Source organism: Strigops habroptila, chromosome 7, assembly GCF_004027225.2.
Source record: "Strigops habroptila isolate Jane chromosome 7, bStrHab1.2.pri, whole genome shotgun sequence".
Classification (NCBI taxonomy): domain Eukaryota; kingdom Metazoa; phylum Chordata; class Aves; order Psittaciformes; family Psittacidae; genus Strigops; species Strigops habroptila.
The window spans coordinates 6,414,379-6,466,289 of record NC_044283.2 but is presented as its reverse complement, the minus strand read 5'-3'; the positions used below and the strand labels follow the sequence as shown (position 1 = coordinate 6,466,289).

Genomic DNA, 51,911 nt, shown 5'->3' with positions numbered 1-51,911 from the left:
ACACCACTAAATCCAAGTATCTTCAAGGCAGGTTTTATATCGGCTTAAGTTGCCGACTGTCTATGCAGTCTCAAAAATACCATGTGCAGTAATCTGCCCCTTAAAGCCAGATTCTTCCTTCTTTCAAGGGTTTCCTGTTGGTCACGGGCAGTGGGATCAGCAGACCAGCAGGAAAGCAGTAGGAATTTGCTATGCAGAGCTCAGAGGAGCTTTCAGTATTGGAAGTAGCCCTTTGTAGGCCAACACAACCACATTTACACAACTGTAATGTGGTTACTCTGCCAGGCTCAGCTGAGTGCCTCCGTCTCTCTCTGCCCCACATAAACAGAATCATAGAAGGGTTTGGGTTGGAAGACACCTTAAAGACCATCCAGTTCCAACCCCCTGCCATGGGCAGGGACACCTTCCATAGACCAGGTTACTCCAAGCCCCATCCAACCTGGCCTTGAACACTGCCAGGGATGGGGCAAATATTCCCGCTCAGGCTGACCCATCAGTATTTCCATGGCCGGATAAAATCACTTTGGCAGGCTGGTGCTGGTCCCCATTGTTCCTGTTAATCATCCCTGCTCTAACTGGGATTTTTCCATACTGAAATAGGATGGCACAGGCAAAGCAGAGATTTATGCCCAAACCAAGCTGGCCAAGTGCAAATTATGCCCTGCTGATAACTCCCAACAGGATATGTGAGGATATGCGAGGATATGCCTCACAGCAGACCCCAATATATGTTTTCTCCTCATATTGTCAGTTTGAAGTGAACAAAATTCCCATTAACCTGAGTGAGGGTGGCTCAACCTCATCCTGCTGTTGTGGAAAAAGGGGGCTCAACATTGCAAATCCAGGCTAGTGTCCTGAAAAGTGCTGATGGGCTGCTGCAGACAGAGCCCAGAAAGCAGGTTAACATGTTGGCAAAGGAAACAAATTTCAGCCTAAACCATGCAGCAGATATAAATAGGTAGATGTTGAAAGAGAAGTCACCACTGAACTTTCTGATACAGTACTGTAGGAAAAAGAAGTCCCATTGCATCTACCCTCCACCTAGCTGCCCTTCATACCAAGGCCTGAGACGGTGCATCTTAGAGTGCCAGGATGCAGCGCTTAAATCAGTCCATTAACCAATGTGCATCAACCCAAATCACTCATAAACCCATATGCATCAACCCAAATCACTCATAAAGCTATGTGTAAAGGTCAGGACTGGCCTTGCACCCCTTCTGCGTCCTTAATCCATACCCGGTGCTGCCTGACTGATTCCAGCCCTAACACCTTTTCCCTACAATCTACCTACGTTTGGCAGGGATCAGCAGTCACCTTTCAGGGAAGGTTTAAAGTGCCTCAAAGCACTTTCATTACAAATCTAGGGCTGAACCCAGCTCTTCCAAACTGTAAGGTGAGGCACACCATTTGTATTGCTGGCGACCTGCTGGCCCAGTTCTGCTTGCTGCTGCCTTTATAGGATTTATTCCCTCCCTTTCCAGCCCTGGGGCCTGGTGAACCTCTGCCCCCCATAACTAACTAGGATACTCATCATTTAAGCAAGACAGTGTGGACCCCTCTTCCTAGATGGCTGCTTTGATGAATACAATTGTCATGTATATGCACATCGTACACACAAAACTATACAGAGAGGGATTCTGCCTTGGTTTTTGGATGTGATATTTCACCAACTCAACCATATTTCAGTGGGATTTTCCTTATTCCTGCCCCTGCCCTGCTACATGTTGCAGTGGCACCAGTTATACTGCAGCTGTAAGATGTGTATTGTAATTATTAGTAATTGTATTCACTTACTCCGTATAAAAATATCAGCACAGTAACATGAATGATTTGTGTAATGATATATTTGCTGCTATTAGGACCTAATATGTTATGCCTGTAATTACATACTATGCTCCATATAATAGGCCTGGAATTGCTGTGTAAATTTTGGGTAATTACAGAAAACTATGCTACAAACAGGTCCCCCTAGACTAAGTTGAGCATTCACTACCAGGAAATAACCATTATTAAAGGCTCTGCAACAGACAAACCGATAGATTGAAAGCCAAAAGCCATCTCAATATACAGTTGTAACGATGGAGTGAAAAAAAGAGTATGTGAGTGTATTAGAGGGAGAAATAACCAGGGGAGCAAGAGAAGTACAAGTCCAGGTAGTGTTATCCATGGGGAATATTTCTTCCAATTCTGATTTCAGCAAAACTCTGGAAGAGATCCAAGGAACCTCCAGTGGGTGCAATGTAAACTCCAAGTAGCACAAGCCCATTCAGATGCAACTGTTTCAAAGCATTTAGAAGCCATGATCATCATTAAAAAAGAAAGTTATAATGCTTGCATCTAGATTAAAAGTCTGCCAGAGGTCATTGCAGCTTAATGCATAGTCAGGCTTTTCTAAATCGGTTGGAAACATTGACATTGATTAAGATTTATCCCCTCTTTCCCAGATCCAAGAGCTTTCCCAGGTTTCAAAGCACTTTTCTTTTCGTGAAGTTGATCCTTCCCCTCCTCACTGCAGTATCTGCACATATTCCATCTAAAATCAATAGCAAGAGCATGTTGCCTTGTGGGCTTCTCGCAGTTGTGATTGTTTCTCCTAAGGATGGGATGTGATAGGAAGAAATGAGATCAGCCATTTCTATGGCTGAGTGAATAGTTATGGGCTTTGAGGGTTTTCTTTTGGTCGTGAACCTCAGAACAACTTCTGATTGTTTTAATTTCACTGCAGCCTTCCAGCTTCGTCATCTACGCTGCCAACTTCTATTAAGGGTCCATTAAAAGGCAATGAAACACGGAGCTTTTTACAATACCCTTGACAGAACAATTTCCCTTTCTGGATACACTAAAAAATTCAGCCAAAAATACATCTTTTTGGTTAAAAAAAATTGAAAGAAAGGGAGACAATTTCAAATAGATCAAAATATTTCAGAAAATGTTGTCACACTGTCTCAGCCAGAAATAACAATCCAGAAAGGCTGATTTTTCAAAGCAAAACATTGATTTTTCCTCTCTGCCTATCATAATTACATTTGTTTCCTCTTGCTTATGAAAAGCCCTAGCTATCAGACAATATTTCATTTTGTGGAGAGCTAAGTGTTTTGTTGAGACCAGAATGTTTTCCACAACACTTTGTCATTGATAGATGTTCTGTAATTGAATTTTACTGTTCTTAGTTTTACCTTTTCCTTCAAGGATCCTGACAGCTCTTCACTTTAAGTGCAACTACACTTAGCAATAGAAAGAAGGACAAACCCTGCCCTCAGATATAACCAGGTGAATTCAAGCAAATCCTGATTGAAACAGAACATGTTATAAAAGGTAAGGGCTGGGGAGAGTATAAAATTTAATCCTAAATTACACATAGAATAAATTTGCCCCAGACACTGTTTTAAAAGTTTTAACCCACAGCATACCAGTAAGTTATCAAATCTGTGTCCTATCATATCAGTATTGAAACAAGTTTGATTTGGGGGCATCCACACATGTGCTTGATCTTCCTGAAGTCCATGGGATATCTTTTAGTGTTAAGCACAAGCAGCCAGTTTGGTGTCCCTGCACCAGGGATGGGTTTTATGCAGTGAAAGATCACATAGCTTCAAATATTGGTAGATACTAAGTTCCTGTCCCCATGAGCATGCTCCTTCTCATTTGGCACATTGCATGGAAAGAGGTGGCTAGGGCTGGCCCCCATCCCGCGTACATAAGAGAGTGTAAAAAATAGGCTTGAGTATAGGGTTCTTTGCAACAAAGCAGATCTCATTGCTCTATCCCTTTCCATGATACACATTATAATAGTATATAACTCATGAATTACACCATAAATCACTCCTGGAGTTGCCGTGCAAAGGAAAGCAAGGGAGTTTTTGGGGAAGAAGCATGAGAGGGCTGAAAGTGAGAAGTTGGCAAGACCCGCAGGCAGGCTTGAGCCCTTATTGAGGAGCCAGCAAAGGAGAGCAGGGCCCTAAGCAGCCAAGGCTGATGTGGGGAGAGCTGTGATGGACTGGGATCCCCACCTCATCAGTAGCACACATGTTGGAGCAACCGTGGGGCTGGCACAAAATATTGAGTGGGTGCTTCTGGTGAGAGAGATGCCTCCTCCATAAGCTGAATGGAGAGCATCCTGCACAAAAATACTGTATAATAGACCTTCATGAGGCACAGGCTTGTGAAAGCTAAATGAATATGGGATACAAAACCTTCATTCTGGAACCTCTTAACTTCCCCGTGATGGAGTTATGAACTCAGTGCAGTTTATAGGCATATACTATGCATACACTGAGATTTACAGACGGCACATTTGCATGTCTACAATTCAAACTTGATTGTGATGACCTCACATAAGATAGTAATAATCAGCTATCAATAATACTTTGGGAATTGGAGAAAAAATGAAGGGAAAATGTTCATTCTTCGTAACTGGTGCTGACAGTCAGGAAATTGAACCTTCTGCTAGTATTAGTTACAGGAGCCAAAACCATTGCTGCTGAATGTTTCTGGGGAGCATATGCTTTATACACTTGAAAGATACTCTTCTGTATCAAGTCTTTGCAATTGCAGAGACATGAAAAATAAAGGCAGAAATCACAAAAATTCCCTTTTCCTTTGGTAGTTAATCAGCCCAACGTCTATTGATGTTCAAGCAGAGAGCTGTCTTCATCCTAGCCTGTCTCCTCCCTGCATCCCCAGGATGCAGCCCTATGTGCAGTTAGCTGACGTTTCCCTAATGAATCAAACCATTTGCTCCAGAAACACAAGATGCAGGGCCAATAATTTCTAAAGCTGCCTTTAAAACTCTGGCAGCAATTTAGTGTGGTCATGTTTCCGAGTGTGAAGTTCTTCATGTATGAATGCTTGCACTCAAGATTTATTTGCTTGGACTGCACTCACATCCGCGCAGGGAGCGTGACCGTGAACCCAAAGTTTTCCATGTGCTATCTACTAGATGAGTTAAAATGGGTTTAAAGGATTAGGAACCAGCTAAGGACTGGAAACCCAGGAAGGATTTACAGTTCTGGGGTGGTATTTAGGGCTATAGAGCAGGGAATGAGTTAGAGGAAAGGAAAATGAAAAAAGAAATGTACATTTATGTGAAGCAAACCCAACAGTTTTGCTACATTCACTATTATCTTTGTTTTCTTTCCTTGCCCTTCACTAAGTGGGAGAAAAGTGCCTTTCCGTGCACATCTGGGAGCACAGCAACATGAAGCATGATGCACAGATCCCAGAGGTGGCCTCAGACCTGGAAAAGCTCTGGCCACATCAGCATCATCCAAAATCAAGACTAATTAGTCCTTGCCAGAGCCTATCAGCTCCAGTGCTAGGGTGTTAACATGACATGAGACTTGATCAGGACCTGAATGGGGACCTGCTGTTTGGGTGTACTAACCCTCACTGACCTTGCTTGGGGACCCCTAACACACCCCTGCCTCACACCTCATCTGTTATCCACCGTGCTTAGAAGGGAAGCACCACAGCTCAGCCTGAGCAAGATGTTTCAATATGTGTTTTTGAATGGTTAGTGACCTGCACTGTCCAAAATACACAGGGCAGGACCATACCATATAGTGCTCATCATAGTGCACACCAGAAAGATGCCACTCGCCCCAGCCTACACGCAAATCTTCCCCAGCTCTGTCTCACCCCCATTTTTAGCCTTTTCTGCTTTTAAAGAAATGCCAAATTTAATACAGAAATAAAAGCACCACCAAAAGTCTTTCAGCTTTTAGGGAGGAAAGTATGCTTGCTCAGGAAGCGTGAAATTAAAAGCTCTCAAGCATGTGTTCACCCAGCTTCACACCACGTGTACCTCGGGCTGGGAGCAGCAGGCTGGGAGCTCACTAATTTGCTCCATGGCCTCATCCTGCAAACATGCACCCCTGCAAGAGAGGCTTACTCATGGAAACACTATGCCTGCATTCCCCTTAGGGAGGAACCTGCTCCCCGGGCTGTCCAGGGGCCAGGGCTGGCACCCTCGGGAGGGCTCCAGCAGCACAGCAAGCCACCAAGCCTGGCCAAGAGCGTGAGATACCACATGCACTGAAGGACACCCTCTGGCCATGCTCAACATGACCCAGCAGTGTGCCCTTGCAGCACAGAACTGTGTGCTGGGCTGCACCAAAAGAACTGTGAGCAGCAGGTCTAGAGAAGGGATTCTCCCCTTCTACTCTGTTCTCGTGAGACCCCCCCTGCAGTCCCGCATCCAGCTCTGGGCCCCCCAATGTAAGAAGGACGTGGAGGTGTTGGAGTGAGTCCAGAGGAGGCCATGGAGATGATGCAAGGGCTGGAGCAGCTCTGCTCTGGAGCCAGACTGAGAGAGCTGGGCTGGGGCAGCCTGGAGAAGAGAAGGCTCCTGAAGGGGAGACCTTAGAGCAGCTCCAGTGCCTAAAGGGGCTACAAGAAACCTGCAGAGGGGCTTTGGACAAGGGCCTGTAGGGACAGGACAAGGGGAATGGCTTTAACCTGCCAGAGGGGAGATTGAGATGAGCTTTTAGGCAGAAGTTGTTCCCTGTGAGGGTGCTGAGGCGCTGGCACAGGGTGCCCAGAGAAGCTGTGGCTGCCCCATCCCTGGCAGTGTTCAAGGCCAGGTTGGACACAGGGGCTTGGAGCAACCTGCTCTAGTGGAAGGTGTCCCTGCCCGTGGCAGGGGGTTGGAACTGGATGAGCTTTAAGGTCCCTTCCAACCCAAACCAGTCTGGGATTCTATGATACGGTTCTATGCTCAAGGCCACAGTTGGATGTTTTCTGATAACACAGACACAAAAATCTCTTATTGAAACAAAATGCCTTCAAGCAACTCTCGACAGACTCCAGAGACATTCGCATGAGTTTTACAAATAGCAGCCTGCCTAGAGTTTGCTTTGTGGCATGTTTTCCTTAGGAAAATGTGGGGGGTGTTGTTTCCCAGCTCCCTCCAACAGCCTTCAACAGCCTCAGGGCTGGGCACGAGATACACAGAATGGGCTCCTGCCATTTCCTCCCAGATCATGATGACGCTTCACATGTTTGCAAGGCTGTGTAATGGTCTGTCTCCTGCTCCTCATCTTCATATAGTTATATGAACTAGTTCATAATACTAGTTAGACACAGCAGGGCAAGCTGGCCTCCAATACACAAACCATGTTTTCTGGGGCAAGACCAGGTTGTAACCATGTGCAGTGACACATGTGCTTCTGTCCTTGCTGTGCACCCTCCCATCCTGCTCAGTGTATGTGGTCTCACACTTGGGAAGAGAAGGAAGCCAAGAGACCTGCCCTTCCTTGAGAGATGGGTATCAAACTGCTCCTTGCTTACTTTCAAACCCAACAGGATTTGAAAGTTCCCCCTTGGGAGAACTCCATTCAGGGGTTGAGGTTTGTTCCCACCATGACAGAGGTGGAGGCACTCTCCAGGACCTCAGAAATCTCCTGAGGACCACGGTGTCTCCACACAGCTTTGGAGAGCGCCTGCTGGGACCCCTTCCTGCACGGCTGCAGCTCCATTGGTAACGGTGCACTAACGTAACACGTTCCAGACTCCTTTGGTTTGACTGATGCATATTTTGACAGCTCAGAGAAAACATTTTGCAAGATGCACAGTCAAAGGCTCTTTCAAGCCGAGATGGTGTGGAAAGCCACATGAGCTCTCCAAGGCACTATCTCTCGTGTGCTCTCTTTGCCAGCTGCTCTAATGAAAGTTCCCTGTGCAGGCCAGAAGATACAGCAGGGAATAATACATTCCTTTAAATAGCATCCTCACTGGCTTGAGGAGGCCATGAACATTTTAACTCACTTATAATTATCCTGCAGCTCAACCCTCTCTCCTGCAGTCTGCTCTGGGCACCAGGGCCAGGCGAAGACATGGGAAGCATTTAAAATGGCATTAACTAACCCATGACCGTTCGGGGAGCGCTTGTGTTCATGTCCTTTCCCAAGCAATACTGCTCACTGCACAATACCTACCCTGTAGCGTGCTGCTCAGACCTTAATTACCCAGAGGTAATTGGCATATGAAGATGCAGCACTGAGGTCAGCAGAGAAGACCTTGTTCCGCCAGGGACTGATCTCAAAGAGATGATGGCTTCAATAACATGTGGCTCTGGCCAGAAAATGCTCCCTTAACATCTTCCACGTGACATTTTTCCACACGCAAAGCCAGCTAAAGAGATCCCTGAATGTCCTCCTCCTTCAGACCCAGGCAACCATCTGCAAACCACATCAGTGAGAGAAAACACTTGGGGCCAAGGGGGGAAATAAATTCATTGAGACTTTATAAAGTGCACAGACCCCATTTGCAGCACGACCCACAAGCAATTGTTTTGGCACGGCAGTGGGACAGCAAACTGCCAAGCAACAAAAGGAAAATGGGGCTAAGGAGCATTGGGTTCCCCTTAAAGCAGCTTTGCTCGAGGAGAAACTTGAATAGGGGACTGTCTTCTAGATGACTAGAAGGAACATCCAGAGTTCAATGAGGGCAATGAGGGCAATGTTGAGAGGTTTGGAATTTCTATATAGAAATAGTTATTTAGGATAATTCCCAGTCTCCTGCCCCATAGGAAATTTCCAACAAAATCTTAAGATGCAGTGGCAAAGAGCAGTCTCCAGCCTAAATAAAAAATAAAAAGAGGAAAAAATTGTTATGGGAAAAAATACCAAAAGGATCATTTTCTCTGCTGAAAGCTGGAATTCTCCCACATAAAAAAGTCATTTTGCCACTCCCCCGAAAACCAGAGAAAATATTAGCATTTTTCCATGGGTGACTTTTAACGGTTGCCTCATTGTCTTCAACTTCAATGTTCTTTCTGCAGAGTCTCCCAGCCCTGCCCTCGCCTCACTGCGCCTGTCAACTCGTGTACAGTTTTGCAGGGCAGGATGGGTTTCTCTCTCATGCAGCTCACATCACACCCAGTGTTTATGCTAATAGAGCATAAAACTATGCTCTATTAGAGTCGTAGTTTTGTGATGCTGAATATGTGTGCTACCAGAGCACATCAAAGGTGCTGGGCTTTCTCTATAGTTTAATTTCTCCGCATTACCCTGTGCTGCTTGTCTTGCTCTGCCACTGCCCCAAAATGCCCTAGCACCTCTCCTATGGCGACAGGCTGAGAGACCTGGGCTGGGTCAGCCTGGAGAAGAGAAGGCTCCTGAAGGGGACACCTTAGAGCAGCTCCCAGTACTTAAAGGGGACAACAAGAAAGCTGGAGAGGGGCTTTGGACAAGGGCCTGTAGGGACAGGACAAGGGGAATGGCTTTAACCTGCCAGAGGGGAGATTGAGATGAGCTCTTAGGCAGAAGCTCTCCCTGTGAGGGTGCTGAGGTGCTGGCACAGGGTGCCCAGAGAAGCTGTGGCTGCCCCATCCCTGGCAGTGTTCAAGGCCAGGCTGGACACAGGGGCTTGGAGCAACCTGCTCTAGTGGAAGGTGTCCCTGCCCTTGGCAGGGGGTTGGAACTGGATGAGCTTTAAGCTCCCTTCAACCCAAACCATTCTATAATTTTATGAAAATACATTTACTTCTTATCCCAAAGGCTTGATGTTATGGAATTAATTGGTGGCATTGTAATACTTTTTGACTTTGTGAGGCAAATGATGTCAAACAGCCCTAAAACAAGTGTCCCATTTTTTACAGGAGCATTTTAGGGGCTATCCCTAAATTTTACCAGGTGTTTTTTATGCAGCTTTACAAAGAGTATTTGAAATCACCGATTTGTCATGGGCTTGTTTGCTGGTCTACACCATTTCTGTTGCACAGGTCTACCAGCAATCGTTTTATCATAGAATATTAGGAAACAAGTTGCATACTGTGAGAAAAGAAGCTCTTTATGTTTGCTGTGCAGAGCAGAGTGGCGCAGCGGAAGCGTGCTGGGCCCATAACCCAGAGGTCGATGGATCGAAACCATCCTCTGCTAATTGCTTTTTGGGAGGTTCAGGCTAGATATAAGGAAGTTCTTTATTGTGAGGGTGCTGAGGCGCTAGAACAGTCTGCCCAAAGAAGTGGTGAATGCTCCGTCCCTGGCAGCATTCAAGGCCAGGATGGACAGAGCCTTGAGCAACATGGTGTAGTGTGAGGCGTCCCTGCCCGTGGCAGGGGGGTTGGAACTAGATGATCTTAAGGTCCTTTCCAACCCTAAGTATTCTGTGTGATTCTATGCTTTACAATGAGAAATTTGGCTGGGGGGGGGTGGGGGCTGAAATTATCTTTCCTCTCTTACTTCCAGTGTTCAGGAATGGGTTAATTTGCACTGAACCAAACCATGGTAAGGGTTCCTCAAATCCAAAGCACAACTCTATTTGCTAGAAATTCACCTCCATGGAGTATTTCCAGCACAAGGAGTGGGGCATTAAAACAGCTTTTCATGGGAGTGAACTGTTTTCACACTTCCAGCTGCAGCTGTGTGAGAAAGGACTGTCCATTTAAACTATACCGGAATATCCTGGCTCTTCTGGTGATAGTGAGTACCGGTGGCCTTTCCCTGCTTCCACAACTGCAATTACAGCAGTTGCAGCTTTCCGCTTTATAAAGCAGCCCTTTGGTGCATTTACAATGACGGTGGGCACTGTGCCTTGTCACCAGCCTCGCACAGTGGGGACTGGGGCACACTGACAGCATGCTGCCTCTGGGACAGGACCTGTCCCCTGCACACCCTGCCACCAAAAGAGTGACAGCACTAGGCACGGACCTGCTGCTGCAGATGTTCAGTGACACCAACCAGGATACCTGCCTTTGCCCTTCTGCTCCGGACATGGCTGAGCCTATATCCAGATGTAGAGTAACTGCATGTTTAGGGAATATGAATGCTGAGGGTTTGAAGCAAGCTCTTGAGGAGATGCAAACCAGGCACCAAATCTGTTTTCTTGTGAGCTTTCCCACCTCATGTGTCTCACACAAATGCTGACTAAAGAGGGTCACCTATCTTACTGTACCATGCCCCATTCCCTCAAACTACACATAGCTCCCAACACCAAACCTGCTCAACTCAATGTCTTGCACAGAAAAGCTCCATTCAACCCAAATCTTTCAGTTCTTTCCTCACATTCCACATAACTTCCGCCCATTATCTTCTCCCCCTAGTCCCACCATCAGCCATGGGGCAGTTCAGCCTCTTTTCTTCTTTGTCTCCTTCCCAAGGAAGGGAATGTCCGAATTGATGTATCCAAGAAAAGAAGCCCATTAGCCCAGCAGAGCCTGAAGCAAAGACATATTCCTGCTGTGGGCTGGGTTCATACTACTAGCACACAGACAAGTTTGTTTAATTTGAGTATCCTTCTACAGCACTGCATTCAGACCAATATCAGCTGTACCCAAGCCACAGAGAGCTTCAAAAACTCAACGATGGCACCATTTTAAATGCATGAACAAGCCAAAGCGCTGCAAAAACACATGCAACATATTCCTTGCATTACCATACAAGGAGGCAGCTCATTTCTGGACATGTTCTACATGATAGAGTACTTTGTCTGAGACCAGAGCTGGGTTGCGTTCCACATTATCATCACCATCACGGATTCACTGCCTGAAACCCCCCAAGTTCTAAATCTACTTAACACAAGCACCCAGCCCCTATACACCCTATACGCCTTTCCACCCAACTGCTGCTCTTGCTCTCAGTCCTTCCAATGTCTCAACCAGCTTGTTCAATGCGGATGGAGAGGAGGAGCAGTCACCCAGGACCCCAACCCTCATGAAGATGAAGGCTAGTACCTGTGGAGGTCCCAGCCAAGGACCCCACCATTGTTTGCTGCTCCCCAGCCAGGAAGCAGCAGCCTGCAAGCACATCCATCGCAGCTGCAGGAGCCTGCAGCCCAGAGAATTTAGTATTCAGCAACCACTAAACTCAAAAATAGACAGTAGGCGCCAAAATCCTCAGCTGTGGCTCCTTGGACTACACTGGATTTACGCTGATTTAAGCCAGCTGAGGATCTGCGCCACCCGGCCAAGTCCCGCTGGCCTACCTCAAGCTGATGGCTAGTTGACGTGACTGATGACTAAGATTCCCATTGAGCCTAACTGGAAGCATGAGCAGAGCCTATGTAGTGCTACCATTGTTGACTCCAGCCTTTTGTCTCAGGCTGTAACCGATAGGCCTAATAACCGAAATCATACTGCATGCATTCATTCACCCTCTTCGCAAACAGCGTGTTATTGAGCCCAGTGGTGAAAAGGCATGCACAAACACAATGGGGCTGGGATTAAGCCCAGCTGCATTACCAAAGTAAATACTTTTGCTGCTGACAGTTTGTCTGTAGGGATTTGGAGAAAAGTTTTGTGCATCTACTTAGGCAACATATGGTTTTATTTTCCCTGTTAACAAAAACAGTAGTGGTCAAAAGTCAACACCCTCTGATGACTTTTTGGTGGCCAATGTGGAAATGGGCTTGGTGGTTTAAGTCCAGTTCCTTACATGTCCACATAAAAATGATCCTCTTCCTGCATTCTTCTCTCACTTGGCACTGTGGTTTACAGTCTCCACAAGGAAGCCGAAGGGTTTTTGAGGTTAATCTCATCTGTCCTCCTTCCTGATTGAAAGCAATGGGTGACGTGCTTCGGGTTAAGATACTTTGCTAGCTTCTTTAATTCCCCTTGTGATGAAACCCCCTTCACAATCTGCATCCTTGAAGCCAGAAGAGAGTCAGAATTAATCCACATTAGCCAGCGGCCGGAGCATGTCAGCCAGTCAGACTTCTAAAGCAAACACAGAGCCGACAAGGATGAGCATCATGCCAAGAACACAAATGGTCTGAATTTAGTCCTCCATCTCCAAGTCGAATGCACACAGTTCTCCAAAGATCTCTGCAACACTCAATCATCAGCTGGTCACCTTCACATCTGAAACCGAGAAGAAAATCCGCAAGAGCCTGGCTTTATATTTGGCAATGACTTCAGTAGGGTTGTAAAGGGCAAAAAGTTGGCTGAGCTTCCATGGGTACCCATCTCACAGTGAAGTAATTGGCAGATACTGGCACTCAGCATCATTGGTCAGGAAAAACCCCACCACCACCATCATCACACCCTTCATGGCTGATCCCCCAGCAAGATTTTAAAGCTTTCAAGGTGCAAACAGGTCTTGTCTACACTGAGGTAATGAGAATTACAGCAACTAGAGCACAACTGCTAGCACTTAGCATCTGCAGGGTCAGAGGCAGCTCAAGAGCTGCTGAGGGGTGTTAACTAGACCCGCCACATGAAGTAATTGTTTTTAAGGGAGTGTATCCAAGCTGGAATACAGCAATGCAGAACATGCACATTAAAACAGGTGTAATCCCAGGCACGGTGGGTGGGAAGCAAGGCTGGAAAATCACAATTAAGAAGCCAACATGTATTGCATAATCCAGACTTTTCCGCTAAGATGAAGGTAGTTTTATTGATGGCCAAATCCTGTGTGGTGCCCAGCTACTCCCTTAATGTGTTTGCCATCCTCAGCATTGCTGACATCTCTGGAAGCTGAAGGTCCAAAGCATTTTGCAGGATGCTCAATGTTGAGCTCAACGTTTGAGCATTTGAGGATGTTCAAACCTGCCCATGGACAGCCAGCAACAGGCAGGCAGCCAGGGCCGGAGGAGCTGAGCCAGGAAGAGAAAATGCTGCAGCTCAGGTTGACATGCAAAGGGAGCTCACAAATGGGCCATCACAGTCCCATGGTCACACATTCTTACATCTGTGCAGGGAAAAGGTAAAGGCAGAAATCGTTTCTGTTCCAGTGGAAGACAACCAGTGAAAACAAAAGCTTATCTCAACGATTGTCTTCACAAGTTCAGGGGGGTTCATTCAGAAAGCAAAAACTGAAAAATGTTTGGTTTCTGGCAATCAAAAACTGGAAACTTTTTGGCCAGAAACCAAAACAATTTGGGGTTTCTGCATTTTGGTTTTCTTTTGGGGTTTTGCCAAACTCCTTTTGCCAAAAAACTGCACATTTTTCAAGCTTTTTCTTTCTCAATGAAAACCTTAAAATTGTTGTTGAAATTGGATGTTTCTCACTGATTTTTTTTCTTTTTTTAAGGCATTTTCGGCAAGAAGAATGTTTTGAATGAACAATTTCATCCAGCTCTGTAAGCAGATGCCTTGGAGGGACTATCACATCCTCACTTTTATCTCCGCTCCCCAGCTCACGGGGACTCAGGGCTGTGACCATGGTTTTGACTACCACATAGCCCAGCTTTACAGCAGTGGAGCAGCCGTGCTGACCCTCCCAGGGACAGACAACTCCATTGTTGGAAACAGCTTGAGCTTTTTCTATGAAATACTATCTGTGTGGAAATTAAGAGATGTAGCAAAGGAGAATAAGTATCTGGGGTCCAGATTCAGCAGTTCTTGGATGACATTTGGGCCCATGGTTCTGGGAGATAAAGGTGCTGGTAAATGTCTTCCAAAACATCCAAGTGTCGTTTATCCACTGGTTCCTTAGAGCTGCTGGCCCTGGGTCCACCATTAGCTCCACAAAGTATATGGCTGATACAGTCAGCATTAATATTCGAGGTCTGGCACAGGAAAGGGGGACATGAAAAATGGACAGGGAAAATTAGATATTATGGACTTCTGACACAAAGACAGCTCAAGCGAATAACAAGAAATTCAAGAACTTTAATACTTTTCTCCCCCAAGCACTGGACTCAGAGATGGAGCTGAAGAGCAAACCTAACTCAGAACTGAGCTGTTTGCACCCTGTCTCCAGGGATAACTATGACCTAACCCAACACTGAATCCAGAAACTGCACACAAGTGAGGGAAATTTGGACTGGAGTCTGAGCGCCACAGTTTAGGAATAAGCTTCTATGAGGCTGATCCAAACTACAATAACAAATCTCAACTTCCTGAAGTTCTGCGAATGTGAATTTGGACTGGGTTTTGAATTTCACTCTTCCAACCAATCTCCCATTAAATGGTCATTGAAAAAGCATTCGTTGCCTAGTTAAAACTAAGAGATCTTGGAATCATTATAACAAAGTAGAGCCATCTAATGGTTGCCTTTTTCCTGGAAATATCCTCTTTTCTTGCTTTCAAGGTCTGTTTGGATGTTTTCTCTGGTTGGGGCTCTGAACTACATATTTGATGACCTTGTCAAAGCTAGGACTTCTGTGAGGAAGGCCAGGAGAAGGAAGAACAACATGGAGGGTCAATAATGCAATGTTGGTAGCAAGTAGGAAAGTATGCCAGGAGGGAGAGGGGGAGTGAAAGGTCTCAAATTTAGACAAAATGGGATTGGCATGCAGCAAAAATGTCAACTTGGAGGACTTTCTGCAGGATGTTTGGAGGGGTCAGCCAAGAAAAGAATTGATGACACGAAGAGATGGATTCAGGGTAGGTTGGAGAAGCGAAGGAAAAAGGAACAAGGCGAGGAGGAGGCAGGTCAGGAGCTGGTTATGTCAGGAGTTGGGGACAGATCAGATATAAGGAGGGCTCAAGAGGCTGGTAGCTTCTCACGGGGCAGGTGAATAGAAGAGGGTATTGAAGGATGGTTGGTGAGGAAGAGGAGCAGATGAGCTTTTGCTTTTCTTCTTCTCTCTCTAAATTTGGATAAGAACAGCCCTCTCACTATTTTTAATCTGATTTTCAGCAAAGTTTATTGAAGTCTTAACATAGTGCAATGCTGCCCATCAGCTGAGCCGTGGTTAACCATGCTGTCCCCTGCGCCCAAGGCAAGCAAGGCAAGGGGAATAAATGAATGTAAATCTCTGCAAAAGGTTTCCTGGTTGCAAGAGGGTGAAAGCACAGGCCTTGTAAATTACTGTGATTCAGCTCACTGTTAAGTCATGCATCTGAATCCTCCAAGTATAGAAGAGACACTCTGTCATTAAACCAAACCTAGAAACAAGTTAAAATACCAGCACAGGCCAGTTTTAGAGGCCCTTAAGTGGAGCAGTTAGTTTGGAAGGTGAGCTGGGGCTGCTCGTGATGAAAGCCTCACAAATGGAGAGGTGGGTGAAATGCCAGACAGCCCTGGGAGAGAAGGAAATATTTATATTGATTTATTCTGACATTTGCAATGTAATGTCCTTATAATAAACCATGCCGCAGGAGCGGGTGTTATTTGGATTGTCTCGACACCAGATAGTGAGAAACCCAAGAAGGGGAAACCGAGACAGGGCCAAGGGTTTGACATCCAGCTGCATAAGCTCCCTTCGTGGTCCTTTATCAGTGCTGTTTGCACCCGTCGTGCACTCACATAGTTAAGAGGATCTAGGAAGCCTGCGATCCCTTTGCTTTTCCAAAGCTGTTCCTCAGGAAAAGACTAATTAAGTGGTGGTGTTATTACAGCAGGTCCTCGAGTCTCGGAACACAACCAGCGGCGATTAGGCAGGCGTCAGCTACTGGGCGGGATTTCCCACTGCCCAGCTGTGTAATTATCACAGCAGCTAAGCCAAAATCGCTTGACAAAGAAAACCAGCTGCAGGCTGTGGGTCTGGGAGATAGCACATGTCCAGCAGAGACAGAAACAATAACCTCCTCTCCACTGTATTTCTCCAAAAGGAAGATCAATGAAGACAAGGGCGCCGCTGCTCCTGCAGAGGAGTGATAGCGATATCGATTTCTAGGGAGCACCTGGAATAAGGATCAGGGATATAATATAGCTCACTGCGGTTTTCTTGGAGAATTGGATATTCACTGCTGCCTCCCTCACCTAGGGACATGGAGGTGGGAGGTGAGAACTAAGGAGGGAGGATCTCTTGCATTGGTTTGAATTACAGACCCCATGCAGCAGCATTGGCCCTGCAGAGAGGGGCTGAGGACTGTCTTTAATATCCCCAGTAAAGCACTAAAGTGGACTTTGAGTGATGGAAAAGCTTTGCATTTGTTTCCAGAAAAGATTTCTGTCGTCTATGACCTTGAGTAACCTCCTGCTTCAATTTCCCTGTCTCTAAAGTGATGTCATCTGTGTCAGCTACCTCACGGGTTGTCTCTGCCACATCGCATGATGCCCTCAAATAAACTGGGCAGAAGCCAGCCCACAGCTCAGGAGCTTTTTCCTGCCTGTCTGTGCCACCTGATGCACCTTCAAAAGATGTCTTCCCTGGCTTTTGACTGCATGGGAAATGGCCATTAACATCCTCAAAGCTGTTCTTCCCTCCCAGCAATGAGCTGCCTGCCAGAAGGGATGGCTGATGCACAGGAGGGAGCAGAAAGCCAGACACAGGAGAGATAAACTGGACTGCGTGGGAGAGGAACTGGAGCTATTTGGAAGAGCATATGACACTCCTTGTCATGAATCAGCAATGTGTTTAGTGATGTAACAGGACAAAAGCAGGATAAAAGAATGAGAAGAGGTTGCAGACAGGGAATATACCACCACCAGTGCAGGGTTTTCACCACCCTGGAGGTCCAGCTGACCCGTTGTGTTGGTTTTGGCTGGGATAGAGTTAATTTCCGTCATATTAGCTAGTAGAGGGGCTGTGTTTGGATATGTGCTGAAAACAGTGCTGATAACACAGGGATGTTTTAGTTACTGCTGAGCAGTGCTTACACAGAGTCAAGGCCTTTTCTGCTCCTCACCCCACCAGTGAGCAGGCTGGGGGTGCACAAGGAGATAGGAGGAGACACAGCCAGGACAGCTGACCCCAACTGACCCGAGGGATATCCCACACCACACGATGTCATGCTCAGCATGTAAAGCTGGAGGAAGAAGAAGGAAGGGGGAAAAGTTCGGAGTGATGGTGTTTGTCTTCCCAAATAACTGTTATGTGTGATGGAGCTCTGCTTTCCTGGGGATGGCTGAATTCCTACCTGCCCATGGGAAGTGGTGAATGAATCCCTTGGTTTGCTCTGCATGCATGCCCAGTCTTGCTTTACCGGTTAAACTGTTTTTAACTCAACCCACAAGTTGTTTTCTCACTTTTACCCTTCCCATTCTCTCCCCCATCCCACCATGAAGATAGAGTGAGTTGAGCAGTTGGGCTGTGCTTAGCTGCTGGCTGGGATTAAACCACGGCACCTGTGTAGGTAGAATCTTCCCTTCGTTGTTTCTGGTATGTTGGTATCCCGGCATATCACAGCATGGTGTAGATCTGGCTGTGAGCAGCTCAGCATATGACAATGGCCAGGACTGGACACAGGATCCGCTTGGATCTCGTGGCATGAAGGACGGTGTGAGAGACAAGATCCTTGGAAAAGAATAACAAGGACAAAAGCCAACATTTTTCAGAGGAGCAGCACAAAGACATCTGTTTCCATTTATATGTAGTAATTCCCTACCCAATTCCAGTTTCGTATCACCATCCAAAGGTATCTCTTCATGCCCACCTGAGTTTAATTGGAGCAATCCTCTTCCTTCCACCAAACAGCCAGACAGGACCTTTGCTATAGATCCCTCACAAACACTGTTTGCTTGGTGGAGCCTGTAAGCAGGGACAGATCTCACTTGATCTGCTGCGTGAGGAACCCTTTGCTTACACGAAGATCCCAGCCTCAGCATCTAACTACATTCTGTCTGTGCAAATCTGCCAACCATTAGCAAATGCCTTCTCAGAGAGCTCTTCAACTTGCAAATCCATTTGCACTTAAACTGCCTGACACACAGCACTTGGCCTAGATGAGTAACGAAGTGTGTGACCTTCCAGCGACCAAGCATTGCTAATATCTCAACTATTTCCAATGTTTAATAATTTAATGCAGTGAGAACAGTTTGACTGAATGCACACTATCTGTAGCAGCTAATTAACCACAGAGGCCCAGAGAGGTCTTGGACTTCATACAACCTTTCAATAGAATTACAAATATATAACAGAAAGATGAATTTCAATCCAGTCTGACACAGCAATCCATCTTCATCTCCGGATAAAGGGTAGCACACATGGTGTTAACATTTAAACAAAGCCATGGGCAGCGGGGAGAGACAAGGAGGAGTAGATGAGTGCGTTGCATTGAACAGGTTGGATTTACAACACGGCCACTCACTTTGCTGGCTTTGCCTGTAATCCACGAGTTTAGACTTTATGGTAAAGGCAGGACCCTTTAGGTCTACCTGTGTCTTCTTTGGAGGACCAGGTATGTTGTTACTGATTCATCCTCCTGCCTGTGCAACATGGCACACACTGGGAAACACTGGTGATCACATCCCTGCTTTTATTAGAGCTGTTTCCCAGCACACCCAACAAACTCCCACTCCTCTATGGAGAAAAGAAAATGTCCCAATGATCTTCTTGCTCCCATCTTGAGCTCCTCATTGGAACTTTCTACCCTCTTGTCAGCCACATCTAGAGCTTCACCAGATTTCATCCTCTCCCATCTACCCAGACATGGGTTATGTGCCATTGCTTGCAGGGACAGGATGTGCAGAGCTTACAGGGTCAAAGTTGGATCACACTTGCTATAGCCATAATATGGATTGAACTGGAATTTAGGACACTAGGTGGGACTCACAGCCCCTAATACAGCATTACAAGTAGTTTAGGGGAGTTGGAGACGTCTGTTCCTCTCCACTGGCTGTAAAACACATCAGACATGTGACTCAGGACAGGAATAGGTTTGGTTCCATCCCACATGCAGAGCATCTCTGTGCATAAACTGTTGTTGGCATTAATGGATGCAACAAGTGCGGTGTGGAGCCACTTCCTTGCAAAGACCTGACGTTTAGTAGTATCTGACCTGAAAACTTAACCATGAGACGCCTTCCCAGCCACCTCCCAGGTAATAATAACAAGGGGGGAAGAACACATTTGGAGTTTTAATTTGCTTTCTTGGTTTGAGCCTCTCCTAAAAGTAATGAAGGCGAGAAGCAGATTTTAAGCGAAAGGTGAGATCTGATCTTCAACAAGCAACCACCTGCCCTCAGCTGCTTGGATGAGGCATTTTAAGCCTCTCTGGAGCCTGTACTGCTGTAAAGCCGATGTAGTTAATTTCAGTGGAAGTGCTCCCAAATTACACTGGTGTAAATAAGAGCAGGATTAGACTGACAGCAAAACAGACAAAAAACAATGAGAATAAAACAGACATCCTATGATTGTGATAGTGAGTAGCATTAGTGCGTATTAGTAGCTCAGAATAAACAGAACATAAAGGAACTATTTGTTCTTGCTGTGAGGAACCTTTCAGATTCCTACTTAGCTTGTATCTGTCAAAGACATTTTTTTCCCCCCAAGAGTTTGTGAAGCATTACCATAAATCTGTCCCATGTAGAGTTTTAATTGCAGAGTTCAAAACTCCGCTGACTCTGCCAAATGTGATAGCATCAGCTGGTGGCGTCATTTGTCATTGTTACAGGCAAATAAACCAGCGAGTTAATCAAAGGGCATGAAAAATGAGGTGGCTTTGTTTTCTGGAGTCCTGAATCCAATTCCTTCTCATTTCCTCTCACCCATCTGCACCAAAATGCCAACAGCACCAGCTGGCCAAAAGGCACTCATTCGAAAGTCCGTTGTAGACAACACATAGGCACATTCCCAGCTGATAAAATCAAGGACAAATGGGAGAAGATTGTAGATAAGTAGAAGACAAAGAGAAAAAAGCATTCTCTGGACAGTGCAGCTGAAGGAGATGAGCAGATATTCAATCACTGCTGCTCAAACAGCACTTCGGTCCAAGGCCCCTCCGTATCAAACTGACATGAGCTCTCTTTAGAGGGACAGAGTGGTGAAAAATATTCTTTCGAGGGCCCCTTGGACTACTGCATAAAACAAGCAGAGATCGAAATCTGAAGGAGTGCAAGTGTTTGGGAATCCCATTTGTCAGCAATCAGAAGCTCAGGTCTGAGCTTCTGCTAATCCTACACAGTTCTCAACCATGAGGTGTTGTTTGACTGCATGATCACTGCCCTTCTCTTGCAGACAGAAACAGTTGCTTGCAAATCTTTCTTTGGCTCTTAATATGCCCATGCTGGCCTTTAGCAGACCCAAATAGATGAAAAGATAATGGGTTTTGGTTAAAAGGTGCCCTGCTTATCTCCTTAGATCCCTTGGGTGCAAAGACAGGAATTATTTACCAGATGGAGACCTAATGTATTCTGTGAGGTACCTCAGACTGATCAAGGAGGCTGCCTAATGCTCAAAGAATTCAGTCAGAGGGTTCTCTTGTCTTTTCTAGCTTCCCTGAACCACTGTGAAGAAATGATGTTACCAGCACCACACTCTAAGTCTATGGAGATGTACAGGCACTCACAAATAAGCACAGTGATGGGCTTAGGTTTTGAGGTGACAGTTGAGTGTACAATGCTCTTAGCCTGTTACAACTCCAAAGTAAATGCATGAGCTGATACCCTTGCATGGTGCCTTATGGTTGACCCCAAGACAGAGCCAAGATCTTCCAAAGTCTATGGCCAAGACCAGCAAAAGCATTTCTCAACATTCTGAATATTTTGAAAGTGTCTTCTCATACTTTATTTTCCCCCTTATTCCATCACCCACCACCTCTCCTAGTAATATTTACTATGAATCTAACCCCAATAGCCCGAGCTTAAATGTATTTGTAGGCAAGTGGAATCAAATAAGGGTCCTCTGCACAGTTCTGTTCTCATCCTCCACCCAACTGCTCTTACCTCAGCCACAGAAGCCTCAAAATCTTGCACATGTAATGGTTCTCATTCCTCCTCCTGTTTCTCTTTCTTAATTTTCTCTCTTTAACAAGAAAATCTCACTTTACTTTCACCATCCCTTGCCCGGAAGTTTGTTCAGACAGGATCAGAACACATAAAGAGTGAGGACCAGATACTTCATGACAACCAGCTGTGACTCCTTTAAACCCCATCTTCTTGGTATCCTCGCACCCAGAGATGAGCAGGTCTGGCCCTGTCCATGTGCTGCTCTCCTGATTGAAGGGGTCAGATGGGAAAAACTTCAGCTTTGCACTTTGAGATGCTGAAAGAAAAAGGCTGTTTTCTTCCTCAATATATGTGGCATAGCTTCCTCAATAGGTACGGAGGAAGTGGAGAGAACAGTGATGTTGCCAGTTTTTAGGACTTTTCAACTTTCCCAGGAAAATAAGTGGGGATTTACCCCAGAACCCAACAGCATCTGAGAAAAAAACCCAAAATAGTAAGTTAAAGAAAAACAAAGTCATCTCTCCCAGGGCTTGAACTTATGTTCTCTGAATGCGACCTCCTGTCCACTAATGTGTATGAAAATACCTTCCACAATGAAACATTTCTTCATAGGCAATTATCTTAATTTTTATTACACAGGAATTCCTTTTCCTGTCAGATGGGGTTTGGGTGAGCTGAGCACTGCTCATGGCATCTCTAGTTCCTCCCAACAGTGGATGATCTCACAGAACATGCATTTCCCCTCCTCAAAATGGGACCACATCCCTACAGATTTCCTACAGCCTAGAAGGAAGGTGCATCTGATTTGTCCCTCAGACTCAAAAACAGCAGTGGCTAGGCCTGCTACAGACTTTTAGGAGGCCAAGGTTAAGACAGAAGAGAGAAATACCACTGTAATAAGCACGTAGAAAGAAAATATATGCTAGGAAGAAGAAATAAACTGCGAGAAAGAAGCAACATGAAGGAAATCTGGAATAATAACTGGTACAGTAGCAATTTTGTGCAGGTAGGACATATGACCAGATGTCTCCTGTTTGCTCAAGATGCAGCAATTGGCACAATGGCTTAGTGTGTACAACAGAGGTCAAATCACCCTACAAGGCTCCAGATGTTCTTTGCCATGAGTGAGGGATCCTGCTGCTGAATATCTTGAGCTGATGTCTACTAAGGACAGTCTTTGTATCTCCCCAGAGCATTGGTCTCCGACCCCAGTGCCCTGTGCCAATGGCTCACTACATCAGCATGTTCCCATTCTGAAAGCAGAAACCAAACCAAAAACGTGTCATCTTGCCAAAACTCACGGCTCCACCCCAAATCTCATGACCTTTGAAATCTCACATCCTAGAAGCAAGTCTTTTGCCTCTACCTGGAAAGAATTCCTTGGTGGAGAGCATCCTGTCTCATATACTCATACAAAAAGCAAACCAGCACATGTTTTCATACCAATAAGCTCCCAGCCCCGCTGAAGAGAGCCATTGTGGAGTGACTGCATTATAAAAGATGTTAAGACCTCTTCCAGACCATAAAATATGCAAGAAAACAGAGTGCCAAATACCAGTCCTTTCCATGGCCCAAGACAAAGAGCCGCCCTGCAAAGCATTAATCCCTGCAGCTGCCTTGAACTATTCATGTCTCTCGGTTTTACGTAAGGAGCCATTCCATTCTAGCTACCGCTCTCCCCAAAACAGAGATTTGCAGAGTCTTTAACACAATTAAAGGTCATCCTATGAACAGAGAACCCATAGATTTGAATGGGAGACTGTGACTTCTTAGCAGAGAAGGCCAGATCATTTATTTTCAGTGGAGAGTAAATTTACACAAAAACACAGTTATGATTGTTTCTCCCTTACACCCATAAACACTCCTTTCTTTCATCTAATAGCTTCATGGTTACTACATTCACTTAGACTGTGAGGGAGTCCACTTCAATTTCCTTCTCTTCCTAGGACGATCTGAACATCCTCATCTCCCTGCCCAAACCACAGCACGTAGCTACACAATTAAGCTACACAATTACCAAAGCCCAGTGGGCTGTCCTATTGAGGTCAGCTCTGCAGGAGCCATGTGCTGTCCCATGGGCCAGCCAGGGACCACACACCACCTCCTATTGCTGAGGATGGCAACATCCAGCTTCAACTGACCCTCAAGAGGTGAGCTGCAGAGGACACAAAACCACCTGCAGAAATGTGGGAAGCATCATGGTTTGTTTCCAGTGCATAAGCAAAATATACTGTCAGTCTAGATACAGGCTGTAATGTGCCATATGAGGAACCCTGTTATAGACCTATGTTATGGTGGGATTTTTTCTATGTTATAGAACATACATTACGGTGGGATTTTTGATTTTCTCTTACTGACACTATTTTCATACATAAACATGAATATCGGGAAACCTAATCTACAGGCTAGGGAGAGCAAGCCATGGTCTCTCCTTCTGTAGCAGAAAGGATTTATAGGGTTTCATCATACAAAGCTCTAAGAAGTAATTGTGAAGAACATCCTCTGCTGAATATCAGATAGCTCTGTGGTGGGACTGGTTGCCTTAGAGGCTGAGTTTTGAAGCTGGACCATCCACCAATGGTGGCGGAAATTGCATCTAAGTTTCCTTCATTGTGGGTAAATGCTCAAAGAGATGTGCCTTTGGATATAAGGCAGCTAACACTTCTACACAGCTATTTGGTTCTTTGCTTTTCGTCCAATGGCCTGAAAATAAAATGCTTTGCTTAAAACCAAAAGAACATTTAGTTCAATGAAAAAATGTTTTTTAATTTCTTGGGTTATTGAAGGAAAGCTTAAAATTTTGAGCTTGGCTGGAGCAAAAGCTAAATTTTTCACAAATGTTTGGTTCTGTAACCAGGGCACACAAACAAACAAACAAAAATCTGTTTCTCACAGCTCAGCTTCGCATCCCAATTAAAAGCCGTTCTCCAAGCCACTACTTTTCAATGGGTATGAGATGCCACCTTTGGTGGTTTGTTTATTTGGAAGCTTGGAGACCTCTGCTTTAAAGCAATGAGAAGAAATTCCCACCTCAGTGATAAGCAGTCTGTGTTTCTGGCTCAAAAAGCTACTTTGCACCTTCAGGTGGCAGTTTATAACAAGATTTGTTGTGGTGAAACTCATTACACCAGCAGCCAGGCCTTATCTCACCTACTTTAACTTGAAAGGAGGCAAAATGAGGAGCTGCGATGATGCGCTTCATCTAGGGCAGGTCACTTGAAGGGGTCTAATAGGTAGAAGAATCTCTAGAAGTCAAGTCCTCAACTGCCACCCAGCATGGTCTCTCTGAGGAGCAAGTGACTTGCCCAAATAACTCACCAAAATGCCTTGCTCACACCTTTGGACAAGCACTGAAGCCTTCTGGGACAAAAAATAACCCAAAACCACTAAAAGCTGGCAAGATTAAGTTAATTTATCCTTCTCTGTGAGAATCGAAGTACTTTAAAATGGACCTTAATAGCAGATCCCTCCTCACTTGTACTCTGCATGCAGTAGATGAGAGCTTCTGGCCCCAGGCAATGTCTTGGGCATAATTCTGAATTGGAAACCAAAATGAAGTGGTTTCATTAGCAAAGGAATATGTTTTCCCCACCACTCCGGTTCCCAGCTGTCCCAAAACCCCTAACAGCTCTGGTGCCCTTACTTGCAAGTGCTCTGTTGAAGTACTACCAAATCCTGACTCCCAAGTCCATCCCACACCAGTTTTATGTGACAAAAAATGCTCAGTTTAGAGCATATCGAGGCTCCCAGAAGTTTAATGTGCAGTGACTGAAATAACCTGCCTGTTTAGTGACCCAAAATGGCTCAGTTACATATCCATTGGGATTCTCAGAGCTGTGAGGTGCATGGAAACCTGTCTATATTGAGCCATCAGCTGTGAAAGCATTTTCACTCCTAAATATGTGAATGGACTGGGCAAAAAAAATCAGGTGAGTGTTTTTTCCAATGATTATGGCATTTGCAATCTAAATTTTTGGTTAAGTTACTGACAGCAAGTTGGATAACAGTAAAAGCTCAGGCATGTTGGTGCTGGCTCATTCCTCCTTTGTTCCAGCTCCAGTAGGGTTAGAGACATTGCTCCAAACACCCAAAATAGGGGTTATTAAATACAGGCTGCTTTGTACTGTCATGTGTCAGTGTACCCAACTGCAGCAGTATATTAGGTAACCTGGTCTTAGAGAGGAGCTGCACCTAGGATTATACATGAGCAATTTGAGAAAAGCATCTTTTGGTGTCCTCCAGAACTATCAGAGGATTATTCAAAAGATAACATAAAAAGGCAAAACACCCACCCCCACCACCAAATGCATTGAAACAATGAATTTTCAACCTAATGAAGCTTGTTTTTCCGAAGACTTTTTTCCTACAACACATCCAGGTCAGGAAAGATGTGGCCAGTGGTGCCCCACACACTGCCCAGCAATGAAGGGGCTGTGGCCTCATCCTGGGGGCATAATCCGGGCATAATCCCTCCTCTCCCTCCCATCCATTTGCACAAATCTATTAAAACCCAAACACCTATGAGACCACCTTACCTTTGTCAAATCTGGTTGATCAAGTGATTCAGGCAAAGGTAATGGCTGGTTGGCAGAGAGGCTGCTGAGGAATATTTCACCAGTGGCTTGCACCAACCCTCCAGGCTGCTCTATCTGAATTTAGAAGGACACAGGCTTGAACTGTGCTCAGCTACAAGCCCAAACCCAAACTCTGTTGGTAAAGGCACTGGAAATCAGGACGAGGCTTTGAAACTGTGGGTAGCATAGACTTCAATTAAGCAACTTCAAGCAGAGGTGAAAACCTCGCATGGTGGATGAAGATGCAGCTTTCTACACCTCATCCACTCCCTTCCCTGGCTAATTCTATGGATGTTCCAGAAACGTATCAGCTAAAGGCACTTTTTAAACCTCTGAAGCAGAGGATGAATGTCCACAGCCCAGCTCCTCTGGCTTTTGGGGTTTGCTAGGCAGTTGAACACTTATAAGCAAGAAACCATTCCATGGGGAAAGCAGGACATGAGCCACCCCTTGAAATACAAATGCTGATGCCCAGGGTGGAGTAAGTGAGGGTGTAATCTCCGTGTATTTTCCACCTGATCCAAACAAATTCCAAAGCACAATTCAACCACCAACGCTCAGAGTAGGAAACGTTTCAGCCACTTGGGTCTCTCAGGCTCTTGGGCTGATTTTGACTTCCCTTGGCCTTACCTTCTTGATGCCCTCCTTGTTCTCGCTACCTCTCCTTCTTCTCCCCTTTCCTGGTCCAATCTCTCTTCCCCAACCCTCATGCTTCTCTCTCAGCTGGGTCCTTTTCACAGCCTTTCTCTGCCTAGGAGAAAAGCAAAAGGGTTTGTACTAGCCTCTGGGCTCATTCCTGCATGGCAAACAGCAGCAGTTCCTGCAAAATGGGCTGCCTTCCTCTCCAAAAACACAACTCAGCTTCTTTCGCAGAGGAAGACGGATCCATCATGGCTCATGGTGTGCACGTTCTGGGGTTGATAGGAGCATCACTGGGAAAACCCCAGCCCAACGCTGCTCTGTTATTAAACAGAGCTCAGCCAGCAAAGCCCTGGGTTCTGATTTGGGTGTGATGATTGCTGCTGCTGACTGTTTTGCCAATATCTGATGATACAGCCCTTCTTCTATGATACAATTCCATGATACAATTAGGCAAAAGCAATGGAAGGAAAGATGAAAAGAAAACATGGGTAGATCTGGCACACAGCCGGCTGCTCTCTTCCTTTGTTTATAACGTGTACAAGCGAGAAAAAGCAGAGGAGAATGAGAGATTTTATGTGCTGCAGTACACACAGGACTTGCTCACTATTAAAGGCTAATTTGATCATCAGCAATTTTACATTCTGTTCTTCCCAAGATTTGTGAAGAAGTCCATGGGATGGGCAAAAAATGCGGTGCGGGGGAAACACTAAATCTCTCTCCAAAGACAATTAACTGCTATGATTATTCAACTAATAACAATTGTGTTTGCAAACTAGCCCGACCACAGAATGTGTTAAACATGTTATCATCAGCTCTGAGCTCGCTGAAACCTGATAGTGCTTCAAAACACGCCAGGCTCCCCACTGCGAGGAGCATTGCTTGCTTCTATATCTTCAAATCTCAGTATTATTTTAAATCTCTAATTGAATTTCAATCCTCTGTGTGTGTGTGTGAAGAAAGGAAACACTTCTCCCAAAATTTACTGCATGCCTGTTACTGTGTGGGCTGTTTTGACTCTGCAGCGTAGCAGAGACCATGCAAACCGCGCGCTATTGGAATCGGTTCAAACTTTTACAGTCCTTCAAATTGGGGCTGGAGCCGGAGAGGAAATACTAAAATCCTGTATATACAACTTCTGTCTGTGAGGGGGAGAGAAATTCCATGAAAATTAAGAACTCAATGATGTATAAATTTATATTCTGTTTAAAGGGTGGGTTGGGTTTTTTCTTCTTTTCTTTCTGGGGTCTTTTTTTTTGCTTTCTCTGTTGAAAAAACAATTGAACTCTTATATAAAGAAACCTGGGATCTTTAAATAACTCTGAGTCCTGCTGGTAGAAGAGGGGGCTCAATCTTTTCAAGCCAAGCCATCTAATTACCATGTGAGCCAAGTTTTATGAAGGTGAGTCAGTTCAGACGTGTTGCTCCTGAGAAAGCCAATTTCTTTTAATGGCTTGTGCTGCGAGTAATTAAACCGGATTCTGCAATCAGCATATTGTCCTTCCTGGCTGCCAGTAGGCTACAGTCAACAGGCACATCCACAGCAGCTCCTGCCCGGCAGGGACCCAAGCAAGCCCTACGGCCAGGATGGAAGGAGAAGAGGATTCAGGATGCTTTTAGCACCCTCTGATGGTTGCACAGCCTTGCCCCAAAAAGCCTTTCAGTACAAATTCAATCAACAATAATAACATCTTGGTGTTTTCTGTCCCACCAGCATGATGTCCAGTGCCTGGTACCCAACTCCACCAGTACAGTCCTAGCACAGCTCTGGTTTTGGAAACATGGATGCTGCGACCCACCCTCAGCGGCTTTCCAAAGAGATCCAAAGCCTCCCCGGCTTCTGCATGCGGCTCTCATCCAGAAGGAAGCTGCTCTAACTAGGACTATTCCCATATTGTTTCCATTATATTTTTATGACTGTCATGTGGACAGGGGAGGCGGGGGGCGGGAGACAAACAAGAGAAAAAGAGAAGCAGGACATCAAGTTCTGCCTTTGAGGAGGGAGCTGACAAAAATGTGATGGTCAACTCCCTCTAGCACATACTTGCAGACGCTGAAAATCTGAGTGAGCACAGGCAGCCCCGCACTGGGAAGGACCAAGCACTTCCCTCTAATGCAGTTTTACAGCCCCTCTTGCAAATAAGGTTATAACCTCAGTTCCTACTCCTTTTTTTTCCCTTTTCTTTGGGCCTGGGCAATTTGCTCTCGATCACACAGGTCAGGAGAAAGTAAGCACAACAATCTGACAAACTGCTTTCTGCCTGGAAACCCTTGTGGCTCCAATGGAACATGGTGCTCAGCCCTTCCGCAGCCAATGCCATGTGCTTTTGCCCCAACAGTGACTCCACATGAGCCAGTGGGTCACAGCACCACAATGGGCATGTCACAACAGACCCCAGCACTGTGGCTGTTTGCACCTCACATCCACAGGGTTGTACACATTGATGCATGTCCCCTTGAAAGCCAAACCATCTTGACCTCCATCCCTGTGACAAATATCTGACCCTGCTAAGCCCCATCTGGAAAATGGGGTTGGTTTATTTCTGCCAGGATCCCTCAACTAGTGCTAATGGGTTAAAGTGCTGCAGCTTGTCCCCACATTGATAACACTATGCTGAAGGAGGAGAGCTCATTCCTACTACCCCACATGGATGTCCACGCCACTGGGTTTTGGCTCTGCTGTGCTGGTCTCCATCCATCCCTCCATGTGTTGAATGTTTCTGACTTTTATCCTGCTACCAAAGGGAAGGAAAATGGGAATCTTGAAGAATTTGTCAGAAAAGAAAGTAGTTTGTTAACCTGGTCATGGCATGAAAGGCAGAACTGAAGACTTCATATCTGGTTGAGAATTGGGCAGCGATATCAGGACTGGTTGTCAGCCAGAAGAGACAAGAGAGGCAGATGAAAAGGGGAAATCATGTTCTCCAAGTATTTTTACTTAGTAAAAACCCTGCACTAGGTGCAAGCTTTTCTATAGCTGGTCCTCACAGTGATATTTCTTAGAGTTGTGTGCGAGCACCTCACCTTAACTCTCCAATATCTCCTGAAATAAAGCATGTACAGTTATTGCTTTTGCATTAGGGTACAGACAAACCATGTCCATTGATATTGTTTTAACCTTCTCCCAGAAAATGCCATTTTTATCATGGAAATCTTTTGACCACACGAAAACCATCAGATCTAAAATATTCATCACAGTACGTTATGGGAGCTGTGGTTTTCTCCTGGGGGTTCCACCTTCTGCAGGGCCGGGAGGTGCAGCCAGACTACACTGTAGGAATGGCTTGGTACCAAAAAGGAGTCATCAGGATGGGCAACCAAGTGGCAGAAACAAACCAGGTTGGGAAAAGCAAACGCTGCCACTTTCAGCTGCAACATTTTCAGATCCAGTTTGACATTGAAAACATTTTTACATGAGAACACTTTGTTTTCATCAAATATTTCTGCAAAAGAAAAATCAGTTTCAGGCAAGGACTCATTGTTTCCTTCCTCCTTACTGCTGAGTGATGACAGATCTCGCAGAAGCTCTCAGCATAGGTGAAGTAAGAGAATCACATAAATACAGCTAAAATGCTTCATTCCCATGGAATACCACCAACCCTTGTAAATTCTGCAATGTGAGCAGCTGGGTCAGAGGTGGAGAGGAACACTAAACAACACAGAAAGCTATTGCCAGCATTGCTGGAGAAGCTCCTGGAAACCCCAAGAGTAGGGTCCCCTGCAGTGCTGTGGGCTGTTTGCTGAGTTCATGTGCTCCCCAGAGGGGTTGCAGGCCAAAGAGATGATGAGAAAGCAAAGAGAGGTGGAATAGCTGCCGGAGGATCACCTAATGCACCCATGGCAAAGCCACATTCTCCATCCCTTCACACCCTGTCTGGAGACACCAGAATAAGTCAAAGATGGGCAGCAACCTCTCACTCCCACAATTTGTGCCTGTTTTTCCATCTACATGCTCCACGATAGCTGGAGAGAGTAGGACAGGCTTCAGTATATATATATTTTTAAAGCCATCCAGGCAGAGGTAGAGAGTGCACCACCTCTCCACCTGAGTGACTTATGGCAGGAAGATGCATCTCTGAATGGAAATGTCATGGTTTGGCCTCATGTTTGCACCACTTCTTAAACTTCTCGGGGAAAAAATAAACAATTGACTTTGGGTTCTCTTACCAATGGATTGTGTGTGGTTCTGAAGCATCGGCATGGCTCCTTCCTCAGTTGTTAGCAATTTTTCGTCATCCTTTTGGATGTAGTTCAGAGGCAGCTTGATTCCAGCACAGTGTCACAAGGACTCAATCTCTTGGGCATCATCATGCTCATGTGCTGCCATTTAGGACACATTGGCAGGGACATTGCCCAGGTTGCCTTGAGGATCTTCATGGGGCTGCCACAGGCGCCAGCCACTGCCAGGCCAGCTGAGATGTGTCTGCACATCTCCGCTCCCGAGGTAGTCATCTGCTAAAAAAGCTCATTTAGGCCACAGAGTGAAAGCTGAGAGGAGAAACGGTTGCTGTCTATAAATACACTGGGGCAAGCACCAGGGAAGCAGTTGAGCTATTGAAGCTAAAAGACAATGTTGGCACAGGAACAAACAGGGATGAAGAGGCCAGGAATAAATTAAATGGGAAATTAGAGAGAGAAGACAACCCTCTGAGAAGCTCTTGCCTGGAACAGCTTTCCAATAAGGACTACAAGACACAAAGCGCTTTTCAGTCAGATGGATCTGACTAAATCAATGAAGATGTGGGGTGGCTGTATGTCACTGCTGTATGAAACACAAAGGGTCACAGCATGCATCCAGGGCATCCTTCCTAGTCCCACATCCCACGTTCTTATGAATGAGTACCACCATGCTGGACGCACAGGCAAGTACAGAGATATGACTATGATGTTAGATTTGCCCTAAGATGCCCCCATGTCCAATCAAAGTGTCTCTGTTGGGAAATGTAGCTAGGAGAAAAAAAAGCCCACTATAACTTTTTCCGTGGTTTGACCATTTTAGTTACCTATTTTCTTACCTATTTCATGCTGATGCCCACTGGAACTCTACTGCAAAACATGCTGACAAGAAGACATGGTCCCTGCTCAACAGACTTAGCCCAAGCCTTCTCCAAAGTGCAGGTAAAATTGGAATTCTCTCTCTTGAAAAGGATGGGGTAAGACTACACTGCTCATCCTGTGGAAAGAGTTAAGGAAATGGCTTGACCCTCCCAGAAGACCAGATGGAGAAAAACAGTAAGACTTACCTTTCCTGCTGTCAACAGCCAGAAACACTGCCATCCATGGTTGCCACCACCATAGCATGCCCTCCACAGTCAAAGATGGAAGTGAAACCTTAATGTGGAACAAGGAGCTCCTTCCTTTTGTATTAGGAGTGGAAGGAAAGCCACGGTGCAGCCCTGGCACAAAGCAGCACCAGGCACAACCATGGTGCTGGCAGCCTCTGCAGCCTTGCCCCATCATACCCCCAGCACAGATATTGCAAGCCAAAGGGGTTCAACCCCCTCAAACATCGCTGCTGCACCCCAGGGTCTGATATTCCCCCTCGACAGGAGAAGCACACTGGCATCCTCAGGCCTTTAAACAGGTTTATGAGTTCCATCCTGCAATGCTGGAGTCTCCCTCAGTGCCACTCCTGCTGCAGTGCTCCCCAAGGAGCCTTTTCACCCCACGTGCTGCAAAGCCAAGCGTGGCCAAGCAGGGATAGCTGCAGATCACTGCCTTGTCCATGCATACAAACTGGGCATTTATGGCAGCTGAAAGGGGAGAGCCCAGCTTTCCCGAGGGGCTCTGAACACTTCCCACCAGCCCTCAATACTGACATAAGACTAAGTAATAACATCTACTGGAGGGAAATTTTAAGTACTCTGCAAAACATATTCATTATACAATGTTTTTCTCCTCTTCATGCCATGAGAAAGCTCTGGTTTAGCAGCTGGAGATGTGCCAAAAGCCAGCCCCTATTATAAGATCACAGTTTTGAAAAGGCTGCAGAAATAGGTTTGTGCTTCAGTATGCACAATGCATAAACATACATGATCTATGGGTACCCTGACATGCCCAAGATATCTAAACTATGCTCAGGTGCTGTAAGTCAGATTCATTCTATAAACACTTCTACTCTGCATTACCTTTCTCATCTATTTTACTCAAGCTGCATTATTCCAGTCATCCCAAATGAGAGCCAATAAACCCTTCTTACCATGCCCCATATCATATGATCTCTATATACTTCATATTTAACAGACAAAGCTCACTAGGGGTGTTTCAATTAGATTGGGTTTTTTAAAGTACATCTAGAAAGCCAATCCGGGGCAGATGGGTAGGCAAAAGGTCTAATTACTAAGCTTATAATTCAGATATAGCTCTCAGTTCCTCCATACATTCAGGTTCAATTTTGGGAATGCTGTTCCCAAGCATAGCACTCATTATAAATATTATTCCAATAAAAACCAATGGCTGTTCTCACAGGCACAGAATCATCATACATAAAACCCCACAAGCTCTTCTTCCAGCCCACTGTCTTCAAGTATTTTTAGGATCATTCTGGCCACCAGAGACTCTGAAACTATGAGCAATTATATCGGGTTTAAGAGATATTGGATGGGGGACCATCAGGAGAGGAGCTGTTTCGTGTCACTCTCCTGCTTCCCAGAGAACCACAAAAGGCTCCTCCACATCTACAAGTGTAGGAGGAAAACAAATTAATTGAATCCACTGTAACAGCAGAGAGAAATGCACTCTTGTAGCTGTGCAATAACCAACCATGCAATACATGGTTACATTACATATATTATAAGCCCATGTGTTACAACCTTAATATTGACTCCAAACCCACTTCCACCTCAGATGCGCTTAGTTTGCAGACTTCAAGAACGTGCTCCCACTGCTCCCGAGGAAGACGAAGGCAGGGGACATTGGAAAGTCCTCTCTGCATTGCCTGAAGACATTCTCCTCCTCACTGTGCGCCCTGAAGGAGCATAGCAGGAGCCCAGGATCTAACCCCACACTTGTGAATTGAGACCATCTTCCCAGTTCAGTACACAGCTCTTACACATTTCTGTTTCAGAATGAAACGGTGTTAAAGAGGCCTTTGGGAAATGAAACAAAAATGGCGTTTTATTTCTCTTTTCTTTTCCTTGTTTTCTATCCATCACTTCTCCTCAAGACCTCAAGTCCCAGGACATCCTGGCTGACATGATCCAGAGTTGGCCCTTCAGGCCCTAAATGAAGTCACAGCTTCCAGGCGGAAAGTTCACTGGAAGGGCCATGAAAGGGGTTTGTCCTTCCTAAGGAGGATGAGAAGTTCCAAGAGAAACCTGGATGCTGGTTGCAGTGATAGAAACTCAACTCTTCAAGGAGTAGGACAAACCCATGACTAATTTTTCTTCTTGTGCCTATATTGATGGTGTTTTAACATGGTAAAGCTTAATTGGAAAGTGTTCACAATAGTGACAAGAATAAATGAGCCATGACATTTCACTCCAAGAGCAGTAGATGGGAAATTCATAGATGGGAATTCATGAAACCTATGAACTCTCTGCAGCCCCCTCCTCTCTCCAAATTCATCAGAAATACACATTTTTCAGTTCCCTGTTATAACACAGGAACAGCCTCCCCTTACTCACCAGGGAGCCACAAGAACTTGAAATGCTTAAATATTCTTAGAATTATAGATTGGTTTGGGTTGGAAAGGACCTTAAGATCACCCAGTTCCAACCCCTCGCCATGGGCAGGGACACCTCACACTAGACCATGTCACTCAAGGCTCTGTCCAACCTGCCCTTGAACACTGCCATGCATTCTTGCATGGGAACATCTCCTGTGTACCAAAAAACCTCCCCTCCCCTCCATACCCTCCCATAGAGGACAATGAGCCCCAGCTCAGTCAAAGTAACAGCCTCAGAAGGAGCCTCCAAAGAAGGAGGAAAGGAGGTGACCCCTTCATCCTCTTTGTAACCCGTAAGTAAGGGGGCACAGGAGGGGTGCACACTGCAGCTAAATGTGCTTCTATTTCTGTAGACATTTCTCCTCTTTATGATCATGTGTCACTTTGCTGTCACTGTACAAGGACCTCAGTAGATACATCTGCCATGTCTTCAAGCATAACTCTTGGGAGCTATGTGAAGGCTCAAGGTCCCTCAATTTCCTTGCATTGCTTGTCTTTTAGATGCAGTAAGAAAAAGGGAGCCACCTTGAAACCAAATGGCAGCAAGTTAGCCCATTTCACCCCCGCTCAAAGCAAGCAGGAACACACAGTCTGGAAGTCATCATCGTCTTATGAAAGTGGCCACTTACTTTGAGGACCACGTAAGTCAGAGCTGCTTTACACATAAAGCTTGGCACAGCTTTCTTCCCAACTTTCCTATATGAAATCTCAGGCTTAACACCTTTTTTTTCTGCAAAATTTGCTTTTGAGCATTCAACTACTTTCCTGCTAAAGTTTGCCTCATGCTGAGGTATGAAAAGCACAGATTTTGGCTAAAAATGAATCACTGAGGTCAGAGAGTTTCTATAGACCTCGTAAATTCCATAAACTTCAGTAATTTAAGGCTACAACCCTAGGACTTCTTTTGGGCCACCCTTTGACTGCACCAGGAACTTGGTTGACCACCTTTGAGTTCCTGGTGGAGACTGTAACTTGGGGAGATAATTTACAATTTGAGATTGATCTCAAGATGGTGGCTGTGACAGAAGCATCTACTGGGTTGTATGGGCTGTTGAGACAAAGGTTGTTGTAGTAACAGAGCTCTGACTGCCATCCACAGGATGAAGCAGTGCAAAGAAGGGGGGAGGGATCCCTCCACTGACCACTCTCCTTGGTCTCTGGTCATAGAATCACAGAATGGTTTGGGTTGGAAAGGACCTTAAGATCATTCTAGTTCCAACTCGCACTAGACCAAGTCCCCCAAGGCTCTGTCCAACCTGGCCTTGAACACTGCCAGGGATGGAGCATTTACCACTTCTTTGGGCAACCTGTGCCAGTGCCTCAGCACCCTCACAGTAAAGAACTTCTTCCTTATATCTAACCTGAACTTCCCTTGTTTAAGTTTAAACCCATCACCCCTTGTCCTATCACTACAGTCCCTGATGAAGAGTCCCTCTCCAGCATCCTTGTAGCCCCCTTGAGATACTGGAAGCTGCACTGAGGTCTCCACGCAGCTTCTCTTCTCCAGGCTGAACAGCCCCAACTTTCTCAGCCTGTCTCCATACGGGAGGTGCTCCAGCCCCTGATCATCCTCGTGGCCTCCTCTGGACTTGCTCCAACAGCTCCATGTCCTTCTTGTGTCGAGGACACCAGAACTGCACACCGTGCTCCAAGTGGGGTCTCATGAGAGCAGAGTAGAGGGGCAGGATCACCTCCTTTGACTTGCTGGTCACTCTCCTTTTGATCCTCACTCATAGGCTACTGGCTGCCCATGCCAAGCTCATATTGCTCCATTGCAGAGCACCACAACCTCATCTTCACAAATCATTCACCATTTCCCCCTAAAATCCCCTCCTCTGCCCGCTCTATGGTGGTTTCCCATGTTGGGATGCAGAGGCCCCAGCCCAGCCACCTGGGAACCAGCAGCCAGTGAGGATGCCAAGGCTGTGGTTTCCAGCACAACAGAAATAACATCAAGGCTATCAACCTATTTCAGGATGGTTCCCTCATGCAGGGCTACCCAGCCAAACTATTCCAGGCTGCTACTGTACTGGCTGATGGACAGTGCCTGCGTGTGCCCGGCATACTGTACATTCCCTTGTAAGGGCTTGCCCCATTCCCTGCTATGCTCTGAGTTGTCATCTGGCCGTTTGCCCCACACCTGCTGATGGAAAGGTCCCTGCAACACTCTCAATTGAAAACCTGCTCCCGAGGCTCTCCTGGGAGCTCCCTGGCAGGCTACAATGGCTTCAAATCAAAGGAGGTGCTCCCAGGGCAGAGCTGAGATGGTGCACCATGGTCCTGTGGTGCAGGGTCATGGCGCATCCCATGCAGCAATGTGCTGCTTATTAGGAAACTGCTTTAAAACCCACTTCTTCTTACTAGATCCTCTGCAGTCAGGTAGGGCCTGGGACGAGGGCATGGGAGGAAGCAGGGATACATGGACCTTGTCGCTCTCTACAACTACTTGAAAGGAGGTTGTAGTGAGGTAGGGGTCGGTCTCTTCTCCCAAGTAACAAGTGATAGGACAAGAGGAAATGGCTTCAAGCTGCACCAGGGGAGGTTTAGATGGAGATGAGGAACAATTCCTTCCCCAAAGGGTGCTCAGGCATTGGAACAGGCTGCCCAGGGCAGTGCTGGAGTCACCATCCCTGGTTCACAAACCATGTAAACAAGGCCCTCAGTACTGTGGTTTAGTGGTGGACTTGGCAGTGCTGGGTAACAGTCGGACTTGGTGATCTTAAAGGTCTTTTCCATAGTTGATTCTATGATGCTGTGAGAGGTGGTTCCAACACAGGATCCCCAGTTCAGGTCTACACAAGCGATCCTAGAGTTGCAGCTTCACTCAGGGTTTATCATCACTGACATCATCAATTTATAACAGCAAACCCAAACTTTTACAAGGTTCACAGGGGAGCTTCAATCAGCACTCACGAAGAGAATGACAAAGGCTGTGCTGGGCTAACACCTTGTGTCATGGGATTCTGAGCCACACTGGGGTCTGCAGGGTTGAGTAGTATTAATGAGGCAGTCCTGGAAGAGAAATAGGTAAAAGTCAATGGATTTGGGGCTTTCCAAGAGTCAAAACATTTCAGATCCCAACCCACAGCCACATCACACTCCTATCTGAGGAGATGACAATGTGACTGACACTTAAGCATGAGATTTTTGCATCTAAGGAGAACTGTTTGCTGCAGAACTTCCTTCCCCTTCTCCATCCATGGGGGTAAGTCAATCAAGATAGTTAAGCTTTCAAAACCAACAGAAGCCCTGTGGCTTTTTGGCAGCAATGTGTCCCTGCTGTCTCTGCAGCACAGCTTCCAGACGTGCACAACCTGTGCTTGAAAGCATCACTCAGCACTAGGCGCCTTCACAAGTCCACCAAGCCACCTCACTGCCCCATCACCCCACATCAACATGAACCACTGTGAAATCTGGAAGCCATTCCCTTGACCCATCAGATAAGGCTGCTGCAGGAGCCAATTCCTCAGCAACACTCCTGCAGCTGAAGCAATTCCTGCAGTAGCCCAGCCTGATAAAACTGCTGCTAGATTCCTCCCTTTTTGGCTGAAGGTTTAATTTGAGCTCTAGCATCCCACTGTGCACTCCCCCAGACTTCCAAACTGTTCTTCCCTAAAACAGCCTTCCCGTCTCGCACTGCCAGGCTTCTCACATCTGGAGTCCAGACTGCATTGTCACTGACCCAGCACTCACCATAGCTCTCCTCCTCCAGCTCGAAATTAAACACATACAGCCGTCCCGATCCGAGCACAACCCTTCTGCCAGGTGGTGTCAGCATCTCACAGCTCCAGGTCCAACAGCTCACGTTTGCTTTAAAACAAAACAGCCCCAGCCCAAGGCACCCACGCTGAATTTCTAGGAACCTCAAAAGGCCTACACTGTGTCCTTAGTAATCACTATGGCTTCTCCAGCTGCGTCAGTCTGATGGTGAAATCAGGGAAAATCTATCATTTGGCTTCTTATTTCTCCCTAAAGCACGAAAGTACTGAAATAGCCTGTGGAAATGAACACAACTATCAGTAGTCAATGGTTAAGTCCTGACTGGTGGGAAGCCTCTACAGTAAAACAGGCTGGTGAGTGTGATTTCGTCCCCCACCATGTAAGCCCATGGAGTATTTGGGGCCACAGAGCAGTTAGGCTTAGGCCACGAAGTCCAACAACCACCCTCTCCTCTGCTTTATATATGGCTGAGAAAGTTACCCAGCTCCATCCCTGCCTTGTGCGGGGTGTCTTCTGCCTGTATGTCACCCTGCTCAGAACCACCACACAGACCTCTTGCAACTGTAGAGACCTATCATGGCACGGGACCACAGGAAGGAAACAAAGATCATATTATACAGCCACTTTGCTCCAACAGAAAAACCTTCCCCTGCTCCATATTTTACTGTGCAGTTCTGAATCTGCCTGCAGCTTCTGGTGACTTTCAGGATGTCACTGGAAACATTCAGGAGAATAAGCTTCTGGCAAATAAAACTCATTCTTTTGCCTCCCCAAGATGAATCCCTTTGCTGATGGAGCTTGTCCCCACCCAGACATCCAGCTTACTCAAGCAAAACGCTCCTCCAGGTGCAGTTTCTCCTGTTCCTGATTGAGGAGAACGTCCTCATCCTCTCCATCTTCTGCTCTGAATCATCACTTGTAAATTAGCGGTAATGTTGCCCACACGGAGGAGTCTGGAGGAGAGATAGACTGGACAGATGTTCTGCTTTCAGAAGAGAGCAAGTGATGCAATATGCAACAGCAACAGGAGCTGTGAGAGGAGTGAGACTGCTATCTGGCAGCCCTCAGAGGAAAGAGTGAGGACCAGTTACTGTCAGCTTGATGTTATCAGCAAAGAGAGAAGCACAGGGAGATCTGAATCCCTCCTTCAAAAAATCCTTCCTCCAGCATCACCTAGCCTGACCCTTGCTGTATGTAAAATACAATTCTCTTTGCTCAGTACTTGAATACTAAGGTCTCACCCATCACTGGGCATTGTGATGGGTGGCAGGACCATGTGTTTCTCCTCTTTAGCAAGCAGCCAGAGTAACTCAGTGCATTTGATGCTGACAAAATGGGCTTTAGCTTTGGAGAGCTCTTGGGTGCCAGAATGACAGCGCTGAAGAATGAGATCTGCTGCTGCTGGAACGGGCGCTTGTTCAACACTGAGTCAGGAGAGGAAAATGTCACTTACTGAACCTCCAGTACTTGTTTCTCAACAACCCAAAGCTCTTGGAGGTCTCCCATCTAAATGCTAACCGGGCTTGTTGCTGCTTTTGAGACCTCACAAGAACAGGCACAGTATGAGGAGGACACTGCACAATTGGGGGAAAACAGACAATTTATAGAAAGACCCTCCTGGATCTTTAATGAGCCAATATTGAATGTTTTAATTGAGCTCTCCTGCTTCAAATTTCATCTACCAGTGGGTCAGCGCATAAAACACACAGGTTTTGTTTGTGTGCATCCATGTCCGAGTGTGATGTTTTGAGACAGGGGGTCTGTGACCAGTAGAGAAACAAAAGGGAGGGGGAGGCAATGGCTAGTCAAAGAAATAAGATATTATTACCTTTAAGCACATTTTAGGGTGGTAGTTTTCTCCTGGCATCACCTCCCAGGGTCTCTGTCTGCAATCTGCTCTGAGTGTACTTGTTCAGGTAAAAATCCATGGTCAGAAGATGGGATTTCATCTGTGGTCCCCTCAACCCACCCTGAAACACTCACTCAAATTGTGCCAAAGAGAAATCCTCCTAAAGAACTGTGCAAGTATTAGCATCATGCAGGGACCTCTTTAACCCACCCCCATCCTACCAAAGACCTACAGCAAGCTCAGGTTTTATGAGCTGGAGCCACAGGCGCTGTCATGAGCTGGGGAAATGGGAGACCGAGCCTTGATCCTGCCTTGATCCAAAGCAGCCTGGCCTCATCTAGCAAAGCACTTCAGCATACGGCTTATGGTGCAGCTGAACTGGCCCGGGATCCCTGGCTAAAGGGCCCTGAGAAGACAAAATAGAGCTCGGAGTGCGCTGTGCATCCGTCCGTCCGTCCGTCTGTCTGTCAGTGCCCTCTGCCGGGCAGCGCGGAGGCTTCGGGACCCGGCACACGAGTGGAGTGAGCGTCAGGCAGCGATGCTGAGGGTGGGGAGGGAGGATGTAAAACTGCACCTATTCAAGGCCAGGTTGGATGGGGCTCGGAGCAACCTGCTCTAGTGGAAGGTGTCCCTGCCCGTGGCAGGGGGTTGGAACTGGATGAGCTTTAAGGTCCTTTCCAACCCAAACCATGCTGGGAAACTTTAGCTCCCTCCCGCACCACGCAGAGAAGATAAAACCCAAACCAGAGCAGCAAGCGATGCTGATGCACCCACACAAGGAGAGCCTGCCTAGCCCATGCAGACACCTACAACATCCATAAAGTATAAACACACTGACCAGTGTAAAATTAACATTAACTTGCCTTGAACTACAGTAGAAGCTTACTAAAACAGAGTAGCTGCAAGAACATGTGGGTGCTTTTTAACACTGATGGCACAGCCAGACACAGCATTGCATGTGTATGTCAGCACTGCGATCACCAAGAAGGCAGAGATGGTGTAGGTGCACTTAAGAGGCAGACCTGTAATAAAATGCACCAGAGTCAGGCTGAGATAAACACAAGAGGCTGCAGAAAGGCAGAGCACCCCCTCAATACAGCAGGAGGACGGTTGACTAGACAAAACAAGGTAAGGGTATCAGGAGCAGTAGAACACACCACCACCCCCCTTCCTCTTTTTGGGATTGGGCAGTAGCATAAAAACATTAGGGATAAATAAGGGAAGATGGAGAAAAAAGGAGCTTGGTTCTGACTTGCTCTGTCAAGCCTGAGTGACCTGGAGCCACCGAGGCTGCAGACACTGCACAGCGTTCATCAGTTGTGCACCTTTACAACTAATACAGAGACATAGAATCACAGAATAGTTAGGGTTGGAAAGGACCTTAAGATCATCTGGAGACTGAGCCTTGTACATGCAGTGATGCTGGTTAACACTGTGACAGAACTGGCCATCAGCAAGAAGCCTGTGGCAAATCTGGCAAAGTTTAGTTCTACAGGTCAAAACTGGCCTGATGTGCCGGTCTTCTAAATACTCCCATTGCAGCCATCTCCAATTCTGCCATGGATAGACACTGATTCATATGCAACACAGAGCTCTGCTGGGGAGGGACCACAGGCTCTGTAGTGTTTCACTCCATCCCTGTTAGTTTAGGTACCAAACAACACCTCCCTTCTCCCCAGGGCAAAGCAACCACCCCAGGAGCCAGGCAGAGAACTGCAGCTGGGAGCTGTCCTCTCATCCATTGCTTGTGTTCTCTGCAGATTCCTCCTGTCCCCTTTGGTGGCTTTATTTGTACAGAGGAGCACAGCTAGTGACTGGGGGACAAAATGACATTGTGGCCATCATGTAGTTGTCACTTACCTGCCTTGGCTGGTGGGGAACCACCTGCACAGAAGCCTTATTCTGTTCCTTGTTCACAAAGGGTTTGGACCCTCACAGAACCCCTTCTTAGCCCTGCAATATAGGTTACAGAGAAGAGAATGAGAATAGCCTCCCAAATGACACAAGAAGATACCTCCCGTAATCCCAGCATCCAGCCTGTGCTGGCTTCTCCTTCACTCAGAGAGTTGAGACAAGCATGACATTGCTTGCCATCCTTCAGCTAGTCTACACACACTGCAAAGGGACAGCCACAGCAAAGGAAATATGGATCAGAGCTGTGCTCTCTCCAGCACACAGCAATTGGAACGTACAAGAAGACTTCAAGGAGGCAGATATTTGGGATCTCTCAAACATGAGATTCTCCTCCTAAGCTCTAAGCACTAGGGAACATCTAAGGCCTGAAAGCACTGTTCAGATCTGCTCCAAAACTTGTTAGCATAATCCCTTACAGGTCTGGACTAGTGCTGTAATCCATACAGAAATCCAACCTCTTTTGAATCTTGCTAAGTGCTGAGAGTTCAGCAATGCTCCACAGCAACACGTTCCAGAAAAGGATTGCACTTTCCATGAGAAAACCACGTTCAGATGCCCCTTGAATGAGGTGTGTGACATAAAAAAGCACAGTACAATCACATAAAACAGTGGGAGATCCTTATTTTGGAGAACGCAGCAATAGTTAGCTCATCTCAGAAAGGAAACCCTTGATGCTGAGGCCAGGTCCTCAGCCTGGATTTCTCCTGAGCTCTGCACTTCTCAAACCACATAGCCCAGGAAGCACTGCCATTGAGAAAGCAGCAAAATCTACCTCTTTTTAGCTCCTCATCCCTCGTTTTCATCTGGAAGGAGGCTATTTCAGTGTTGAGCTCCAGGACCTAAAGGCCACAGAGTTGGGCAGAGACCAATGGAAAGTCTATCTGAGGGTGTGAAGGAAAAAAGGCACATTCACACAGGGAAATCTGGCATCAGTAGGAGCAACAAATGAGACAGAGAAAAGGGTATCCTCTCTCTCAAGGGGGAAAAGCATAAGAGCTATCCCAGCAGCTTTTATAGACTAGTCTTGCAGCCAAGCCTGGAATCTCCTGGCTGCTGTGACGGGCTTTATGAGATTCCCCCAATACATGCACTGAAGTAGCCTGTTTCTTACACTCCACTTCTCCCTTTTGATTTATATCCCTCAAGCTTTATCTGCTGGAAGGAAAACAGAGCCAACAGCAAGTGAGGTGCTTCAAGGAGAACAGAACTGTCAGCAGGGCTGCCTTTTTGGAAGGGCTTTGGATTATACAAGCTGTATAATCACAGCAGTGAGAGTACAACAGAGCATCCCATCACTTCTGCTATGGAGCAACTGTGATGCGCAAGACAAGAGAAGGTGAGCGTGGTCCTTTATTCTCTTCCAACCCAACCTAGTGATGAGGTTAAGTTGTGTATCCTGACCCTGACATGGTTCCCTGCTCACTACTAGCAAGGAAGTCATCAAACCCATTGGTTCCCTCCGATGAGGATAAAACTCTTGCCTACAAACACTCCCTGTTGTAATTTCAAGCAACATCTCTCCAAGCAGAGTAAAAACCACCATGGATCATGCTTATGCATCCCTAAACTCACTCCTCAAATCGAACCTGCAAAAGCCAAAATGAGAAGGTCTGTAAGCAGCAGGATTAAGCAAGCCTGGATTCCTACCAAGTATCGCAGCCAGAGCTGGCTGACAGAAACAGGGTGGGAAATGACCTGCCTTTTTCCTCCTCTACCCAGGCGAGGACTTTTACGTTGTTTATGAACTTGTAACAACTTTAACAACTCTCCCTATTTGTGAAGTTTATTTAGAATTGGCCATGAACTACATGGGGGACCAATGGGTAGAGGTCACGCTGTGGAATTCTTATTTCTTCAGTAAACCAGAAGAAAAAAGAAAGAAATACTTGTCATTTAACTCACCAACAACTTGTTCAAGAACAAAAGGAAAGGCAGATGCAGGCTACAGCAGAGGCAACACGCTGAGTGGTACCCACATCCCCTCTTATCTGCCCTGACTGCGTGAAGTGCCTTCAGTAAAGAACTGCTCTCATGTTGAAATTGGGGCCCAACCTAGATGGCTCACAGAGATCATGCAAAACCAGAATGTGATCTGCTGAAAGATCCACCAAAAACTTCTCCTAGTGCTCTCCAAATGCAGCTGGAGGTATTCCATGGTTCTCCTATGGGAACTCACTGCTGGAGCTGCATCCTCCTGGAGTGATGTCTATATACATTCATTGGATGAGAGGCCTCAGCACCCAGTTGCCTCCTTGCTTCTGTGTAAGAAAACACCTGCACGTCCTCTCCCTTTCCAAGGAGCTGGGAACAGCAGGGATGGTCTCAGGCTTTGGGTGATACTTAGGGCTTGGGTTTTCAGCTGCTGTCTGACATAGACAGCATGTTACACCTCTGTGATGTTCCCATTCCTTTCTTTCATGCAGCCCTTTGATGGGATGATGAATTGAGCGTTGTTCAGTTCTTACCTAACAGCGCAGATGGGAAGAAGTCAGAGCCAGAATAAAACCACTCCAGGTGTATTTGCTTCATCCCTGCATTTTACAGCAGTATTCCTAGCACCGCTGGTTAAGAAATGTATGGTTTTGGCTCACACATTCCCAAGCAGCTTTACGCTGGGAAACATCTCTGTGAAAGGAATGTATTTTGTTTGGAGCTCTGTGTGCTGATGATTGCCAGCTGCTAGGTCAAACATCAGGATCTCTTCACAGGTACATCAGGAAGTTGTTGTACTACCAGGTGTGATCATTTTATGTCTTTTGTGACCTGCAGAGAGAAAGACAACGAAGTTCTGATCTGGGAAACGCTGTTTGGAAGGAGAGCAGTGGTATTATCCCTGTCTGGCCCACATATGCTCCAGGATCAGCTTAAGGTTCAAAAGGATGAGCCCTCCAAGCTGGAGCAAGGGCCCAAAAGATGTCATTGCACTACCATAACCCACCACAGCCATCCCCAGCAAGCAAACCAGTCCAGAATGGGGAGGAGGCTGAACTGTCACATGTGGTAGAGCAGGGTCAGGCTACATCCCCTAATAAGACTCACAAGACTAGCTAAGGGCAAGCATGTACACTAAGAACAAATAATACAGGGTCATGCTTGCAAGTCTATCCCAAAGCAAGAGCAGCAGTGGTATGTGTGCAATCCCTTTATAGTCAAGGGTTGAGCTGAGGGTCAGAGATAAGCAGAGCTTGGGAAGAACACTGAATTTTCCTTGCCAGTGGTTTAACCAGTTATGGTTTTCTTCCTTTTTCTCTCTTTACTGATACAGTGACCAGAAACCTTGAAGTAGAGAAAAACCAGAGGTCCTTCAAGCGCAAGGGAGAGATTCTCCAGGGACATCAGACAAGTGGCTGCACTTGATACCAATGGGTGACCCTCACCCTGCTGGGCATCACTCAGTGCAGCTCCCAGCAATGCAAGTTTGTGCCTGCAAAGAACCCACCCCTCACCTCGCTTTCATGGCTTCATGTGCAGTGATGTGTGTGTTGTGTACAGCCCAAAACACATCTCCCACATCTCACACACCTCATCTGTGCCACAGGTTTCACATGGGAGCTCCTCAGGTTGCCACCATCGCCACAGGTGTGAGGAGCAGCTGAAGCGAGATGCCAGCTGAGAGTGCAATGAGCCATGGAGCAAATCCTCCTGGGCAGGCTTCAGGCGGGATTTAGCAGGGAAGTGTTTTACAGCGTCAGGGTCCATTGCATCCCTTGGCTCCAGCTGCCTTCTCCAGGTTTATTTTCACAGGAGGAGGGAGAAACTAAAAGGAAGTGCAGGGAGCAGGTTTCCTGCAGGGTTTGAGCCTCCCCTTTACTTCTGCTTAATGTGGAACCTCTTTTGTCCCCAGATCTCCTCTCCTAAGCTCAATCACCGCAGGTTGGAGAGAACCGTGGGTGACATGGTCTAGTGTGAGGTGTCCCTGCCCATAGCAGAGGATTGGAACTAGATGATCGTAAGGTCCTTTCCAACTCAAACCATTCTGTGATTCTGTGAAAAGAGGTAATTCAAGCCCCAGTGCTCAAACACACCTGAAGGTGCCTCTACAACTAAAGAACAACCTCTGCAAGCTGGAAAGGTGTTTTTTGTAGGATTATAAACTTTAAATCAGTCCAAGAGATGCTCTAATTTTGGCCATGGTAGGGTACAACATGTAGTTCCTTCTACACCAAGGACTTGATGCCCTCAGCATCAACTTTAGCTACAGGGGAGAGTCTGTTCCCAGTTTTATGGCTGGGCTTTGCTTTTCCACATCATGCCTTATAGGAAGATCTAAAAGTGCTTCAGGAGGAAGGGTGAGTAACCGCAACCCCAGCATCAGTGTCTACTATCATGCATTAGACTGAAAGGGCAGAGAGAGGCTGGAAAGAACACTCCCTTCCTCCCTCCGGGGCAGCTAAATCCATCCCCTGCCCATGGTGGGATCAGCTGCAGCTGAAACAGTCCTGCCTGGAGCTCATCCAATGCAGCCTTCAAACTTTCCAGTGCTGGAAGACCTCCCGGCACAATCCATGCCAACGCTTCTCTGCTCTCACATTAGAAAAGACTTCTTGCTGAACCGAAACCTCCCAGGATGCTATTTGTGTCCCTTACATCTTGCCCTTTCCCCAGGATGATATAGAGAGAAGGGAATCACTTTATCTTTGACCCTTTGCATCATCTTCTCTGGACGAGTTGGTCTCTGCTTGCTCAAGTATCCTGGCCAGACATGCTTTAGGAGATCTTTTGTCACCCTCCAAGTCTCTCTGGTGGCAGGCTGAACAGACCTCCATGAATTAGTCCAACTCATTGGGAAATGGAGCAACCCACAAAGTCTGTATCAATGCTCCCTCTAGAGCTGGAGACTGTTCCCATCCACAAAGCTCTATACAAGGTTTATAGAATATATGCACGTGTTGTTCAGGCTGGCAGAAGTCTGGCTGTTCCTCCAGCATACAGTTTTCCTCAAATTTGTGCTCCACACATATGAATGCAAAGAGCTAGGGCTGGAAGAGAGTGCCCCTGGAGAGGGACATTTTACAAGGGCCTGTAGGGACAGGCCAAGGGGAATGGCTTTAACCTGCCAGAGGGGAGATTGAGATGAGCTCTTAGGCAGAATCTCTTCCCTGTGAGGGTGCTGAGGCGCTGGCACAGGGTGCCCAGAGAAGCTGTGGCTGCCCCATCCCTGGCAGTGTTCAAGGCCAGGTTGGACACAGGGGCTTGGAGCAACGTGTTCTAGGAAAGAACTAAATGTCCAATCTCCATCTTTCCTGTGTCAGTTTAAAGCCATTCCCCCTTGTCCTGTCCCTACAGGCCCTTGTCCAAAGCCCCTCTCCAGGTTTCTTGTAGCCCCTTTAGGCACTGGAGCTGCTCTAAGGTCTCCCCTTCAGGAGCCTTCTCTTCTCCAGGCTGCCCCAGCCCAGCTCTCTCAGCCTGGCTCCAGAGCAGAGCTGCTCCAGCCCTCGCAGCAGCTCCGTGGCCTCCTCTGGACTCACTCCCACAGCTCCACGTCCTTCTTGTGTTGGGGGCCCCAGAGCTGAAGGCAGGACTGCAGCACTAAGGCAGTTCATCCGTGGTTAAGGATCTTTCCTGGTTTGTTCCTCCGAAGCGGTGCACTGCAGCTGGAGAACCCCGCTCCGCCTGTGCGCATCCCAGCACGATTCACACCAAGGCACTAGATGGGGCTACGAGCCCGCCTCTCACTTCCAGTCCTTCTGCAAGCATGGAATGCCTCCTTGAGGCTCAGATGTGATTCCTGACCACAGGGAGCCCTCCTTGGCACTGCTTCCATGTACCACTTCACCGCATTTCCTTCTATACCACAGCATAAAATTCAGCATCTCTTAGCCGTGAGCCTCCAGGCCGGCTGTCAGACATGGGGACATGTCTTTTGGTACCCAGGTATTTAAAACCATGGGCATTTCTAATGCAGTCTGAGCTGTTACAAGCAATGGCTGAGGCTTTGCTGCAGGAGGTTCCAGCCCAAGACACCCCAAAGTGTCTCCCTAACTGCAGAGCTACAAACTCAGATTCATCCAGCAGTGGACAGACCCAAGGACAACTCAGCACCAGTTGTCGCCTCATGGTGACATGAGGAAGAGCCCATCTAGGGGGAAAAGTAGGCTGAGAAATCCAACCTGATGAAAACAGACAGGAGAAGCAGTGACAGGCTTCAGTCCCTCGTGACCATGCAGAGGAAAACCCCTTTGGGTTTGGGGCTAATGCATGATCTATCCCGATTAACTGCCTGTATAAATAGGAAAGCACCTGCTTAAAAATAACCCCAGAACTCTCCGCCACTCATAAAACTGAAAATGCTCTTTCTTTTTGAAGATTTTCATTAAAAAAGGCATGACACAAACCACTGGTAACGTGCAGACTTCATTCCTGGACAGAGCAGCAAGAGGAGTCATAAAACTGCCCAGATCCACATCTTTTGCTGCAGCTACAACAATCCCTGAAAAATCACTCCAGCTGCTTCTCTCAAGCATCCACTATCCTCAGTAGAAAGAAGTTACCAAAAGCTTTTGCCAAGATATTTTGTGGTCATTTATGTTAGGAACACATAACATAGTATGAAGCATAGTATGAGCAATATGAAAGTCCCAGGCACACAGTGCTATGGAGGGATATCCAGGAGACACTCCTCAGGGTGCCCTTGGATGTCCAAAGGAGACGTGTATATTCCTGCCTTCTCCAGCCCACCACCAAGCTCCTGGTTTTGTTCCCCTCCAGGCCTGCATGTCCCAAACCTCCTCCCCGCTCGCTTCAATTCCTTGAGCTAACAGAATGATTGTTTTAGCTATAGCAGCAAAACAAAGTCCACTGAGAAGGAAGTGCTCAGTGCTCAGCCTTAGCAAATACAAGCCTCTAAGCTTGTATTTCTAGTTTTCCTTTGTCAGAAAGATGGAAAAAAGAGGTTGGTTTTCCTGTGGCTTACCCATGATATTCTCGTTGCCCCTTGGCAGCCCCTTCCAACAAGTAGCTACAGCATCCAACTGCTGCCAAAGCCAGCCCGTGCAACCGGAACTGCCTTCTTCCAAGGCCAGGGCTTCTCACTGCCCATGAGGAGGGAGCAGGACTGGCTGCACTGAACAAGAATCATGGAATGGTTTGAGTCAGGACCTGAAAGCTCATCCAGTTCCAACCCCCTGCCACGGGCAGGGACACCTTCCACTAGAGCAGGTTGCTCCAAGCCCCTGTGTCCAACCTGGCCTTGAACACTGCCAGGGATGGGGCAGCCACAGCTTCTCTGGGCACCCTGTGCCAGCGCCTCAGCACCCTCACAGGGAAGAGCTTCTGCCTCAGAGCTCATCTCAGTCTCCCCTCTGGCAGGTTAAAGCCGTTCCCCTTGTCCTGTCCCTACAGGCCCTTGACCAAAGCCCCTCTGCAGGTTTCTTGTAGCCCCTTTAGGCACTGGAGCTGCTCTAAGGTCTCCCCTTCAGGAGCCTTCTCTTCTCCAGGCTGCCCCAGCCCAGCTCTCTCAGCCTGGCTCCAGAGCAGAGCTGCTCCAGCCCCCTGAGCATCTCCACGGCCTCCTCTGGACTCACTCCAACACCTCCACATCCTTCTTATGTGGGTGCCCCCGAGCTGGACGCAGGACTGGAGGTGGAAGTGGAGCAGAGGGGCAGGATCCCCTGCCTCTGCCTGCTGCTCACGCTCCTTTTGATGCAGCCCAGGATGCGGTTGGCTTTCTGGGCTGCAAGTGCACAGTACTGGGTCACGTTGAGCTTTGTTCTCCTCAGAAGAGAGGCTTTGTTCTGACACCTCATGTGACAAAGGCAGCTTTATTCTCCTCAAAGGCATGTGTAGGAGCTTGGAAACAAGTTGGGTTTGGCCTGAGGACAAGAGAGAAACTGTGAAAACAAATGACCAAGGAGATGACCCCAAAGAGAGGTAAAACCACCTACATTCAGCCCTGCTGAAGCCTCCAAGCGTGAGCAGCTGTAAATTCAGTTCACAGGCTGGAAAATGCAAGTGTTGGCAGGTATGAGAATTGAATCTTTCAATCAAGATTTAGTCACAGGGGTTTTTTGTTACACCACAAAGAGGCGATGCACAAGTGCTTGGGCAAGAAGAAAAGGGTAAATCAACTGGAACGGGCAGGTAGGTGAAGAGATTAACAAAATCTATGGGTCCTGCCTCTCGCAGGAGAAAGAGAATTCCCAGTCCTGAGAATTCTTGGCTTTGCTTTTCAATATAAACCACACAACTTGTCATAACACAGTTGATTTAATGCCTGCATCCCACCTTGACTGCCAGAGCTGCCTCTGATCATGTCAGGACCTTGTGTCAGCGATGTTAAGAAGTTTGAACTCCAGCTTATGAGGAACACATACCAGGTCCCCACCAAAAGATCTCATCATGCTTCAGTCCCTGCTCACAGCGTTGTTTTGGGGGAAACAAAATAGCCACAGAGGCAGGGAATGCAGGAGACACTGCTTCTAGCCAGAAAAGCACTTTCTGTGTGCCTCTGAAAGGGGATTAGACATAGTAAGACCCTTGGGGACTCGACAAGTGGGTCACCTACCTTCTGACACCTGATGAGATGGGGGCAAGGCTGATGCTGAACCGCTCAAACCTGTTATGACCAGGATGTACTTGTATTTGTCCACAAACATAACTCCTAGAGCTTCAGGAACTTTCAGGTCAAGATCTTCACTACCGCAAGGTAAATGTTTCTGGATTGAAAAAGTGGCTGCAGAGCAAAGGGGTTGCATTTCACAGCTGGGCTTGGCTGTCCCTTTTCACACCACTTCATCCTTTAAGTCATATTTGGATCTGGTCACATGTAACTCAGGTAATGGTTTCTTCAACAGTGCCTCACTTTTCATCACCAGCATTTCTAAGTATCAGACTGGTTTGGGTTGGAAGGGACCTTAAAGCTCATCCAGCTCCAACCACCTGCCACAAGCAGGGACACCTTCCACTAGAGCAGGTTGCTCCAAGCCCCTGTGTCCAACCTGGCCTTGAACACTGCCAGGGATGGGGCAGCCACAGCTTCTCTGGGCACCCTGTGCCAGCACCTCAGCACTTTCATATCAAACATCATATTCTCCAGTTTTGCTGGAGGTGGCAATTATCTAGTTCCTACAGGCAGGATTTTACTGGGCTTTTTGTTTTTAAAACACAGTCAGGGTTGTTCTTTCCCAGAAAATAGAAAGCTTTCATTTTAGATGACAGCATACATGTTAGTTTGTCAGCATGTATGTCCTGGCTTTACTTAATAATAAGAGAGCTATGTGGAATACCATCTCATATGAAGTTAGGAAAGGCAAGAGCTTTCCCAGGCAACAGAAGTTTCAGAGGGCAAGATCCAGGAGCTGGTAAAATCAATTTGGTATTTCAAATATCAAACCTTGCTGCTGGCAGGCTGGAGGAAGGAAGTCGCAGCATCACATTGGTGTTAGTCTTAACAGAGATGCAAGAGCTCTTCCTCCATCTGCCCCTGGCAGCAGGCAGAGAGATCCCAATGAGCAGCTGCCTCCTCTGATCCCTTCCCATCTCCTGCTGAAGATCCAACTGCAGCACGAGAGCTGAAGCTATCAGCACACATTCATCTGGTGAAGAGGCTGAATTGCTCTTGTCAGCATCTCAGCAGACGACCCTACGAGCTCAATGTCTAGTTCCAATGTCAACTGGTCACAGACTGCAGCCACCCTCTTCAGCACCCTCCCCACTGCTGTCAAGCAGCTCTACATGTCTCCTCATGCAATTTTGGCCATGGGTTTGTGGTGGTACAACAAATTACTATCTTACCTGTGGTACTCTTCCAAGGAGGCACCATTTCGTCTCCAGATTAAGATAAACCAGCTGGGTGCAGGACTCCCGTAAACACTTCAAAACCAGCACCATAAATTCCCGTTTGGCAATTCAAAGTTCCCATTTGTTTGAACAAATTGGATCTAGCCAAATAAGCACCTTGTTCATCTCTTCTGCGATTCCCTAAGTGGCCATGCAAACCTGAATATATTGAAAGTTTCACAAGTTACCTAAATCTTCAAAACAGTTTCGGAGTTGTTTAGTCCTAAGAGAGTTTCTACTTATCTCATCTGAAAGACTAAAGCAGAACAGATAATGCAAATGCTTCACCACCCTAAATTCAAGGGAGGACAAAGTTGAAGCTATGTTCTCTGCACAGG

At 46.7% G+C, this 51,911-nt stretch overlaps 2 long non-coding RNA genes and 1 other non-coding gene across 3 annotated transcripts; 1 reads left to right on the top strand and 2 right to left on the bottom strand.

The window, feature by feature from the left end:
• Window positions 1-6,123: 6,123 nt before the first annotated feature.
• On the bottom strand, window positions 6,124-9,149 carry LOC115610805. The gene is made up of 2 exons (XR_003992341.1): window positions 9,056-9,149; window positions 6,124-6,286 (listed from the first exon to the last, which is right to left on the bottom strand). It is a non-coding gene; the product is annotated as an uncharacterized LOC115610805 (long non-coding RNA).
• Window positions 9,150-9,806: 657 nt separating this feature from the next.
• TRNAM-CAU lies at window positions 9,807-9,878 on the top strand. Its single transcript has one exon. It is a non-coding gene; the product is annotated as a tRNA-Met (tRNA).
• Window positions 9,879-12,248: 2,370 nt separating this feature from the next.
• On the bottom strand, window positions 12,249-31,181 carry LOC115610706. Its single transcript, XR_003992311.1, has 4 exons — window positions 30,815-31,181; window positions 26,639-26,759; window positions 17,895-18,063; window positions 12,249-12,796 (listed from the first exon to the last, which is right to left on the bottom strand). It is a non-coding gene; the product is annotated as an uncharacterized LOC115610706 (long non-coding RNA).
• Window positions 31,182-51,911: the final 20,730 nt, after the last annotated feature.